This window comes from Pungitius pungitius, chromosome 8 (genome assembly GCF_949316345.1).
Source record: "Pungitius pungitius chromosome 8, fPunPun2.1, whole genome shotgun sequence".
In the NCBI taxonomy this organism is placed as follows: Eukaryota; Metazoa; Chordata; class Actinopteri; order Perciformes; family Gasterosteidae; genus Pungitius; species Pungitius pungitius.
In genome coordinates this window covers 5,411,089-5,483,177 of record NC_084907.1, presented here as the reverse complement: position 1 = coordinate 5,483,177, position 72,089 = coordinate 5,411,089, and the positions used below count along the sequence as shown (strand labels likewise).

Sequence of the window (72,089 nt, the reverse complement as noted above, 5' to 3'; positions counted from 1 at the left end):
CAGCTGTAGAATGAACGGCCTGAGACAACAGGAGCAACGTTCCACTGCGTTTGTGCAAATACACGCTGAATTCCTCAGAATCCGGCCGGCGGGCGGAGGATGAAGGGGTGGAGACATTCCTGTGTCTCAGGCTCACCTGTCTCAGCACCTAAACACGTCCGTCATGGTCTGCACCCGGGTGGTCTCTGCAGGGAGCTTCATGTTGCAGTCTGACCCCAAAAAATGAGTGCCGCTGTTTTCTGTCTCGGGGGGGGGGACATTCAAACACAAATGATACTTTCAGATAATTTCCCCAAATACGAAGAGCTTTCGGTCCTGGTACGTTCATTATCGTATTAATTGAGGGTCGTCGGGAGCTTTTTCCTCACAAACGACAGTAGAAGACATGCAGCCAAAAAAGTACTATACAGTATATAGTCTGAGGACATACAGTGCAGGACGTGCAGTAGAAGACATAGTGGTGAAGTGCTTTTCGCCCCCTCTTGTCAGAGCCTGTAATGTGTTTTTTTTCTGGCAAAAAAGGGCACATTATATTATGAGAACATCAATTAGGGTTGCACTGTGATTTAATATTGCCTCTCCATTAAGGCTCATTTTGTCCCTCAACAGTTAGTTAATAGTGTAACAAAAACTTGCAGCCAAAGGTCATGCGTTTATTTTTGCTTGTTTAACCTGACTGAACGGTCCAAAACCCCAAATTATTGTTTTAAAGGAAAGGTTTATCTCTAAAGTATAAATGTGCAAACTACTGGTGCGCCAGGTAGCTCCTTAAAATCAGTCTAGACACAAGTTTGAAAAACTGTAATAATGTGTAAATATGTGTCAGTAACACTGCAACAAGTTCAAATGCATACATTCAAAATCAACATCTGCACAAACAGCTGTTGCTCCATGTTGTTACGTATCCCTATTCATCTAAAAATACATCTTGTGAACATACCCCCTTTTAACTGAAACTCTCCCTCATTTATTTATGGTCGCACACATTTAAAGTGTTGAACTGCACATGCAAAAATGACTAAGAGCATATGTTGATGCGATGAACCTTCGCTGAAGCGTTATTAATGCACTTCTGGTTCAAAGCTGTTCCCCCCTTTCACCTCATTAAAGCCTGGGTTAATAATGTCTGATGCAACACGGTTTCACGTGTGTGAAGTTGCACTCTGCGTGCATTAGTCCAACGGAAAGAGCGGGAGACTTATCTTAAGAAGCCAGATGTTAATTCGCCCTCGATTTTTCCCTCCTGCATTCATCTCCCCGGCCAAATCCGAAACGCAGTCTCTCATTTCCAGAGGTGGTGTGGGGGGTGTTTTTTTTACGCGTTACTACAGAGCGACTCCTGTGTTTCACTGAGGCTTTAAGCGGGCGTGTTAGTGTGAAGAGGGCTCGTGTTTCCTGTGGGAACTCCTCGCAGAAAAGCCGTGACGATTCTGGATTTTTTTTTCGGGTTGCTGACAATTCCTAAAAGTGAAATGTGAGCGCATTCCCGAGGGTCAAGGTGGAGCTGTGCGGCCACACAGCTGAGGGCTTGTTGAAAGATGAGATGCTTGGCAGGGACTCGGCCTGCCTGTGGGATCCGAAGGAGTCACAAAAGCATACATGCACCCACACAAATGCATCCCCACCTCCTCCCAGAAAGATGATCCCTTTTTTTTTTAATATGATCATCACACATCACCTTATCACGTTGAGCCCATAAGCCGCAGTTGGATGCTGAGTCGTAACACGAGCCGGTTCTTCTTGTGTTCGGCCCTCGTTTGAATGGGATTCCTGCGGAGTGACTCGTCAAGTTCAGCCACTGTGCTGCACTCGGGCATCGCGTGCCCCAGATCCGGGGCGGGGTGGGGGGTGGTTTTGAGGCTGTGAGAGGGCGACAGCTGACTAGCTGGGACCAGAGAGGGAGGGAGGAGGAGAGGAGGGAGGAGGAGAGGAGGGAGGAGGGGGTGGTGGTGGTCAGACAGCAGTCAGCGTTCACTGCTGGGATCCCAGGGGAAACTGAGTCAGGAGAGAGAAGGCACTAAGTCTGCAGCTGTTGTTGTACACACACACAACACACACACACACGCACACACACACACACACACAAACAACACACACACACACGCTGATTATTCAATCTTTTTCTTCTGTGGACAATGCTCACCGACCTGCCCGTCAAATATTATGTAAAGTTTTAATGTGTCCCTGTGAGATGGCGTTAAAAAGCTGAGAGAATATTGATCAGAACCCATTTGGCAGCAGTTCATCTCTATTTGTTCACATCCCTTTACTGCAGGTTGGAACAGTTACAGTTACAGTTCTGGCAATTCTTTGAGCTGCAACATTTTGGTGTAATTGATGAATTACACACGCTATGCCAACACAGAGAATATTGTAAAGGATCATTTATTTGCCTGTTTATTTGGAACTTGGGAAAGTTTTTTGCCACTTTTGCTTGAAAGTTGACTGAATCTAATAGAAGAATCTGCATTATTTAATTGACTAATTGATGACTCTATTAATGATTAACCTCACTTAAAAAGCACGACGTCACATCCACAACAGTTTCTTCAACAGGGAGGGCGATGTAATTAAATGCACTCACAAAGTGAACTGACTGATGCGCGTCTCACAGGGAGCATCTGAGGGGTTGAGTGTCACGGAGCGAGCCGCTGATGAACCGCCAGGCTGCACAGTCCATGTGGTTTATTTATTGAAGAGCCTCATGGAGTTGTACAGATTTAGAATCAATTTGGAGCAGCCGTGATGCAGAGGCAGCGAGTGACTCACTGGCTTTTGGCCTCGGTGAAGCTGTTTGTGATGCAGCTGCACTTCACCGGAGGAAAAAAAAAAAGAGCATAAAGCAAAATCTGTTGATCAGAGGCGGATATCTGTTTCATGGAACGCTATTTCCGATGGTAAACTTATGAGTAAATGTGGAGCTGTTTTATATGGGGTGACAATTTAGATAAGTTACCTCACGAAGACAATGGAGATCAATGATATGTTGTTGACTTCAACCGTGTAACAGCAATAAAAGACTTTAATACACAAAAGTCGAGACGCAGAGTAACATTTCTTCATGAAAACATATTTAATTTACAAAGACTCACACGGCACAGAATCACTACTGAAGGTTCGCAGAACCCCGATGAAGAAATATCAATAGTGCAGAAAAATTACACTTGGTAATTACACTGTAAATAGGAAGAAATAAATCAAACATCTACATACACATAATGCATGAAACTCAGCAGAAACTTCTGCCTGTGTGTGTGTGTGTCTGTGTGTGTGTTTGACCATCTTAATGTACAGTATGTATTGACCTGAATACTGAGACAACACCATATGGATCGACTCGCCAAGACACTCAAAGACCTAAAGGCCTAATCCCTGCTGGCTGAGTTGATTGGTTCGGGGATCCCAGTTAAAACTGAGTGAAATGAACCGTTTGTCTTTCACAATAGCAACAAGTTAGCGTGTGGGATTGTCCTTGCATAACAGTGGTCCTCTATAGAAACAAAGCATTTTGAGTTTGAGCGTCCCGTCCTGAGGGAATCCTGACATTTATGTCAGTTTGTGAAGAAAGCTTTGTTTTTTTGTTTTGTTTTATTGTTACGATGCTGCATGAAGTAAAACAAACCAACCAACATTGGAACTGTTCATTATGATACAACAGCATAAGATGAATTGATCAGGTTGCTGTTTGAACACATACATGACGTTGCTGAGGGTTTCAATGTTTCTGTGACAGAATTATTTGTGCAGAATTATCAAAATCCTGCGATTTGACGTTAGAGGCAATGTTTGTTATTGCTGCTGTTTGGTGAATGATAAACATGTACAATGTCCCTGTTACAGCGCTGTGAATGTACTCACACAGTATTTAACATAATGGTGATAATTCAGCTCGTGCTCAAAGCCTTGAGATTGGACAGGCCGGCTTTTGGACGTTGTGGAGCTTTACATAACTACCAGATGGCCGTCAGTCAGTGCCATCTTTACCCCCTTTTCTGTGGGCCGACAGTTGACCCGACGCGTGCCGTGTCGGCATGACGGAGAAGAAAAACAAGCGCTCTCCAACACGGCTACGGGCCAGACGTGGCTGATCGCTTGGTTCGAAATCTCAAAAGTTGAATGTGCAATCTCCTGCGCTAGACGTGCACGGCATTGCTGTGACGAAGTGAAGAGGCTTCTCTGAACTCTGTTTGAAACCCATTTGAATGCGGTGAAGTGTCTCCTTCCCTGAGCAAAGTGAGTGAGATGGGCTTCCACAGCGCCGGGGCCGGCGGGAAACAGAAGTGAGCTTATGGCCGTGTTGGGTGGCAGTGCGTTCAGTAACGGCTGTTTGCAGCATGGCTTATAAAAACTTCAACCATGCAATCCAACAGTTGGTGTTTCTATTCATAGATGCAAATAAGTGAGATATAGAGTCCTGCAGCGCAGCAGTGAAATGTCCGTGGATTATTTATAAAGATCCGCAATGATGGAAACATTCTGTGAGAGATGTCCGGTCTTTTGGGACATCGATAGAAACCAGTCATACGTGCGCACACACACACACACACACACACACACACAAACACACGTAAGAGATGAAAGGTGAACAATACAAAACTTGCAGCATAAGTCTTTTAAAAAAGTCTCTAAACTAACTCTCCAGCAGACACTCACCCACGCAGACACACGCATCAAACAAGATATGGGTTTTTAGGATTGTCAGACAGCATCTTGTCTTGATCATCTCGTTGTGGGTTCTCAAGTTCATCGGTTCATTTTCGGAAGACAACTGTAAACCCCCCCCAAAAGCCCACCGGCACCTGTCGCTCACTCGGTTTGGCATCACTGGCAGTCTGTCAGACCCACACAGCTGTGTTGTAGTCAAACAAGGGCTGCATTTTCTCTGGCTGTCTCCTGTCCAAATACATCCCGGCCAACGGCTGCTGGTGGAACCGGGGGAAGTGGTGCTGTTGGTTCTTCTCGTCCTCTGCTAGATAGCAACACGACCTGCCTTTGCCCTGCTGTCCGTTCGCCCAGAAAGGCAGGTAGAAGCTGCCTCTCGAACTTTTGGGGGCCCCCTTCTTTGGCCTTTTGAGGGCCCCCTTCTTTGGCCTTTTGAAGAGGTCTCCCTCCGGCAGCTCGGGAGCCATCCAGCCGGGCCTCTCCTTCAGCAGCTTGTCCCTGTCGGGCCGGACGCCGCGCAGGAACTTCTTGAAGATGTTTGTGGTCAGGGAGAACTTCTTGCAGATCTCCTGCGAGCGGCTGAGGCGCAGCGGGTGAGCCGGCGTGTCCGGCCGGTCCGCCCCTCCGTCCTCTGCTCTCCTCCCCGCCTCCTCCCCTCCGCCCTCCTCCCTCTCCGCTTCGGGCAGGTCCAGCCAGTTGCCCACCAGGTCGGCGAAGACGTTGTCGCCCAGCACCAGGGGCTGGCGGTTGCGGCTGCGGCTCATGAGCGAGGAAGTCCAGTCGCTGGCGTCATCGGCGCTGTCCTGGGAGTAGTCGCTGTCCAACGAAGGGCCTTCTCTGGAGAGGCTGTACAGGATCCCCGGCAGGTCCGCCGCCTGCGCCCGGCGGGGAGCCTGCGGCCGAGCGCGGGGCTCCACCGGGGGGTTTCCCACCGTCGGCCCATAGAAATCCACCTGCGGTGCGGAGTAGCCCGACCACCTCTTGGGCATGGACTCGAGGTCATTCTCGCTCCTCGCGCCACGTCCCCCGCTCTCGCTCTCGAGGCTGGACGCCGAGGAGGACGAGGTTCCCGTGCTGCCTCTGTTCCGAGGCGGGGAGGCGCCTCCGCTCCCCGGGGACGGACTTGCGCTCTGCATCGGGCTGGGGCTGCGCTCCCCCGGCGCGCTCCGTCTGAAGCTGGACCCCCGATCCTCGAGCGGGGTGGGAGCCGCTGCGGCCGGCGCTTCGGGAGGAGGCGGATGCGGGAGTCGCCGGTTGACGGGACGACCTGAAATGTCGAGGTTTTCAAGCGCTGTCTGGACCTGAAGGAGCTTGAGTTCCTGGAGGGCTCCCATCATCGAATTCATCTGAGCGTGGAGGCCATCGCCGGCTTCTTTCATGCACAGCTGCAGGGAGACGGAGAGAAAGAGACATGATGAGAGACAAAGAAAAAAATGTAAATGCACTTTAGTTTAATAGCTAAAGACCTCTTGTGGAGGTCGTCAACTCCTTCCTTCGACTCGTCAGCCTTCCGGCACGACACGTCTCGTCCATCAGGGATTCATTCGCTGTCCCCCCTCTTGTTCATCACTTATGTCAGCGGCCGCACGAATCCAATTACATAGCTTCAACTGGCCTTATTAACAGCATTACATTCATGGCTCCATGGAAAAACACAGTTGAAGTCTGTCTGTTCAGGCTGTGCACCTTGTTTAGTCATGGGTTATGTGACCTAGTTTGGGATGACGGTCCAGGGTCCCATATGGCCTCAGCATGAGACTGGATCCAACCCATGAAAGCTGCAAAACAGACGAGCTATCCACCCGTTTCTCTATTTTACTCACTTGTGCATCTCCATTTCCCATCCACTTACTTTAATCCATATTTGCTCTTTGCTCTGGGCTCTTTGTCTCCACTCTTACTTCCTTCTGTGCAGCAGTGATACGCTCTGCTTTCCTCCTCCTCCTCCTCCTCCTCCTCCTCTTCTCTGTTTCGGCTATCTCCTGTTTAAGAGCCCATGTCATGTGATCCTAGACTAACCGTTTCTCCTGAAGGGCGGACAGAACGCCCACGGGCAGCGTCCTGACCCGTGTCTCAACTTGAACCGTTTGACCCCAGGCCTTTTGAATTGTTCTCTTGTTTATCTTCCTTTAAGAACAGGCTCACAAATGTCAAATGAAGCAACTGATTGAGGACTAAATCTGCTCGGAGGCCTCCTTTCTTTAAATGAACAAAGCGTCTGTGGGAAGGTGAGAGGAAGCACGCCAGGAATTTTGAAAACGTGCCAGGTGTCTGTGGGAACTTGTTGTGTGATCAACACTTCTTTTCGCTTCTTCATACCAACATCCGTTGATCTGTCAAGATCTGTCCTGTTAAACTGTAACGAGACAGATAACCGTCGACTAAACACGAATGCAGTGTGCTTCTCACAAAACAGGCCTCTATGTGTCTAATCTAATGTAACATGCAATGTCACTGCCTAAAATGATCTAAAAATAACAGTTATTCTATTGTAAATCTATCAAATCTTGAGAATCGAAACCCGACCCTTACCTTCTATAAACTGTCACAGTTCTGAGAATCCCTTTCTGTCTCCCTGTTAGTTCGTAGTGCAGCGTGTCACCGTCTCTCACCTTTCTAACGGATCTGTCTGGCAGACCCTATATGTATCTCTCTCCAATGGGGGCACAGCGCTGGGCGTGACAGCCAATCAGCGTTGGCCGTCTAGACTGTAATCCCCAAACGTTGGCAGGGGAGTGTGGGGGGGGGGGCCCTGGGGGGGTCACTCATGCGGAAACGGACCAACAATGAGAGGAGCAAGGAGGCAGATTGCAAGTGAGAGGGACGGTGAGAGTCAGCCGGCTGTAAGGATGGGAGGCCAAAGATGGGAGGGGGTGGGGGGGGGGGGGTGATGGGTGGGGATCCTTCGCCATATGTTTTAATGTCCAAGAGTAAACTGTTGTTGGATTTAATTATGGATGACACCATAGGAACACATGAGGGGGGGGTGTAACATCATCAGGCTGTGATATTTAATCTTGAGGGAGCATTGATTGTGTTGCCCCCCCTTCCCCAGCCCAGGGTGGGAAAAGTCGCTGCCTTGGACAACTGGCAACCTGTAAGTACTGTGAGAGAAGGGACTGTTGCAGAGTTCTGCTTTCCTGTGAAATACACACATGTTCTTCATTGCAAAAATGATCTTTTACATTTAAATAAATGTAAGCATTCTATAAGGAGTCAATTCAAAATTGGCTTTCTTTGGGGTTGCCATTGACAGCCAGTTGGGCTGTTCACCAGTTTGGTTCGAGCATGAAGCTGGCTTTGATGTTTTTGATGAAAGACAATTCTCCATGTCCCCTTGAGAAAAATTCATTTCCACTTCAATAATCATTCAACATTCAGGTTGAAAGTTTATTTTGTAAACACTTGAAAGAACCCGCACAGTGAATGACATTCAGCTGTATTCTGTGCAAGTTACCAGATGTTGGCATAGAAAAAAAGAGGTTTGCCATTTGGATGATTACATATTTGCTCATAAGTATTGCTTTCAATTAATTTCCTGTCAATCAATGGCCTGTAAATTGACACTTATCCAATACCTGGCGCCCGTTACCCTGAAGCCTCATCGCTAACATATGGCCGAGTAAGGTACACGGGGGGCGTTAACGGCCTCTGAGATCACCTAGCGATGCACATGCCGGGAACAAAAGCCTCGGAGCTTCCCGTTGTATCGCTAAATGAGGCAGAGAAGGTTCATGTAATTAGCACAACCGGGTTGTCTCTCGTCTCTGTGCCTTCCACATATGGCTGACTTCAGTAGCTGTAATTGGCTGCGTCCTGGGAGAGGCTTGCAGAGAGTACGTAATTACGGTTTACTTTCCTCCACATCAAAGGTCAACAAGTCTGGAGACAAGTTGACGTGCAGAATTATGTATTGTTGCAACATCTTTAGAGGCAGACATGCGGCTTCGGGGGATCAGCTGAGGGATTAACGCACTCTGAGCTGCTGGGGAAATTTGGACCACTTAAATGTATTATGTCTGATTTTGAAATATTATCTGCAGTCTGAAAGGGTCTCACCTGTTTGCACACGCTAACTAAACACACCTTAATTCAACACTCACATGCAACTTTCCCATTATCCCCTAAAATGCAGGCCTTTCCGTTGGTTATTTAAAACCCAGAGTTGTTTACTGCCATTTCTATTCTCAGGCTACATTAATAATTCATATTGTGCCCTGCGGAACAAACAGAACAACAGTAGTAGACTAAACCCTATTATTCCACCTCCTCCATACAAACTAACTCAATGCACTGGTGCCATTTCAAGGCTGAACGTTTTGGCCCAAATATGTCAGCCTTTTCAGCCTTCTTTCTGCCGCCTGCTTGGGAATGCAAAAAGTGACTTTTACAAAAAAGGGTCCTGCAGCGGTTTCTAGTCTAAACAACGTGTGAATCAGCTCAGAACGTCACTAGGATAAAGACACAGTGGATGCAGACCAACATAAGCACCTTGAGGTCTTACCCGGAATAAAAATGGAGCAACAAAAAAATCTGTCTAATCTAATTAAATAAGAGAACTGGGGTGAAATTGGGGCTGCAGGAAATGGTTCTACTGCACATGTATTTTTAAGTTCAGTTGAATCTTCTTTTGAACTTAAGCCTCCAACTTCTTCAGCCATTTAATTAAGTGTGTATTTTCCAAGATATATATACATATTCTTTTTAATAAAGCAAACCGGCTGAATGGATGAAAGAAAGACGGCCTGGATGTCCAGATTCTGCCCCTTCTCACCCCACTTCTTCTTCTCTGGCTGCAGCAAAGCGGACATGATTGGCAATTAACGGCTGAATGCTTCAAAGTGTAAAAACAATTACTTGCAGTCTTGGATCAATGTTTAATGGAGGCTTAAAACTTCTGCCCATTTTAATCTCAAGAAGGAATTGAAATTGATTGGTGATTGTTCATTTCACACACTCACGTCAAGGGTCCGTGACATGGAGATGAATCTTATGAAGCATTCAATATGCATGAAAGGGAATTAAATACCACAAAGTATGAATGAATCAATGCTCCTCCTCTGCCGTGTACTGAGATCACGCTCTCTGCCTTCATGGCAGCCCACAAACAAAATTCACAGGGCAAACACACTGAGCTCACACATCCCAACACGCCTCGCTCCAATGACCTCTTGTGTGCGCTGTTCGCTCGAACCCATGAACCGTAATGTCAGGTGAGAAATTAAACTGTGAATCATGGGCCATTCACTGTTGTTGTTTATCTGTTATTGGCTGCTGGGGGAAGAAGTAGTGAGGCCAAGCTTATCTGACCCAAAAGCTGCTCCTGTTCAGAAGGCCAGCAGCTAGTCCGCTCCACCCTCCACCTCCACCTCCACCCCTAATTAAAAATGAATGGTGGGCTGTGTGGGTCAAGGACAGAAATGGGGTCTCTGTCCGTGGGGGGGGGGGTGACACAGAGAGGGTCTCTGTGGCCGAGCCGCTGGACGTGTGTCGTGGGCCGCCTTCGAGGCCGCAATCAAGAGGGCAGTAAAAGCTGTGAAGCATTCGCTGGAAAAATGACTTGCACACGCGGCAATGAATGCCTCTTTGACGAAAAGGGAACATGGTGGCACTGTTTGGTCCGAATGCCCTTGGGGGGGGGGGCACGTTCAGGAGAAGGAAGTGTAAATAATGCTCGATAAAAACCTCACCCGAGTGTTGTGCTTGTGTTATATTGAATGTGTTGAGGCGCTTGTACGTGGAATTGCGCTTACAGTCTTAATTAAGAATGTTCGATAACTCCTTTCAGAAACAGAGTCGTTCTGCGTCGCCGGACAACGCTCACAATTAAAACGAGAGCACCTGTCGTCTGCGCATGAGCCAATGTCTTTGGGGAGTATAACAGGCCCCTTTAGCCCCCCCCCCCTCCCCGTATGCATCACTGTATGTCAGCAGAATGTCAGACACGTTCTGCCCCCGTTTCACACCAAATGGAATCAATGTGTTTTTTTTTTTTCTTTCAATACAAAGCGTGTGTTTAGATTCATTAACCCGTTTCCTGCTCCAAATCATTCAGGACACCACAAGCGCTGCGCTGCTGATGCTCAGCGGGACTCGGGTCGGGTTTCATCTTCGGCATGAACACCGTCTGGGATCCAAATATCTGTTTTCTTCCCGGCTGAAAATCCTCAGCGGAATCAATAAATGCTGTGGACGGGCACCACGACCAACTCCACCGCCCACCACCCCCCCCCCCCCCCCCCCCCGAATCTAGTTCTGTTCATTACGACACGCAATGTCACTGTCACTCTGGTTCTTATTTTTTTTTACGTTGGGTAGCTGATTTTTTAAGGAAAAGAAATTGCAACTATGATTACAACTTTATACGCCAATTATTTCTCAAAATTCTCTTGAAAACTTGTTCTGCTGTCCCCAGGTGGCCATAAAAAACCCCAATCTGTATTCCTTTTAAAAAGTCCGCAACAAGATCTTTTATTTCCGTGGCAGAACACTTCCAAAAATCCAATTTATTTTAACCACACAAAGCAATAACCTGAAACAAAATGTCATTTGAAAGGGTCCAAAGACACAGAGCCATGCCGATGAGAACAAATCCACCGTTATTTCTTCAAACAACACAGTAATAAAGCAGGTTCTGTGCACGAGGCCTCAAGATGATGAACTGGCTTTGTAGAAGCCATCTCAAACACAACGATCGCCCTGCAGCTGCCACTCTGAGCGATGCCAATTTTAGCTGAAGGGGAAGGAAGGGCAGGCTGGAGAGCAGGAGCCACGAGGGAGCCACCAAACAAACACGCTTAAAGTTATACCACGCTAGGCTTCTTTGTTCCACGTGTCGCTCTCTGATACCGCGCCCTGAAGGTAACAAAGGACGTGCGCCGTGTTTTCCTCACATTTCATGACCTCATTCTCCTGCCGGCTTTGGCTGTTGAACCTCCAAGCCGACAGTTATGTTTTTGAAATGCGCCTCGGGGGGTGTGACGGAGGGATAGAGCAGCGCGATGCATGTGGAATCAGCTCCAGCAGGGATGACGCCGAAAAAGGTTCGACTTGCGCATTAGTCCCGGAAAATGCAGGTGTGAACCCTGCGGTTAGACGTTGTGACTCAGAGACGCGTCGGCGTTTGCACTGAGCGGGCCCCGGAAAGGCTTTACTCCGTGACTCCTTGTCTGTGTTGTGAATGACGAGTCAAGCGTGGGCTTGGACAATATTTTCATTGTTGCCATTTAGTCCTCAGGATCAGAAGGAGCCGCGCAGTGATTCTTCCAGGTACAAAGTGGAGCTAACAACCTGTTGACAAACTCTATTTTCAGTTTGTACAAGCGGTGACACACCGGAGCTGACAGCTTTGGGGTTTAGCATCCACTGGCGTGGTTGGATGTGGTCAGCAGTAAGAACAAATAGCCCCGGACCTCGTCGGGTCAAGGGTCAAATGTTCAAGTGTGACCTTCCACTGCCCCACACAGACAGCCCGGGGGCTCACGTTGCAATAACCCTCCGAACAATGCAAACCACAAGGTGCACATTTGAAGACCCAAACAACGTGTGAACAACTTGTTTCTTTCACATCATGAGGACTTCACAAAGTTTCTAACCTTTTTAAAAAACACGCTGTATACCGTTTGAGGTATTTGGATGTTTTTTTGCATCTATTCCTAGCAGCAACCATATCTTTTGGTATTGCGCTTGTTAATTGCTTTAGGTTTTTAAAAAATGAGTTCAAGTATAAGAACATACTTTTTGCGTAATTTATTAAGCATTGGGGCACAATTAGGGTTAAATATATAAATGAGATTAAATGACAATTCAATCTGACCGTTCGGCTCATTGAATCTTGCCTTAACAGTGCAGTTAATTCACTCAACATCCTCTGCATTGATTATTATCAAACCTGTTACGGTATTGGTAACGTACGGCCCTCAAATTATTCTTAATTATGTGCTTTACTGAGTCTTGTATGCGAGATTACAAGCGTCTTATAACTGATTTTTATAGAGACGACTGGAACACGATGTCGTCCCGAACAACAGCAGCTTCACCCAGCTTCATTCGGTCACCTGGTTGAGGATTTTCCGCTGGTTGGGTGTTTTGTGAGCCCCGCAGCGCACAGATGGAGCTTGTTTTAGCGCTCTCCACTGGGCGACGGGGTAAAGGATCCGTCACGGCGCAAAGAAAAGTGACAACCTTGGCATGGACGCCCCTCGTTTTCTCTCTGAGCAACAGATTGAATCCCACATGGCCCATAACCGGCATCTGTTTGACCCCCCCACCCCCCCTCCCCACCCCACCACACCCCGCCGTGGCTCGGCGCTCTTTCTGTTCCATCCGACAACCATGTTCTGCTGCTGGCCTCATCGACTCCCCCTTGAGATCTGAAGCGCCACTCCGCGGACCTGTGGCTAATCCAATGAGGTCACGGAGCACGAGGCCTTTCCGAGGCCCGGTGGCTGCAGTGAAGGAAATAGAAAGATGGTTCCAAATGAGATCCGTGCCAGTTAAGGCTCCTTCTTGTGAACGGGTGCTCAGTGTGATTCGGGTGTGGACGGGTGCAGCGTCCAGGTCGCGCTCTCCAGTTCCAAGGACGGGGCTGAGAGACGGCGCTTTAAATGTGCCACCATGAAGCACATGTGTTTATTATATGACAGGAGACATATCACAGAAGGGGTTGGTGGTATTATAACGTGATGAGCCGCAGTGTGACTGCCAGCAGCTGATGATTGTTTTCTTCTCTGGTTGATTAGTTTTTTAAAAAATTTTTTTAGATAAATTGTGTTCAAAATGTCTTTAACTTTGGTTTCTAGGTGAAATCTTCAAATATCTTGTTTTCAGTTTACAATTATATTTAAAGCACAAAATCATCACATTCTAAAGATCCAGAGCCGGGAAAACTCAAAGTGAACCAACTACTAATATCATATCAGAACTCTCGCTGGATTACGCTGTCAATCCCTTAATCGACTATTCACTAACCAACCAATCTCCAGTCCATTGCAAATGAGGATTAAGAATCTTGAAACTCGTTTTTTTTAATTTTTGTTTTTTTTTAGGATCCCTCTGATTAAGTCTTCCTTGAGAGAAGGGAAGAAACTGTGTCGCTCATTAAGATTTAAAACATCTGTCCCAGATGGAGAGGAGGAGGATATGTACACATGCCTCTGGTGTGCTCAAAGCTTTAAGCTTACAAAGATTAACAGGGTAAAAAAAGAAAGAAAATAAATACACATGGATCCCCAAATGAAGCTGAAAAACTTAAAATATGAGCGTATGAGAGATACATCATGTGTGAAAAACATATAATATTTTTGTAATGAGGAATTGATTTGATTTTTTTTTCTCCTTGCACATCGAAACTGCTACACGCACGATATGAACATCACAAGGTGGATCCACATCTGCTGATCGCAATGGTAGAAGAAGTAGAGTAGATAAAACGGAACGTACCAGCTCCTGCTTCAGTCGCCTCAGACACGCGTCCATGTTCTTGCCCTCTGGTTTGGGGAGCCGTTGCTCCATCTTTGGGATGTTGAAAAAATACTGAAAGTATCTCAGAATAAACGCGTGGCGTGTCGCCGCTGGAGCATGTCCGCGCAGAGCTCCCTGCTGGGCAGGCGGATTAAAAACCACGCTCCGGCGCACGAGAGCACGGGACGATCTGCTATCGGAGATGCGCAAAAGCCTGCTGAGGAATGCGCGCGCGTGGCTCGTGACTCAAATCCTGTAATCATGAAAAAAAAAATGAAAAAAAAACACACCACTGATGACGAAAAATGCGTTTACTGCAAACATGTTCATGAGCTCCTTCTTGTGGCTGCATCCCGAGGCTCGGCCCGTGTGCGTGTCTCAGTGGCTCCTGGCAGCCTGCTGCGCGTTCGCGTGTGCGTGTGCGTGTGTGTTGCTCAGCACGTTTCCCTCCTCTGCTTCCCCCCCCCCCCCCCCCCATTCAAGAGGAGCGCATCCAACTGGCCCCAATGAAGGACTGACTCTCATCCCAAACCAGGCTCCGTCATTTACTAACTAGCCCCGATTCGTCCACTGCAGCTCGCAACGACGTCCCGCTAAAACATCTGGACGTATTTTGAATCAAGATTCAAAGAATTGATGGTACTGAAAGATCAAAAAAGTAAACACCTGCTGTCACCGTAACACTGTAGAATACGGATTCTGGAGCCACTGCTGCAGCTCATTGGCCTGGAGGAGGAAGTTTGAGGAGGAAGTGAGTAAGAGAGACCAGATGTCATCAGGCTGACCACTGGGCCAGTTTCCTGGCAGGCTTTGCTGTGGTCACAGAGGAAACACCTGAGCCGCAGGCTTGTGTTGCGTGACCCGGATGTAAATGCTCTTTCAGCGAGGGAAGGAGAAGTTGTCAATCCCTCCCTCACAATATGGATTTGTCATTGATGAGATGTAATCAATGACACAAAGACAACGTTCACTCGATCTCATCCGATCTGAAAACTATATCAGGTCGGTTTTACTTGATGGGGAAAAAAAAGAAGAAAGAAATTTAGAGGAAACTACTTAATTATTAAATCTACAATTAAATGGAAATGTATTTTATTGTGTTTTGCCCTTAGCATTGGGGAAAATGTGCCAAGCAATTTCATTGCATTTCATCTATTTCATAGAATAGCTTTAGATTGGACACAGTTATTTGAATATTCATGATTACAGAACCTTCTCGTCTTTAGAAGATATGAATCTAATGCTCAAACAGACTCAAATATAAATATCCAGCTCTGTAGTGCAAAAACAGCTGAGGTAGACAGTAACATGTCCAGTCCATGGGGTGGCACATGATGCATCTCATACATGTGAGGAGACTTGGTGCCCTCGGACATTCTTCTGTCATCTGGAACCTTTCCTGTCAGTCCTGATGTTTGTTATGCATCAGAGAGAGAGAGAGAAAACCACTCATCTCGGATTCCAAAAGCACTGAAAGAACGAAGAAAATCCTCTGAGGATTACTTAACTTTTGAGAGGAAAATTTTTGCACGTGTCATTTGGATATATTCAGTACATTGAATATTTATAGAATTCTTACAGCCAGTTTCTGACCTTTCTGTTTGTTCGGTGTTATTTTGAGTGCAGCTTCTTTCTTTAGTTTTTTTGATAATACACTCATAGGAAAAAGCTTTGAGCATGAAGACGCAGCAGTCAGTGACAGGAGGAGTTCTGGGTCTAATTTAAAGTCCAGCGAGCTGCTTTTGCGATTCAGAACAATTTCCCCACAAATGTGACCTCCGACCTGCAGCTGCTTCTCCTGCATGTGTCCACTTCCTCCCAGCTGTCAGTGTGCCCCTTTACTGGATAAGGAAGCGTCTCCTCAGATCACTGGAGCAGCAACAACTGCTCAACTACGACTGCTGACTTATGGGTTATATATAAATACACGTACACAGAACATAGATAGATTTGGGCTGCGTTTGAAGTGGCATCAGGTACTTTAACGCTTTCTCTGTCTACGTGACAGCGGTTATCTCTTGGTCTTATGTCATGTCTCTGTACTGAAGTAGTAAAGAGGACATGCTTCCATGTCTCTAGATTTGAGAGGAAACAGGAGGAAGCACTGTGAGGATGCAATGATTTCCTGTCAACGTAGCGCATCCATTCCCAAACGGTTAAAGACGTCATCGGATCACATCAGTCATTGAAATGATTTTATATTATCATGTCTCCTTTTTCCACTTTTCATTGCATCATTGGTTAGATGTATTAGATTGCTTGTGAGATGGCAACAGGTCACAGATGTAGTAAACATTGTAACTGGTTCTTTGAGTTTAACTGATATTAAACAAAGTGGATTAGAGTTGATTAGTTGAATGGCAGAAAGTTGACCCTCAACATTATTGGTGATAAATGAATTGTTCAAGATATGTTACGTTAATTAATTGAATATCTTTCTTTTTTTGACTGTTGGTTGAACAAAAGAAGATTACCGCTTCACCGGTTGCTACGATAACTCCATCCTCATATCAATACACACATATGCACTTCTAATGCAATGTGCAATTTTGATATTAAATGTCATTTATTTATTTAGCTGACGCTTATAAATTAGGGTTTATTAGGATCACAATCTAGTGATTATTTATCTTTTAGTCTATTTTTAAGCAAACCTACTACTTTGCAAAAGCTGTTAGTACACCGCCATCTAAAGGTCAGGTGGCGTCTCCACAGAACCTGCTGTGTTAAAGGCTAAAGCAGAGTGTTTGGTTTGAATCCGGTTATTCAGTTGCATGTCAATCCCGAACTATCTTCCCCCTCGTTTCCTGTCACATGTCTGCTGTCAATTCTCAAATCAAGGCTTGACAAAGTTGTGTTTGCAGGGCATCACAGCGTGGAGGCTTCTTTTATTAATACACATTCAAACCGTAAAGAGGGCCGTAACATCCTCACTTGCCCTCCTTGTTACTTGATATATTTCGGCTTTGCACCGCGTTTAATATCCAGACTGAATCAGTTATAGTCTGCCTGAGTCATCCAGCTCCTCCGTGTGAAGACATGAAGAAGACAACCGCTAATGATGTCATACGCTGTGAAAGGTAGGAGTGTGTTTTGTGGCGTGCAATGAGCTCACTGCACCACCTGCTCAAATACACGAAAGGGGTATTTAAAAGGTGCGTCAGACACAACTTCTCTTTGACTTTGTGCATCGCGTCATGTCGAGCAGTAAGACGTTGCTTTTGCTGGATGTTCTCTATCTCGGCTTTTGCAAAACTTTGTGTTCACCTAACTAAGTCGATCACATGATGTTCATTCGTTATTTTGTGGCCACAGTTTGGATTTTGTGTCGTATTGAGGTTCATAAAAAGTTAGGATCGTATTAGCGTATTAGATAGTATTGTTGTTACATTAAATCACTGAATAAGTCTATAATTAAACATGGTTGATGGGGATAAACTGTCAAATGCAGCACTGATAGTACAATCAATACGGTGTATAGGAATTGTGGGTTAATAGAGCATCTTTACTCTTTACAAGAGATGAATTGTGTATGATACTGCCATCTAGTGAGACATGTACACAGCTGCAGATCAGAATTTATAGTTGGACTGTGTAATACAGTAGTTTCAAGGATGTAGCTTCTCATTGACTGGTTCCCTACGTGCATTGGTAGAGAAAATATTCCTTCCTTTCCTTCAGTTAAAGAATATCACTGTTTGAAAAACCCACACCCAAGTAAATGTCTTGTGTTGATGCTCTCATAAAGTCATAGTAAAGTCATAAAAAGTTCTAACGTTTTTTTTTTTAAAGTCATATATATGTCATTGAATAGTTTATCGAAAAAAGTTAGAAAAAGTAGTATAATATGTCATAAAAGCATTTAAAGACAAAAAAGTCATAGTACAATTAGTAAAACAAACAAACAAATGAGTTATGGTAAAATTTGTTGACAGAGAAAAGAAAAAAACGTTCATTGCAAAGCAACAGTATAATATGTTAGAAGGCTTTAAGAGTAGAGTATCAAGGTCAAAGTTAATCATGTCAAAAAAGTGACAGTTTTGCATGTCCAAAAAACATGAGATCTCATCACACGCACAAGAGCTGTGCCGAACAGCAGGACTGACACTTAAAATAACCATTCAACACAAACATCTATCCATTCACATGTTTTGCTGCTTGTGACAGGATCGAGAAGAAAGAAAACACTCAATTCTTTCGTAGATTTTATTTCCCATCTGAAACATCAGCGCCGTTATAACAAATAACCCGACAGAATACTAAAAACACAACAAACAGACGAAGAAAAAGAACGAAAACACACATAGCAACGCCAAGACTTTTATAAAAGTCCCCCCCCCCCCCCCCTCCCCCCACTCAATGCCTGCGGAGGCAAGTCCATCACATAAAGAAGCGATGAACAAGTGACGGTTGTTGAAGCCTGGTGGTGATGGATGGTCAAAGCCCTACTGTGTGTGTCTGTGGATACCGAGATCCAAGTTAGCAAGCCCACAGCAGAGGCCCGCTGTTTAACAGTGAGACGGAGAAGGGTCCATTCGGTCATTTTATCCCACGTAGCAGCAAGAGGAGTGCCACTACTCGGTTGTTCTTACAAAAGGACGTAGTAGAGTGACCAATTTGGCGTACCTCGGTTTTTAAAACATGACAAAAGAATGACAGGAATGCCACACGCAGTACACCGATACAAACGAAACAATTTCACCCGGTGCTTTGTGAACCAAAAACACGCTAAAGTTAAATCGGAGTCTCGCGTTAGCAAAACAAGACAAATAAACACATTGTTTCACACAAATAACAATTGCACACTTGGCCAGTAAACACAGACTATTTCAAACATCGACTTTAAATGAACAACAACGAGCAACAGGATGCGATTCAAATACTAATGTAGGAGTAAGGCCATAAACCGGAACCAATCACCGCTTAGTTTCAAGGTCACAATGCGTCATTCCGTTCATCCGGTGACAATCTTTTGGGATTATTGAGCTGATTATTTTTCGCCTATTGTGGAGCTTTCCGTCCCAACTCAAGGTCCTCTGAATGCTTGTTGCTGAGGCTTTCAACATCATTTCACAGAATGGAATAGCACACCAACCAGAGGATTATTTTTCAAGTGTATTCCTGCATATTCTCAATTACTTTATTTCCTTTAAAATTGTGAATTTCAAGTACATTGATAATTTAAAGAGACTTTCAAGTTGCCACTTTGTCAACCGACTCTCATCAGCTGTGAAATAACGTCCTTTCATTGATTGATTTTTTTTCTAGAATTTATCTAGGGGACAGAAACAGAGAGAAGACTATATTATTATTGTTATTTCCACCCAAAACACCAGTGCTGGATTTGCCAAAATAACTGATATATTTGCATAATTTTCCCTTGTTCTTTCCCTTTTTGAAGCTTCACAAACGTTTGCCTTTTACCTTTAAATCTCTGGATTTACAATCCCCATGTCCCCGTCCTATATTGTTCGTGGGGAGGTTGTTTAACATGAAAGTGGTGCAAAACCTTTCGGTCACTCCAAACCCAAAAGGCCGACATCGCGTTCACAATCAACACGTAACACAGTACCGTTTCCTCCTCTTCGGACAGCGCAGGAAGCTTTTAATTACTGGTACGGGGGGGGGGGGGAAGCACCGATCACATTGAGAGAAACTGGATATAATTGAATTACTTTAGGATAAGGCAGGACATATTTGATCATTTTCCAACAAATCCCCCCCAAAAAGACCAAAATAGAAAAAAAACAGTAAAACACACGTTTTTCTATTACAGTAAACAATGGTGCCGTAGTTTATTTGACGTGTACATCGACATGCTGCGGCTTAGAAAAGTCCAAAATAACTACACTATGAACTCCCGTTTGAGAAACCTTTGCTAAAAACCAGCACATGAGGGAATAACAACCCTTTTTCATTTTGTATTTTTTTGATAAAACATTGTCGTTTCATTATTAGGAACAAAAATGTTTGGGTCTGAGGGTCAGAGAAAGGGGGATCACCTCAGACCAGCTAACAAACTTCAGTGAGGTTTTTGTTATTCACAATTAGAAAGAAAATAGAGAATAAAGCTGGACTCATTCTTTTATATAAATATTAAAAGTATTTTTTTTTTCAGCTGGAGTTTTTTTTTTTTTTCACTATCAAGTTGAAAAAAACATTTGCTTTGTTTCAGTATGAAAACCTGTAAATGATGAAATCAGAGTCCGGTCAGCCTCACTGCCTGAAGTCAGGAATATAAACAATGAAGCAACTAAAAAGCACAGTTTGGTTTAAGTCTTTGACACCTTGAATAGATACAAATTTGAACAAAATGATTCAAAACAACTCACATTTCAGCGATATGACATTAGCAGCATCGTAGGTACAGGACTTAAAATGCTGCTTTCCTTTTTTCATTTTTCTTTAGACAAACACAAACAAGTCCAATCAAACTTTGGACGATTTCTCTTTAGATGAAGCGTGAACTCGTCATACACCAAACGCCGTGTGACGATGATCCGGACACCTTAAATGTGCAATTCTTTTCCACAATTCTTCGCTGTTAAAACACCTGGACTGCTGTTAGATTAGAAATGCAGCAACTTTGTTTGTGTCTATCGCACACACACACACACACACACACACACACACACACACACACACACACACACACACACACACACACACACACACAGTGTCACACACTCCTCATTGCCTTGCATCCGTCAGCCGGGGCGCTTCACAGGGCAGAGACCCTTATGATGTTGACGGCGGTTGATGAGCTCGCAGCGGTGGTCTGGAGGCCCGGAGCCGCGCGGCGAGCCGGCTCTGGGGGCGGCCTCCTGTGCGGGGGGCGGCGCAGGCTGTCGCCATCGGGCGTCAGGTCGGGGGGGCTCGGGAGGCTGATGATCGCCGTGGTGATCCGGCTGCCTTTGCTGTTGAGCCGGCCGCTCTCGTCGGTTTTGCGGTTGAGGTTTGATCGACTAGAGGAAAAACGGGAAAAATGGGCAGAAAAGGTAACATTCCATATTGTTCTTCTATTGCACTGTGAGAGACAAACGCATCTACAAGGTGAAGAACAACAAATGGGAGGAAGACACGTCCCATTTGAGTAATTAACAAATAACAATATTGTTCACGTTTCCTCTTTTGCTGCATAATATGCAATGTTTCATATATTATTGTTTGTTGTTAGTGCTGTCAAACGAGTAAAATATCTAATCACAATTAATTGCATATTTGTATCTATTCTAAATGTCCCTTTGTTTATTTTTTTCTCCATGATTTTGTTTTCAGTTTAATGCTCTTATCAACATGGAAAAGTGGATTGGCTCGCTTTTTATTTTGTTTTATTTTACTGAAAAAAAGACATTCCCAAACAGGCCGGTACGAAATAAAATTATAAAGTGCACATTTCAGGTAAACAAAAACTCAGCCTAGTTAAAGTAGTCAGCAGTTAAACCATGGCTAAATATTTTCTTTTGTGTGAAATGCTTTTAGTGACAACGTTCAAGTGTTATACCATTCGATAGTAAGCAGTTTAAGCTGAAAATAAAATGCTATTTGACACTTTTTATCCCCATCCATATTACTGCAAACCTTTCTTCTTACGTCTCCCCTGGAGGAGCAGCTGTCCTCTGCTGTTACCTGGCGGTGTGTGACTGTATGTGGAGGGCGCTGAGCTCCTGCAGGGGCCCCCGGCGCGTTGGGGCGGGGAGGCCGGAGGCCAGAGGAGCGTCTCTCCTTGCCCCGCAGCCACAGCAGCTGCCCGCGGCGCCGCTGTCCTGGGTGCAGACGGAGGGGCTGCGTGACGTCTGTAGCGCCGTCTCCAAGCAGTTCTGCTGGTACATCTGCTCGTCCACAAACACGTGAGCCTGGAGGGGGGAACAGGAGGGCGGCTTAAATACCCACGGAGGTGTTTGTGCAGGGAGGGGAAAACAGACTGGGAAGTAAATAAGAAACAGACTCATGGGACCCGGGGGGGTGGTAAACAACACTATTTGATGATTAAATACACAAAAGGTGGATAATAAATTGGGATGATAATGACATACTAATGGTTAATTCCCTTAGCGCATATGCAGAGACCCTGTTCTATAAATATTGATTGACTTTGACAGCAATAAAACTCAATACATTGCAAATAAGAAAATCTGTGTGTACAAACAGAAATATAATATGACAGTACTCTGTTCTGAGCCACGTTTGAAAAGTGCACTTTCCTGATGATACTCACATCATTTAACCGTAGTGAGATTTCAAATCCTGTTAGTTAATTTTACCTTGTAGCATTGTCACGATAACAACATCATTTCAACAGTATACCCACAGTGGTTTTCTCCAGACAGTTCAGTAGGTGGTGATGTTGGCTCTCTAACAGAGAGGTGCACTTGGTCAGCTTCTGCTCATCCTCTTCTGTATCCTAAGTAAGCAACACACACACACACACACACACACACACACACACACACACACACACACACACACACACACACACACACACACACACACACACACACACACACACACACACACGTAAGAGATGAAAGGTATATATTATACCTTTATTAATAATAAAGGTATTTAATATTGATGAATGGTGACAAATTACTCATTAAAGCCTCTCACTCTGTGGAGCAATTAACTTTGTCCTCACTAATGTAAGTTAGACGTGGCTCTTTCGTTCTGCTTTATGTTCACTCTCAATTTTGTTGTTAGCAGGTCACCAAAAGTTCCAGGTGTTTGCTTTCGAATGACTTAGAGCCAGTGAGAACACGTGACTCGATCCTTCCATTAATAACAATTGATACCATCAATGGCTTGCGTTTGGTTCGCTGTGTCAGACGAGAGCAAATTAACTCCCACCTCCAGTTTATTGAACTACAGAAGGTCTAAAGCTGTGTTGTTATCAGCTCTCTCATGAAATGATCCAAGTGGGTAGAGGTGTGCGTCGTGTGATGCTCCGGGCAGCATGACGGTTATTGATGTATGAAGGTTGGAAAAACACAACTAAGAGAGGGATGAAAATGTTGGCATCAACCCCCCCCTTAAACGAGGCTTGGTGTCAAAGCCCCAGCTCCAACACAGCTTAGTCTCAAAGTAATCACAACTGCCAAAAAAATCATGAGAACTGAAAACAAATAAATTCCCTTTCCACGGCGCACATTGTGACTCAAAGAATTTGTGTGGGTGGTGATCCAGCCCAAGGACTCTCATTCAGACACATGAACAATACAGCGATGTGGGCACGACAAAAAACTACGCCTTCCGACTCCTTGATATGTAGATCTGCCCCCGAGGCAGAAGTCCTCTCGAATGAATGCTACAGAGCGAGAACAGTGACGAGGTTCAAGGTGGTTTCCATGTGACAACGGAGGCCGATTCGAAAACGATCCATCTGGAAAGTGACCCTGGTTGTATGTAAGTCAAAAGTTTACCTCAACGTCTTGTCTTATAAGTGAGTGTAAGTCAGCTTACTCAACTTCTGATTGAGAAGGATCGGCTCTTTAATTACTAGCGATGTGGTTGATACAAGCGAGTAATACAGAGAATAGTTATTATGGTATATTTCATTTTTAGCTTTATTATAGATTTGAATGTGATGAGAATTGGGACATGGACACATTTGTTGAAAATTCTAGTTAATATTTGTCATGACTAACAGATGGGAATACCTCGGTTTCTGCTGAGCGAGTAAATGAATAACTTGACAAATCAAGGTAACCTGCAGGACTGTTCATCATGCATAACCACCTCCAAGAGCTTAGTGATTTCAGTTACAGATCAGCTATTTTTTTATTTTACATGGCTGCTTGCTTAGACTTAAAGGAGCGTTCTTCAATGTGAGAAACTATGCTTCTTATTTTCCTGAATTTGTACTTTCTTATAGTAAAGTAAATGAAATGTGCTGTGGCATTTCACCGGGTGTATTTAGACCCCTGAGTGTCCGATGTGGGAAACAAAATGTTGATTTGTTTTCAGCCTCGTGGTTGTGTGACCCAGCGGTTGAATTATTGTGTCGTGGTCATAAACTTCATTCTGTAGAGATATTCCTTTGAGGCATTCTTTAGAATTAACAAGCATGGCGATGGACCTGATGTGTGCGCACACACACACACACACACACACACAGACCCACAAATATGCCATGTGGGCCTGTGATTGGCCCTCAACCACTGGGGCACCTCAGAACTAAAATATATCACAACTCTACTCGGTGAAAAGCACCTAGAGGGATCAAGCTGTAGGGTTTTTCTACGTGAAGTTTGGGGAACAAAAAAAAAATCTGAAAATGTATAAGCTGAAAAAGACCAGCCGGGCCAGAACTTCTAATCCAACTACAGGGGGCGAGAGGGCCGGTGCTTCTATCATATATCTGACTGACAGCAGTGACACCACCCTAATGTGGTGCGGCGAGACTGTGGCAGCCTCGTCACACACACACACACACACAGACACACACACACGCAGGGGGGGTGTGAGTCGCTCAGCACTCACAGATGGCGTTTATATGATAATTCTAACCACTTCCAGACACCCATGAGCTTTCACACCGGACTCGATTAGATCCAAATGCATTTTTAGTAACAATCTGCAAGGAGGAGGGGGGGGTCACCGGCAGCACAGAGTGACGGACTGGATGGAAGCGATACAAGCAATTTGCTCGTACATTACCAGGCACGTTTTTTTTCACGGTGGTGACGAGTAGCAAGCGAAAAAGGGATACGACATGGTGGTGGTTGCTTACTTTGAAGAGAAGACAGTTGGTCGACGCCTGCAAGTGGACACAAAGAGAAGTACATGCGTAGGTTAGGTTAATGGCTTTTGGTTAAGAAACACACTTATTTTACTTTCAGAGATTTAGATTGAGAAGATTGTGCTGCAGTCGTTTGTGATTGGCTGCACACTCGAGCCCAGCTCCTCCTTTCTGCTCCCCAAGGCGTCACATGACTCCCCCCTGTCTCCATCTGATCCGTCCAATCCGAAATCCCTCACTGACCCGACCGATCCCTGTCCACTTAACACTACAGAACATTCAACGATCACACCTCTGGCTTAAAGCCTCATCATGTAAACGTAAGATAAAGATAACAGAAGATAAGCATGAATAATATCGTCACATTTCATCACATTTTAACCATTGTGTTTAACTCAGTTCTCTATTGTCCAAAATCTGAATGTTTGCCGCGCAGGGCTGACGTAGGTTCTTTGCTCATTCCCTACCTGACGGCAGAAGAAACTCCCAAAAAACCCTCTTTGGGGGGAAAATTGGGAGGAATCCATAAAGGACGGCAATTAGCACCCATCCCCAGGTTTTAACGTTAGATTGTGGCAGCATGTTAATGTGTACAGTAATTAAATGACTTAAATGACTATAAATTGTGTTTGATTCATATTACAATTAATTTATCTAACATGCTAATGTATTAACAACTATCTAATAACACAAAACCTACAATTCTAACACTAAACATTATAATTTCCAGGTGTGCTCTACTGCTTCAACCAGGAGATAATTAGCCCGGCATGTCCAGGGTATTAAAATAGCTAAAAAGTGAATCCAGGCTAGCTGTTTCTCCTCATTTCTGTCAACTAAACTGAAAGGCTGAGCGATTTGTAAAAAACTCAAAATACTGCAGGTTAGAGGTATGATGATGGCAAAAAACAAGAACATAACAATGCTGCAGTTGCAGTCAGTGTCAAGTTGTCTGCTTCCCCACTGTTCAGTCCCGAAGTGTGCATTAACCATCAGAGCAACACAACAACAATGAAAAGTAAAACAACCTCTTGAATGGGAAAAAAAAAACATAAAGATTCTGACTGATAGCGGCCACACGGGAGATCATTGAAATAACTCCTCTGCTATCACCGCTGCCCCCAATAACAACCGCAACGTAATGACTCCAACTTCTGTTGCTTTTTTTTTTTTTTTCATAGCCTCTAAATGATTTCATTTGCTTAATTACAGCGGTAATTGCCGGTCGCGTCGTTGTGCTGATGTTGAAGTTGCTGCTTCCCAGCTGTTGAGTTCCCAATGAGCACAAACGGCGCGTTTGAAAAGGAACAAATACGATGGACGTCCCGCTGACATTTTCACCCCGTTTTAAAGTGGAAAGTGACCGGTGAGCAGCGCTCACCGTCAGCTCCAGCAGCTCGTTGAGCAGCCCGTGGCGCTTGCTGTGGAGGAAGGCGTTGGCGCTGCCGGACTTGGATATTCTTATCCTGGCCAGTCTGGCTTTCTGGGACGTGGGAAGAAGAAGAGGTCACAGGGTCAGACAGAGTGGGCGGGAGTTCACGGGAGATGAGCAATGCGCCGTTAAATGAGGAGAAAACTTGCCGACTCATCAGACAAACTCTGCAGTAACGAAGAGAAGAGAACGAGTTATAAATACTATTCTACAATACATGGGTACAAGGTAGAGATCTAAAATACCGGTTTATCTCAGCATAAACCTTTTTTAATGCAAAAACACATACATTATAAAACCGCATTAACAATTAGTCCTGATTATTGGGAATCACATACCAGTGGATGCCAGTTTCATAAATGAAACAAACAATTAACAAATTATCAAAGACAAAGGTCATATGGAAAATAGTTGTCAAGAAAGATGAAATAATTATGAATGTAATAGTTAACTTTAGCCCCAATGAGACATGAGGACACACTTTGCCTTATTTGCCAGATTTAGTGTTGATGGGGAAAAAAAGTAGGCGACTCAATAAAACTCATTCAATGATTCTGTGTTATTCTAAATTGCCATTTGTTTCATCCTGCACAGTCAGGTAAACCACCACTTTGTGGAAGCTAATGGAACATATAAATTAAGATTGCCTCTTTGAAGCTGCGTCCTACATTCTAAAATGCTTCAGTTTGTTCTTTCCACCGTCAGGTAATGACAATTCAAACTGAACCAGAATCCATAAGATAAGCAGAACCACCCAAAAACGAAGCAAAGCCCAGCTGCTCATGCAGTTTATATGCAACCGAGTCACACTAATGGACTGCATTAGTGGTGATTCTACCCATAAGAGGCTGCCACCTGTCTGCTGTTCATGAAATGTGTTCAATTCCAAAGTCCCAGTTTCCCAACTCCTCTTTGTCTACAATCAGGCGCAGCAAGAAGACGAGTGTGATAACCCCCTACGACAGAGAAATGTGATTACTTAATAGGGCAAGAGAGAGAGAGAGAGAGAGAGAGAGAGAGAGAGAGAGAGAGAGAGAGACGGACGGGAAATGAAGAGAGAAATCGGGTTGGGAGTTTCTTTAAATGAAGAGGATACTAGGACCACTGCATGCGATATAAAGCGGCCTGAAGTGCTTCTGAACACGTCGGGTGAGAGGATCCTTTAACCCTCTCCGATAAACGCATTTCAGAAACCAGAGACAGGAGGAGCAATATCTGCTTCCCGGACGTGAATCAGAAGTAATGGAATTATTTCAGAAATTGTCCGTCAGGCTGTAGATACCTGCCAAGGTGTGAGGGATCCCGGGGACTCAGATGTAATGATAACAATTGTGTTTGTACGTGCACGGTGTGTGAAATGGAGAGAAAGAGGGGAAGGAGGGGGGGGGGGGGCGTTAACTTCTTCTACCTAAAGCAACTCCAGCTAAAGCGTGAATGCATTTGAAAGGGAAAGCGCTGTCGTAGGCCGCCTGCGTTTCCTATTGATCAAAAGGTTGACTTGACGGGGGGAGGAAGGAAAAGAAAAATATGAAAGAATAATTAATGACCCTGCTGATGTGGCGTGATGAGTATTCATCTTTTCTGATGGTCCGCTGAGCCCTAATGCTTTGTCTGAGGAATCTTCAGTTCAGACGTCTGAGCAGGTCGAGTTGGGAGGTCTCCAGAGACGCAAGTTTTGACTCACAAACCAAAGTCCGGCTCTGCGTCATCACCACGTCTGAGATTTAAAAAAAAGGAAAGGGCTGGTCATTCATGTTTTTTTTCTCATTTCGGTCGAAATTGCTCTACGGCTCGTCATGCCTCGCTGCAGCTCACATCCTAAAGATCAAACTGAGGTCAATTTGATTTTGTATTGCAAAAAGAGTCCAAAATGTCTGACTGAAAAGATTCTGGACCCCACATTTACCTTAAAGTTGGACTTTTATGTGTAAAACTGGTGAAGCTCCTTTCTTAACTGAGGGTGTGAAGGATGAATCATTTTGTTCAGATCTGTATTTTTCACTCAAGCAGGAGTAAAGTGCGCTGATGGGGACCTTTTGGATTAAAGTACATGCGCTGAGCTGCTAAGCCCTCGCGGCAGCCCGATGGTGTTTGTGGGAACGACATAAAAATAAGCGGCAGCGGCCGTGATCACGGTGATGAAGGGACACTTGGCAGAGTGCCACCCTGCGTGTCCCTTTGGTGCGTTTCCCGGGGCAACAATTGAGGGTGATGAGAGCGTTTTTCATCGCAGGGGGACTTCTTTGAGGCAAATCACACATCGAGCCTGGATGGATCTCCTCAACGAGCCCGGTGATGATGGATTCTTGTGATTTTAACGTTCTTTTTTTTTGGTGGTTGGTGGTCTTGTTCGCTCGATAATAATCAAGCCTACTTGCTTCTACATGATCTCCCAGAAACTGGGAACTGCCGCATATATAAAGCTTTTTCCTTTCCTCTCTCTCTCTCTCCCACCAGGCCTCCTCCTTTGTGTTCTTTTTTTTTTTTCTTCCCGCTTCTTACTTCATGTCTGATCTCGTTCTCTCTTTCCTAATTTTCTCCTTTCATGCTCTTTTTTTTTTTTTTTTACTTTCTGCGACATCCTGCCAACTCTCAGTGCAGCTCCACTTGACATCCCATTACGGCGGTGACCTCGGTCCATTTGCTGCCTCCACGTCAAAGAGGCTCTGACGGCGACTGCGCTGCGGCGCTTTGTTGTGCGGCGATATGAAGAAGAAGATGAAGAAGAAGAAGAATAAGAAGAAAAAAAAGTCTTCTTCTAGGGAAGTTTTCTTTCTGAAACACCCTCAGGGAATTAGGGATATTATTATTAGGGGTTATTTCACAGGCTAGTTACTCTATTTGTGGGTGACTGCACATGGAGAGGAGACACTGCACGCTCCACAGAGGCCCTAACACACACACACACACACACACACACACACACACACACACACACACTATACAGTACTTAGTAGGGAACGGCTATCATTAAATCCAATTTAGATTCTCTACTTTCTATTTTCTGACTGTGAGGCGACAATGGGTACACGAGAAGACCTTTTTTGCGAAGTCAAATCCCCGTACGACTACATAATTGTAATGGGAGCCTGGAGCAGCCTGTTGTTAGAGGAGAATGAAGACGAATGAGACATGGAGAGGAAGGTAAGGCCACGTTCTTTATATAAAACCTTTCCTGCTCTCCCTCATTCTCTTTTTGTTCTCAAACACACACTATTGAGGAAAAAACAGTGGGCCAACGGGGTTATGAGGGCGTTTTTATGTGAATAGGTAAATAAAATTGCTCACAGTAAATGTGTTGGTAAATTCGCTGACCTTTTACAGTTGGACCCCGAATTCAAGACACAAACAGACAATTACAGGAAGCAGCAGAGTCGCTCCTGCAGGCAGAGCTCCGCTTCCATCGCACCAACAAAATCTCCTTTACTGGCGGATAAAAGAATTCTCACTTTGTAAGAAGATTACGGAGAACGGAGGAAACAAAGACCTTTCTACTGCTTGCGTGTTGTAGATTTAATATATCCGCACAAACATGAAATAGATCTTTGGGATGTATTAGAAGTTTACCTTTTTTGTATATGGGTTAAAAGAAATAATTAAAAAAAACAGTTTGTCCTTCCGTCCGTCTATCTATCTATATGAATTTTAAGAAATTGTACTGTCTTACTGGTGTTAACAGTTCATCATATATTTTGGAAAACCACCTTGCAACAAGGTCGATCCTGTGTAGTTTTTTTGTTATGGACGAAATCGTTTTGTTTTCCTGAACTCTTTTAGACCTTCTTGACCATGTCGGCTCAAAAGCTGTTGCTGCTGTTTCCAGGGTCAACGAGACACTTTGAGTTAAAGCACCTTGAGCTCCTCTTTCTGCTGTAAAAAAATCCAGTTAGGTTGCAAGACTCCAGAGTGAGTCTTAAACATTGTGAAACTTGTGCATCGGTGGTTTTAATTTCTGGTCCCTCATGACTACAGCAAAAATAAACTGCATAAATATATAATTTCTTTCAAATTGTCATTCAACATTTCAACGTTTTTATGAATTAATTCCTCATTTAAAGTAGATTCCGTGTCTCAGAGTTTCTCCTCATTAATTTAATGGGGCAGATAAACCAGAGGAGTCACTCGAAAGAACTACATTCAAATTAGTTTTACTGAGGACTTTTACTTTCCCTTTGTGGTCTAAAACATGTTTTGCAAATGTGTAAATGCAACATTTCCCTCAGGGGAAATCTCAAGATCCATTTAAAACAGTAGTTTGTGCTAAAAGGTCCCACAGAAATGCTGCTAGAGTGTAAATTAAACCAGGTTGTTTGTTGCTGTTGAATTACTCTTATGTTTGAATATTAGAAAACGCGTGTCGCTAAATTAACAGAAATGACAAACTGTCCTTCTGGGCTGTAAAATGTTTGGTGGTGAATGAGTTACAAATACACTTCCTAAGATACTCTGTCCTCCCAGTGCTTTTGGTCTCTGCTGCTGTCGGAAACAGTTGCTAGGCAACAGTTGACTCATGCCCACACAAAAAATAAACAATATTCATCTGTATTAGTAAGAAGATGGTGCTTTACTTTAGAACATATTTACTTGTTGTTTTTAAGTGATTACCCTAACCTAACAAAGCTTCGTTACTTGAAAGTGGGAGACACCATTGGGTAACATTATTGGTTTAATAAACCGTCTCAGTAAGTTTTCACTATTTGTTTCCGCCACTATCGCGTCTAACGACGTGTTAAAAATGACCACGATTAAGATGCTTTTTTTAATCTAAACCTTATTTGGCCTCTTATTTTATTTCCTGTCATTTCAAATCTATATATCAATGAGAAAATGGGACATTTTTCATATCGGATTCAAGCCAGACATCTCCCTCCCCAATTAACTATCAGCAGCTGCTCTCTAACTTAATAGCTTTCTTATCTTGAAGGTCGAGCCCACTGAGTGAGGGCAGTGAGTGGATAGCAAACATTTAGTACTTGGATTTAAGAAGGACGTTGAATGATGTGGACGTGAAGGGCGTAAAAAAAAAAGTCCTCTCCCCGAGTGTGTGTGTGAAGGTTTTAGGCGGCAGGACTTAGATCTACGATGCACACCCACATTTCAAGTGTTTATTATGAGTTTAATTATTTCAGGATGCTTTTAATAAAGTTTGTTTCATCTTTCCAGATAAGAAAAGCAACACACACACACACACACACACAAAGAGCTTTACCTTCTGAGCGCGGCGCTTGTCCGCTCTCTGGTTCTGGTGGTAGATGCGACTGAAGTTCGAGACGATGACCGGCACCGGCAGAGCGATCACCAGCACGCCGCTCAAGGAGCAGATGGAGCCGAAGATCTTCCCGGCGATGGTCTTTGGCACCATGTCTCCGTACCTGGAAAGGAGGCTGATGAGGTTAGACGAAGCGCTGGAACGGCAACATGCCGTCGACCTGACACAAGCAAGCTGTGTATCCGTCCACATGTGTTTCTGGTCATTTTCAATTAGGACATATAATAGAGTCTTTGCATAGGTAGAAAAGATGGCATATCCAACACGTCACTATGAGACAGAATGTAGAGGGTTTTTATTAACCTGCATGCCACTCATCACAAGGGTCAAATAATGTAAGAATAATCAGAAGAGACTAATTTATTTCCGTCATGAATCAAAGCATCAAACCTGCTGCTCAATTGATTGTAATGTTGTCACAGCCTCGTAGGTAAGAACACAACGTCAAATTACTTTCATTCAATAAAATAAAAAAAAAAGATCACAAAACGGGCACATCTCTATCTCCATGCAAAACCAGCTTTAAATTGACTTTGTCATTTTTATTTGAATTTCATTTGCCGGCGTCAATAAAAAGTGAAATTGCAATAGGAGACACCACACTTGAGTCAATGAGGATTCATAGTGGTCAGTTTCAATGGTCTATAGTGAAACCTGCATGAGGGATTTTCTTTGCAGCTGTTCGGTGGCAGCTGAAGCGAGCCGCAAACCAACCCCCGAACCTCCCATTTAGTTAATCCCCAAATATAATTAAGGCAGCTTTAACTATTACGTCTCCAGTGAATGGCCTTTAAAATAACCTTTGAACTCCCGTTGCAGCCAGCTTCCTTTGGGCGTCCGATAATTCGATTTTTCACAGGTGACTTGGCTGCTCTTTAGATGCACAAAAGTACACAGTCAGGTCCGCTGGTATCGCTCCAGCTCAGCCGCCGGGCCAACGCTGCGGACCACGGGGGAGCAAATCGATTTTTAAATATGAACTTTCAGGACGAGCTTGCAAGCAGGTGGGAAAATGACACTGAAAGGATCTTCTGCAGAGGTGACAGACATCAGGTCTAAGTAGTCTCAGCAGTGAAAGTCAACGTTCAATGGTTCCTGAGGGAAAGATTGGGAAATAATAAGGGAAATACTGTAATTTTGTGTAAAAGTGCTATGTGGCTGTTACTTCAATCAAAGCGACAAGACAATAAGCAGACTGAATTTGGGAGGAGGGCGTGAAACATCTTCCCTATTGGGAAAAGTTCTTTGGTCTTCTTCAAATAAAAAATAAATAAATAAAAAAACCTCCAATCTCTCCAGGAGCCGTTGTTCTTGTTGCTTCTGCGAGCAGCTCGTCAAGTCGAGTGAATATTCTGCACGAGGCACCGTTCCAGCAAACATTCGGCGGGACCATTTTCCTCAAGAGGGCCACTTGCGAGAAACGGATGGAGCGGTTTGATTTTGATCCCCGGCGTGTCTGTAAAAACACTTGCCCTTGTTCAGAGGGCCCCTTCCCCCCCCACACCCCGATCCTCTCCGGTTGTTTGGCCTCATCGGCTCATTCTGAGTTTCCTCTCCACTGCGTCCTCCCCTCAACGAGACTCTTGACAGGAGGTGGGCCCCGCGCACCGCTGACCACCGTGTCTCCTGAGGGCCGCTCTCCGCCCAGGCGTGGCTGCTTTCCAGCTCTCTAATTTTGTGTGAGGGGCCAAAAAAGCGCTCACTTTCCTTGGTAAAAAGTGCTTTAATCGCCAGACTTACCTGCTCCTAACTACCCACAGTCTGAAGAGCTGTGTGTGGGGGGGGGGGGGATTATCACAAAGCCAGCCTTCTGCCGTGCCTGAACAAATATGCAGGGAAGATCGTGATATTGCTCAAATCCATTTTTGGGATTGATTTTTCATAAAATCTTTTTTCCTCACAAAGTCGAGAGGAGCACAAATGATACATTTACACAATTAATTAAAGAAGTGTTGAACAGACTATACATCGACTTTCTTTTGTATTCATGACGGACATGACCAGCAAAAATGTACACTGAAATCTACTATTTGGAAACTTCCAGATAAGATGGATTTATTAATCACGGGACAAAAGGTGATATGAGATGCCGGTTTCTTTTCATACGCCAATCCACTTTTTTCACTCACTTTTTTTGTTTGAAAACTCCTAGCAGTCAGGCCGATTTGAACTGCAAGTGCAGAAGGTAGAGTCAGAAATATGACGGGTGATGAACAAGCGATGGGGATTTGACCACAGGGCTCGTATTTATTGTTGCCAGGTTGTGCTCCTCTGCAGATCAGACAAAGGGTTTCACGGTTCTCTCCGCTCACTGGCTGTCAGCCGATGAGAGACGGCCTCTCGGTCTTCATGCCCACTGTGATCTGTTAAACATCCGGGATATGGTGGAAGGAGCTTCGCATTTTGAAATGAATAAGTTCACAGCAGGGTGTCACCATTGAAGACATCAGAGCACTGAAATGATGAATAGTTAGTTGTGATTTGATCTCAGGCAGCAAAAGAGGTTCTTTCTGGCCATTTATTCCCAGCAACCACTTTCTTTAATTTAATTTGAATTGCTGATCATTTCATTTCTTCATTCTTGTGTTCAAAAATAATCCTCCACTGGCTGCCTTTGCACTACAGCGCACAAATGCTACTCCGTTCCTCAAAATGCTGCATCCGGTGCGTGCAAGGCCACATTCCTGGAGGGTCACCTTGTGTTGTGAATGTGGTTGTTTCTGCTGGTTTAGCTGGGGAATCATTGGGAAGAAAGACAAAAGTATCTGCTGCAACAATAACTCTGCAGAGTTGTTTAATAGTATTCAAATCCTGCTTCTGTCATTATTATGTAAATATAGGATATAGCGTACTAAAAGAGTGGATGAAAATGAACAGAAGGAGTTCAAAAACCACATTAACGCAAGTCATTACAACAATGCAAAACGACCGAGAGTACGTTTTTTAATACAAAAAAATAGGAAGAGCATAAAAATAAATGGATAGAGATTGGATTGCACCAGCGGCTGCACCATATCGTGGGAACCCACGGCCCCGTTTCCTCGGGCCAGATCAACACTCAGACTCGCTCCTCGCACGGACTCTCTGCTGCCAAAAAGAAAATTACAACTAATCGCTTTGTGTGGATTTTCTCATTTCCTCAATTTTAATGTATTTTGTGACTGATGCGTCATGGCTTTTATAACCATTCTGTATGTGGAAAAAGTAATTTATTCCCAGTTCATGCCAAGCCAGGCCTCTAACAACACCAGTCGATATCTATTTGTAGCATTCAACAGTGTTCAACGAGACAAATTCAGCTAATCTCATGCTCGTATTTTGCATAAACAGATCTATAAATTTGCATCGGTTTCACACAGCATGTGGGGAGCTGCTGTGTGAAATGTCAAGAGTAAGTAAACTATTGCCTATTTAAATAATACGGATTCATTAGGGAGTCAATGACTTGTGTATAAATAATGCAAAACAAGACAGGTCAAGAAGGTCATTATGTCGCAGACAGGCAAACTTAGTGAATCAATCACAGGATAAAAGCCGTTAACCTTTTCAAATCAATACACTGATATGTGCCGCCATGAGAAACAGTCAAGTATAGATCAAATGAAGTAAACAATGAATCATTCTGGGTTGTTACACCATGCAACAAGGCACGAACCACAGCGGCGGGTAAAACGTCTTCTGCAGGGATTCATCACTTCGCTCTTCCCATCTGCCACGAGTTTAAAAAAAAAAGTGGAAAAATTTATTGTGAAGGAATTTATTCAGGCATGTGTTTTATCTTTTCCAATTTTTTGCTCTTCCATATGACAAACTCAGCTGAAGCTTCCGCAACGTGGGAAAAAACCCAGCGTGCTCTTGAGAGGTCTGCGAGGGGCTGCAAATGAAACACAACGGAAGCTGCAAGGGAACCAAAGCAATCAATCGGGCCTAATGGTCCTAAATCGTTACAGCTGTGATGAAGCACATTAGAAACCTTTATTCCGCGATCAGCTGAAGGACTAAACTTAGGCTTTTTTAAATTCCTGCCTTGAAAGGTAAAAAGCTTACTCAGTAATTACTCACTCTTATATATCTTGAAGATTTACCACCTGTGTGAGCTGACGGTGCTCAGAAAAAGCTTTAATTGATTAGACCGAGCTGCCGGTCATGTAAGTCATGAATCTACACACAAACGCACAAAGCAAAAGCACACGGTGGGTCGAGGTTTGGAGAGATCTTATTTGGTACAAAGACAAAAAGGGATGAAAATGTCTGCATTACGTTTCCATTTCCTCACACTTGAGTTTATGTTCACTTTGTACCAACTTTAAGTAGATTCATCTTCAACAGAAGCGTCATAAAAATATGCTTGTGGTGGTTATCCGATGCAATGGAAAATAATAATGGATTTATTGCATCAGGTTGTCACGTGGAGTGACCACAGCGATTGGTTGTGCGCTCGATCACATGACTGACAAAAGTAGTTCACTCTAGGGATTAAACAAAGGAGGTCGGTTTGCTTTTGGATGTTGGATGCGACAAAAAAGCAAATTCAGCCAAAAAACATTTTGCAAGTATTGAAAACAGCAGATGATGAATTCATGTCTTTAAAAGATGAACAGAAACACATTTAATATATTAATATACATGTCTCTGAATATGCAGTAAACAGCCAAAGGCTTCAAAGAGAACCAAGATCATTTCGGTTATTGCATGGCTCTAATTTCTGTAGTTTCTGCAATAGTTTCTACATATGAAAATAAGGCATTCAGAAAATTGTTGAATTCATGATGAATTTCTCAAGCTAAGAAACAAATGTAAAGTCTTCATCTAAAACAATTAATTTGAGGTTATGACTGAGCAAAATACGAACTGTTGTGTTGTTGAAAATCCATTTCTGAACTGATACATTTCAGAGTGAATCAAAGCAGATTCACTCGGGAAAAGAATTGTCTAAATTCTCTACAGTGCCGAGAGGAACTGCAGAGTTGTGCGATTATTGTCATTACCCCTTTTACATGATACCACAGGCCAGCCTTCCAAATAAATCGCCACTTGAGGCTGGAAGCAGTTCAACCAAGAGGAAAAGCCTCGAGATGAAGAGAAAAGACGACGGGGAATAATTCAACACAAAACATATTTCAAAATTCAATTTAAATTCTGATGATGTTTCAGCCCTCAGAGAAGGAGCCGCTGGTCCCGATGGAACCGCCACTGCTCCTGCCACAGGCTACAGTTGTGATGAACAACAAAGACTATAAAACTATTATTAAGAGGATATGAGAACTGCACATGTTGGTTTTGCCCGAGTTGATTAATGTGTAATAAGACTTAACAGTCAACTCACACGCTTTCCTTCCCCCCCCACAAGTAAGAAGCCGCTAAAGGTCAGACTCCTCCTCGCTGAACCATCGTGGTCTTGTTTGGTGCTCTTTCGACTTTCTTGGAGACAACACAGAAAACCAATCTGCACTCCTAAACCTCAAAAAAAAAAGAAAAGGGGAACATGGCCGGACCATCTTTCCAAGGGCGCTGCAAGAGTACACAACCTGCATTATTCATATTTACACACAATCTCACCTTGTTTTTTTTTTCTACTGAGAATAAGCAGGAGAGGGGACAGTAAGATCCGAAAAAAAGAGAAAAGGAAGAACGACGTGTGTTTGTGTGTGCGAAGGGTCTGCCATTCCACACGAAGGATGGCAAGCTGAGTGGGATATTAGTTTTGTGTGACCCGCTGGCAGTGAGCCCCATTCATCATGACCAATGTGAGCTCCTGGTTAAATTAGAAGGTGGTCCGTATGAACAGTTGGTCGTTAGAACAGGGAGTTTAAAAAAAAATCATGAATAAAGCTGATTTATCTGTTGGCCAAAGGATGATTTATGATGAGTAATCGCTGCCAAACAGCAGAAAACACTAATTGTGATTCATGTCTTTTTTTTTTTTATGACACAGGTGAGGTTTGCACAAGCAAACGCTCTTTTTTAAATCTCTGTTTAACATTCAAACGTCTTCGGGTCCAGCGGCAATCTGTTCCCTGTCCCAACTCGTTAAAATGCCGACACTTGGTTAGGACTCGGTGCCACTTTATGGCTCATTGGGTAGAACGGCGCGTCAAACTATGATGCTTCACGAAGCACACATGGTAATAATATTGGGAACGGAGAGAAAAACACCTTGAGGTTTGGATTGAAAAAGAAAAATAAACAAAAAAGACTAACAATACATCGTTGATTTCACACAGGATGTGAACAGTGGTTTGTTTTCCCGTCCTTTGTCTCGTCTTTATTCTACTCGTGCCGCCTACTGACCACTAAACTCCCTAAATACTCCCTGAAAGAGTAAATATCTCGCATTCAAAATGTTATTGCAGTGAAAGCAGTGGTATTATCAGCTCAATAAAGTCATTACTAGACTTCGTGGCCCCTACAAAAGGTCATATTTTCTTTGGAGGGAAGTTATAAAAAGATTGAATTGGAAAAGAAAAAACGTTGAACTCTGTATTTCATTTTATTTAGTAAGATATTGGATATTTGACCGTGTTATTTAAAAATGTTTGGATAATAAATATTGCTAGTTGAACTGCTAGAAGCTCAGAGGTGTTAGAAACATGGAAAGGTGCCCAAACTAAACTTACTTTTTGTCAAAGGGGCCACAAGCTGAAAACATGGCAAAATACAAAAATGTGCTGTATTTTATAAGGTGTTCATGTTAAATCTGCATCCTCCAATTCACCCCACGGAGAGTCTGATTTCAGGTCAACAGAGGATTCTTTGGTGTTAAGCGAGTTATCCGAGTTGAAAAAAAACAAGTTACTTATTGTTTAAAAATGATGAAATACTTGGTGAAAAAAGAGCAGGAAATGATCCTTTCTGCATTAAACCTCCTCACCTTGTGGATAACTCAGACCCATTGTTTGTTGTCTCCTTTGTACTTTTTAATCCAATTCAAATACACCCTGCGACCTAGTTTACTTGGCTCGCTAGCCATGTAATCTATAGCCCATATTATCATTGTATAGTAGTTATGAATATCTGTGACTAGCAGAGTCCTATCAGTGTGAAAGCCATCAGTGTAAACATCTTGTTTTACTGCGAAACAGCTGCCTCACTGTTAAAAACACATTTGTCTTTAATATCGACGTCCGTAAAGTTAGAGAAGTATTCTCAGCTACCTTATAATTATTGTTTCTAACGCGTGTATATGTGACATCTGGTGTGTCTAATGTTTGGCAATGGGAGTCGTCATTTCAGCCAATTAACTTAACCAACAACTAACTTGTTTTTTCATCCCTGCTTGGAGAGTTGGTCTTGAATCCAGGGAAGTTAACTTATTAAAGCAGGGACGGTAATAAGAAGTCATTCGGTCAGTTTGGCCTGTTTGAAGGAATTAAACAACAGCCCTATCTCTTAGGTGGGCTGCAATGACATTATTTAAAAGAACATCTTATTATCTACTGCCTTTGGGTCTTCAAAGCAAAACTCCGATGTTTACACAGGCCGATTTGTCAAGCTGGTCTCTATCAAAATACTGTTCTTTTTGCCACTGTAGCCACATTAAAACCAGATAAATGCAATACACAGATGACTCATCGGGTGAAGAGAAATATTGGCAGAAAAGAATGAATAAAAGATTGATGATTCAGAGTCAGAGAGCAGCGACCTGTGGTCCACCACAGATGGCCAACCAGACGCAGCTGATCACACCCGAGTGAAACACGCTTCACTGGATTAAAGCCAGTTCGACTCTCCAAACAGCTGCTCAATTAGCTTCCCTCTTCAAATTAAAACACTGCAAACAGCAACCAAGGACATCAAGGGCCATTTCAACGCAGCTAAAGCAGAGGATTTAACACATGAAAGCTACACTATGGTTTGTCTACCTTAACCGTGAAGGCAATAGACGAGCAATGAACACACACTTGTTTCCTAAATGCAACTAAGAAGGCTTGTTGCCTTTACTCAGCTCTCAAGACAAACTTCTCCCATGTGCACGAATGCTGCTGGAATGACATCACCATGGACTCTGTGACAAGACACGATGAACTTTATTAATATGATAATGATATTTGAAGCGTACAGGCAATTGTTGGCTCATTTTAACTGCTTTTTAGTCACAAGAGCACAGAGATATACAACAAGAATTTAAAGGAAAGCCAGTTGGAATTATTATTTACACAACTTCAAACATTTTTTTTTAATATCTCTGATGTGGTTGAACAATACATTCAAATCTTAAGCCTGTGGTAACCACAAACCTTAATTCAGGCATCTCACCGAAAACCCATTCATAAAACCCATTGCCTTCGAGAAAAGACAACCGGAAGACCAACAAAGCTGACTCATCTCTGGGTTTTAGGACCACTGCTGCAGCACTGAAGAATCCCTGTGAGATGTGAAAATGCACGACTAAAACCCACTGGGCTCTAGAAAGAAAAGTGTGTGTGTGCCGAAATGAGAGACATAATGGCTTCAAATAAGGTGAAATGAGCAAGAAGAGTTGAGGAAGAGACAAACCAGCACATACTTTTGGTTTCACAAAAACACACTTGATGCACAGTGAGACTGACTTCTCTCACGGCGTATCCCTCCTCACGTCCGACCCCCCGATCAGCCGTCCGTCCAGCCGGCCCCATCACGTGAGGGCAGAAAGGAAGAAAGCTGTCTTTGGGAGGCTTTTTAAAAAGCCTCCTAAGTAGGTTACAGGAGAAAGTAGGCTAGCAGGGAGGCTCAGGAGACCCAGGGAGCTGCCGTGGTATCACTCAAGAGAAAGGGGCATCCCACTTCAGGTGTCCACATCAGGGTGGGGGGGGTGGGCGGGGGCATACAGATGTGGTATTTGTGATGTGTCCTGGAATCACATCCACGTCGTATTCTCTGTCAAGGACAGCTTAAGAAAAACGCTGTTGAATAGAAACTATTAATTAACTTTGACAGGTTTTACGGCTAAAATAACCTCTAGTATTTCAATAAGTGGAGAAAGTCAATGATTATAAATCCTTGATTTTCAAAAAAGAAATGTCTTTCAGACACTTAAAAAGCTGCAGTATTTAATTCCTGCTGTGGCTACTCCTCCAAATTAATTTCCTCCTCATAAAAAAGGAATTAATCGCCATAATTTAAATACAATTAGGCATGACATTTGTAATAGATAATTATATTTGTGTATGGGGCTGCAGATCCATTGTGTTTGGTGCATGATTGCATAGTAAATGTTTTTTTTCTACTCTTCAGTAACCCATGGCTTTAATCACAGTCTTTTCATTATTTGATTAGCTTCCACCCCGGAATGAAAAGAAGGGGATTTTATGGGAAAATACAAGTTGTAAGTACTACATGTGTATCACTGTAATCGTATGTACCTTGTGATGTAACGTGTGCACCTTTGAAGCTCATTCGTCTGGTCTCTCTCTGAAACCACCGGATGGGTTTTTTTTCACTGTTTCTCCAAAACATGAAACAATTTTCCACCATGCAGAAAAATGAAACAGCAAATCAAAATTGTGGCTTTGTTCTTTTGATGGTAGACATACAGTCAGGAAAGTGCAGAGATAACATAACGAGAACAAGCAGGCGCCTCCAACATGTGTTTATGTTCCTGTGAAAAAGACTTCTAGTCCGGAGTGATCGTGAATACACATTTTTGTCGTTCTAAAATCATGAGTTTGAACGGTTCTAAACCATATGTTTACTTCACCACTATGACAAAGCGCTTGCCCTGACCCTTTCAAAGTTAAAGTTTAATCCAGACCATCGCATTTATCCAGGTAATAGTTTTTCCCAAAGCAGCAAACCTTGAACAGTTTTCAAAGGCACTGAAAAATAACGCTGTTATAAGGATGGAAGCAAAGAATGTTCCACAGGCAAAATGCTACTTAAACGTAGCATAATAGCATTGTATACCACATGAGGAGAAATGTTTTGTAGTTCACATGTAGATAAACACCGAGACTTTGTAGTAAATTATGTCTCCCAACTGATTGAAGACAGTTGACTGAAAAAAGAGAAAACGATCGCAGACCTGTTTTGTACATTTGTACATGTTGAATTCAAAAGTAATTAATAGAGAAGTCATCGCCATGGTAACTAAAAGCAATGTTGGTAAGAGTGCTAAAATGCTACAACTTATTCAAATGATGGACTTCGGATTGAGAGACAACCGTTAAAAGAGATTAATTAATTCAATTCAATTCAATTCATTTTATTTTGTATAGCCCAAAATCGCAAATTACAAATTTGCCTCAGAGGGCTTTACAGTCTGTACACATGCAACATCCTCTGTCCCGAAACCCTCACATCGGCACAGGAAAAACTCCCCAAAATATGAAAAAAACCCTTCAATGGGGAAAAAAGGGAAGAAACCTTAGGGAGAACGTCAGAGGAGGGATCCCTCTCCCGGGATGGACAGACTGCAATGGATGTCATGTGTACAGAATCAACAATGTAAAAGATGTACAATACATTCAATTTCTCTAACTGAAATGATACAAGTAATTGCAAGTAGCAGAAGAGGTGTACGGCAGGACCACTGCAGGGACAACCTCCATCAGATCGAACCACCATCCACAGAGGCTTCTGTGGGGAGGGAGAGCAGAAAGATGTTGGTTTTTGATGACAGTAATATGAATCATATTTAAAGTAATGATGATGGCAGCAGCAGGTATCAGCAGAGCCATGAGCCAGGAGTCAGAACCGGGGTCCGCACGAAACTATGATCCACGGAGACCTGCTAGGCGAGAAAGCACAAAAAACTCCCGGAAAGAAGCTTAATTAGTGATGTACATTAATAAAGCATGGATGATTGTGGGAGGAGAGAGTGAGAGTGAGAGAGGGGCTCGGTGTGTCCTAAGAAGTCCCCCGGCAGTCTAAGCCTAGAGCAGCTTAACTAAGGGCTGGTCCAGGCTAACCTGAGCCAGCCCTAACTATAAGCAATATCAAAGAGGAACGTTTTAAGCTTTATCTTAAATGAACTGACCGAGTCTGCCCCCCGGACTGAAAGTGGAAGCTGGTTCCACAAAAGAGGAGCTTGATAACTGAAGGCTCTGAACCCCATCCTACTTTTTAAAACTCTAGGAACCACAAGTAGCCCAGCATCTATGGAGCGTAGATGCCTTGTAGGACAATACGGTGTAACAAGCTCTTTAAGATAAGACGGTGCCTCACCAGCAAGTGCCTTGTAGGTGAGGAGAAGTACCTTAAATTCTATTCTTGATTTAACAGGAAGCCAGTCCAGAGAAGTTAATACAGGAGTTATATGATCCCATTTCTTAGTTCTTGTTAATACACGTGCTGCAGCATTCTGAATCAGTTGGAGAGGTTTAAGCGATTTACAAGAGCAGCCTGATAACAAAGAATTACAGTAATCCAGTCTAGAAGTAACAAATGCATGAACTAGTTTTTCTGCATCACTTTGAGACAGGAAGTTCCTGATTTTTGATATATTCCGTAGATGAAAAAAGGCAGTCCTTGAAGTCTTCTTTATATGAGAGTTGAAGGACATATCCTGGTCGAAGAGAACTCCAAGATTTCTGACGGTGCTGTTGGATACCAGAGCAATTCCATCCATAGAGACTGTATCACGTGACAGCTGACTTCGAAGGCGCTCTGGGCCTATCATGATAACTTCCGTTTTTTCCGAGTTTAACATCAGGAAGTTGCAGGTCATCCAGGTTTTGATGTCTCCAAGACAGTCCTGAAGTCTAACAAGTTGGTTGGTGTCTTCTGGCTTGATCGATAGATACAGTTGAGTATCGTCTGCATAACAATGGAAGTTTATGCGGTGTTTTCTGATAACGTCGCCCAAAGGAAGCATGTACAGGGTAAATAGAATCGGTCCAAGCACAGAACCTTGTGGGACTCCGTGACCAACATTCGTGGTCCTCGATGATTCACCGTTCACAAACACAAACTGGGATCGATCCGATAAATAAGATTTAAACCAGCTGAGTGCAGTTCCTTTGATGCCAATCAAGTGTTCCAGTCTCTGCAGCAGGATACGGTGATCGATGGTGTCAAATGCAGCACTGAGGTCCAGCAATACAAGAAAAGATACAAGTCCTTGGTCCGATGCAAGTAGAAGATCATTTGTAATTTTCACCAGTGCCGTTTCTGTGCTGTGATGCATTCGAAATCCTGACTGGAAATCCTCAAACAAAGCATTGTTTTGTAGAAAGTCACATAATTGATTCGCGACAGATTTCTCCAGGATCTTAGCGAGGAAGGGAAGATTAGAGATGGGTCTGTAGTTAGCCAACACCTCTGGAGCTAGGGTAGGTTTCTTCAGAAGAGGTTTAATTACAGCTACCTTGAAGGACTGTGGTACATGTCCTGTCAACAAAGACAGATTCATAATATCCAGTAGGGATGTGCTTATTAACGGAAAAACTTCCTTAAGCAGCTTAGTTGGAATCGGATCCAGGAGACAAGTGGAAGAGTTGGATTTCAAAATTGTAGAAGTCAGTTGATCAAGGTTGATGGAAGAGAAACCATCCAAGTAGGTATCAGGGCCCACGGCTGCGTCCAAGGATCCTACATCCGCGGACGGGTTGGCTCCGGTTGGGGGTAGTAGACCATCAATTTTCTCTTTGATAGTCAGAATCTTATTATTGAAGAAGTTCATAAAGTCGTTACTACTGAGGTCCACAGGAATACACGGCTCGACAGCGCTGTGACTCTCTGTCAGTCTGGCTACAGTGCTGAAGAGAAACCTGGAGTTGTTTTTATTTTTCTCGATTAATGATGAGTAATAAGATGCTCTTGCGTTACGGAGAGCCTTTTTATATGTTTTAACGCTGTCTTGCCAAGTTAGCCTAGATCCTTCTGATTTGGTGGAACGCCATAACCGCTCAAGTTTCCGCACAGTTTGCTTTAGGTTCCGGGTTTGAGAGTTATACCAAGGCGCGAACTTCCTTCTTGTTGCCATTCTTCTTTTGAGGGGAGCAATACCGTCCAGCGCCATTCTCAAAGAGCCTGTGGCAGTATCGACAAGATGGTCGATTTGTGACGGACTGAAGTTTTCACAGGAGTCTTCTGATATCTTGAGACAGGACACTGAACTTAGAGCAGAGGGAATGGTTTCTTTAAATGAGGCTACAGCGGTGTCCGATAAACATCGACTGTAGAAACCCTTGGCAGGAGGAGGAGATTCTGGCAGTAGAAATTCAAAGGTTATCAGACAATGGTCGGATAGGAGAGGGTTCTGTGGAAAGATTGTTAAGTGTTCTATCACAATACCATACACAAGAACCAAGTCGAGGGTGTGGTTAAAACAATGAGTTGGTTTGTTTACAGTCTGACAGAAACCAATTGATTCCAGCAAAGAGAGAAATGAAGTACCAAGGCTGTCGTTATCGACATCCACATGAATGTTAAAGTCACCCACTATAATTACCTTGTCCGTTTTAAGGACCAAACTCGTTAAGAACTGTGAAAATTCACATAAAAATTCAGAATAAGGACCTGGGGCCCTGTACACTATTACAAAGAGAACCGGCTGGATTATTTTCCAGGTTGGTTGTGAAAGACTGAAAGTCAGAGTTTCAAATGAGTTATAATCCAGTTTAGGTTTAAGGTTTATTAAAAGGCAGGAGTCATAAATAGCTGCCACTCCACCCCCTCGGCCTGTGCCTCGGGGGATATGAGTATTAACATGACTTGGAGGAGTCGCTTCATTTAAGCTAAAGTACTCCCCATCCGATAGCCATGTTTCAGTAAGACAGAAAATATCAACATGGTTGTCAGATATTAGTTCATTTACTAAAACAGCTTTAGAGCACAGAGATCTAATATTCAAAAGACCCCCTTTAATTCTCCTAGTTTGTTGCACAGTTGTATTGTTACATTTAACTTTGATTAAGTTATTAAATATAACTCCTCGGTTGTTTACCTTTAACTTAAATAACGGTGTCCGTGGGGCAGAAACAGTTTCTATAGAGTTAATTACGCTGAGTGACTGCTCGGAATGAAGCGCAGAGAAGTGTGTCAGACTGCGACTCTGCTTCCTGGTCTGAACTCTGGGTCATGGATTAAGTCCATTAAGAAACTGGGTCAGGTTCTTAGAAATGAGTTGAGCTCCATCCAAAGTTGGATGGATGCCGTCCCTCCTAATCAGACCAGGCACTCCCCAAAACGTTTTCCAGTGATCAACGAAGCCCACATTATTTACTGGGCACCACCTCGACAACCAGCGGCGGAATGACGACATGCGGCTATACATGTCGTCACTGATCAAGTTTGGGAGGGGGCCAGAGAAAACTACGGTGTCCGACATTGTTTTAGCGTATGTACACACCGATTCCACGTTAACTTTTGTGACTTCCGAGTGGCGTAACCGGGAGTCATTACCGCCGACATGTATTACAATCTTACTGTATTTACGTTTATCCTTAGCCAGCAGTTTAAGATAAGACTCAATGTCGCCCGCTCTGGCCCCGGGGATACAAGTGACTATGGCCCCTGGTTTCGCTAACTTCACGTTCCTCAGAATGGAGCTACCTATAACCAGAGTTGGCTTCTCAGCGGGTGTGTCGCTGAGTGGGGAGAAGCGGTTTGAAACGTGAAGTGGTTGGTGGTTAACCGTGTGCTTCGACTTAGACTTATGCTTATTCCGGACAGTCACCCAGCCTCCCGGCCGCTCTGGGGTTGCCGGGGGACGGTTAGCAGGAGCAAACGATACGTCTATGTGGTCCGCACCGACTATAGGAGATGGCTGGTTAACAGCGGCTACCTCCATGGTGCGGAGCCGTGCTTCTAACTCACTAAGCCTCGCCTCCAAGCGATCAAATATACTGCACTTCTTACATGTACCATTATCCGTAAGGGAGGCAGAGGAATAGCTAAACATGTGACACACCGAGCAAGAGAGAGCAGGGGAGGTAGGGAGGGAAGACATCACAATGTTAGCTGCTAAGCTAATGCTAAAAGCCTTGGTAAAGTTGATATATCAGACAGAAGCACATTTGAGAAAGTTAAGGTTTATTTAAGTATATTTAATATTTAAGTTCATGAAGCTGTTAATCCAGATGACAAGTGCAGACAGTCTAGATTCAGCGACAGGATTGTTAAGGAAACTCCCACATCCCACAACTAGGCACCTAAATAAAATGCAGCATATCAGAGAAGAGTTATGTTAAAGGAAATCTGTAAAAAATATATATCTAATTGAATGATAACAGTACAGTTCAATTGTTGTGTTTTTTCGTGAGGGGGGAAACTAATGAGGAAACAGAACTACAACCAAGTCCACAAACAAAAGAGAGCATCATGCTTGAACTGCACACGTTATAATGGCTTTATAAACAAAACAGAATCATTCCTACTTCTTTAAATTTTTATTCAGGTACTGGAATAAAACCAAAAGGCAACACACTCGCTTGAAAGAGTTGGTTTGGAAGAAAAAGAAGAAAACAGCTTTCCCTTTGGGTCCACTAATTCAGTGAAAAATTAAGTAAATTTTTTTTGACATAAATGCAAAATATCAAGTGATTCTCTTCCAAAGGGTCCACAGGGTCAAAAATCCATGAAACATGTTGCTGGTAATTTCATCATAAAGTCACCCTAAAGCATATTTTCTGAGATACGCAGTATTTTTATTGATGATAGAAAACAGATTTAGATTCCACAGAAGAGAAATATCAAATAACTTTCAACCAAATGAGGCATGAACAGCATGCACAGTTGTAATACTCAGAGATTAGTGTATTTTACTGCTTCGGGAGATGTTTGTGCATTACCCGCATCTCACACTCACCAGGGTATGAACACAATGTTTTCTGGTAAGTTTTAAAAAGAAATATATTTTTGATCTCTGCGGCTTAATAAAGACACATGGAGCACCGCGAGCGTGAGCATCCATTCTGTTCGTTCACAAGAGTAATGATTTCTCTACTTTGATGTTCTTAATTAAGGCATTAAGAATTGTTTTTTTTTTTTTCATTTCTTGGTTCAGTTAATTGTGCACACGGGCGGATTGCATTCACACCAAGATGAAACAGAAAAGACATTGTATATATATATTTTCTCTCAGGCACAGTGAGTATGAAGCTCATTCTGTGAGATACATAGCACAACAAAAACCCTCGTTTACGGACTGTATCTGTGCCTCCTCATTGTCCTCGCCTGTATTTTTTCCACATAATTAATCTCTTTTTGTTTGTTTGCATTGTGTTAATTCGGGGAAACTATCCAGCAGTGTTGCAGAAACACCGGACCAAGATCTGCACCTGGTTGACTGCACCTTTCTAGTGTTTCCTATATTTCTAGCTTCCATACGTCATTATTTAATGTACACCTCTCCTGGATGAAGTTGCTGTTTTATTCCAGAAATGGGAAAACACGCCACTAGTGTAACAAACCTATAAGACTCCAAATCTTAATGCCAGACAGCAATGTACTAATGTAACTTAATCTGGTCCGATGCCTGAAATCTGTGAATGAACTGCAAAAAAAACAAATGTAGACAGGCTAAGAAAAAACTAAAATAGACCATCTGAAATTCAATATGCGCGGCAATACTAAGAAATGAGGAGTGATTTTCACAGGTACGCCCCTCGCCTCAACCTTCACAGATGAGGTCAGTTAGCAGTGGCAGCAGCAGACATTTCAAATCACTAACAAAAGCAGAGGCCCGTTGAACGTGAGGCAGAACAAACAAGTGTTTTGTTACCATGTCAGCTTGAGGCGTATATTCAGGTAATTCCAGGACCATTACCATCTGTTTGCGCTGTATTTGCTCTGTCGTTACCCCCCCCCCCCCCCCCCCCCTCCCCGAAAACATCTGCTCAGCTGCGATAGGTTTTAAATATTAGGCAGCTAAGCTTCCCCGAGCTACCTGGAAGGGGCAGAATAAATTATTTTTGACACTTTCCATCCGAGGTGACAGAATACTGTGTATTTTCTTGCGTTATTTGCACACTAGTGGATTCCCTTTCATGCCCAGCTACACACGAGAAGTGTGCATCTTAGAACAAACCCGCGAATGAGTGAAACATCCAAAATATAATTCTGCCTTCTTTTGGGTTTCTTGCTGGTCTCGAAAATATGTTTGGTGACAGTAAAGGTCTCTTTGTGTATCGAACCTGGTGCCCTATATGTTCTAAATCGTAATCGTAGTATGAAAGGGAGCTGATTTACTGCCGTATCAGAGTGAATAATATTTCACAAGGGAAATCCACAAGAAACCATTGAATGGTTCAAAAAATTAGCTCGTAAATTTCACAAACTGGCCAATAAATGTTCTAAACTCAGTAACCAGTGTTTGCTTCAAGAAATGTGCCATGCAATGCAGCCCGTGTTTGCTGTATCGTGTCAGAGGGAACTTCACAATCTGACTCTAAATCTTAATAAACCCAGATCATCCTGAACTTCGTCCATTTAAAAGAAATACAAATAATATGGAGTTATTTAACTAATCTTTTCCCTGGACTTTAACAACTGTTTTTCTTTGCCAAAATGGATGATGTCAAACTACATCACACGTGTATCTCTGATAAGGATTAAAGCAATCAACGGTTTCCCCTGTCGAAGCAGCAGAACAAGACCTCTGTTCCCACCGACTGAGACCGGCCTTCAGTAGAGGGCAATGCAGCTGATGCTTTACAACGAGAAGATTCTTAAGCCCAAGACTGGAGATAATCAAATCCATTCCTCAATAGCCGAAGGAATGAGGAGATGACGTGATGGAAATAACTAACAAAGAGGAAACGTGTAACTTCTACTCGTCTCCCGCTGCTCTGCCCGACTGCAAGGAAAGAACCAGAAGCTTCTCAACCTCCATCATCTCCGGCTATTTGAGAGCCCTCCACCCACTGCGCCCTACAGCATGGGAGTCAACCGCCCGACTTGTGCCTTTAAGCGTGACGGGACCCAGTTTCTGAGTGAAATGTTGTCAGTGCAGTTAGTTTAGTATTTTACATTCATCTGTATTGAAGTGCTTTGAGGGGACCAGAGAGCCGCTGTACACGTACAACTCACACTTGTGTATGTGCAATGGATGTCTGTGCAAATGTTTGTGACAATCAAGCCATTTATTTGGGAAATATCATCAGCCTGAACCAGAGCGGTCGGCCATTTACCCGACTGTTGATTATGGGAAGAACTACTGGTTAAATGAAGGCTTTCGAAAGAGGATGTAAGAGCCATTATGCTCTCTTTTTGACTGTTGTAGTTCCACTGGAGAACACTGGGTGGAGTATGGGTTTAAGGTGTGTATATAGATAATCAGGGAGCAAGGGAAGCCAGGTGTTGGGTTTAAGGTGTGTATATAGATAATCAGAGGGCAAGGGAATAGGGGTGTTGGGGAAGCAAACAGTTTTTGAGCGTGAGGATCAAGCGTGAGGATCAAGCGTGAGGATCAAGAGTCATGGTGCATCAGAACTATGGATTGTAACATGTTTGAGCATCAGAACTGAGCAAAAAATAAAGAAGATAAAATGCAGTAGTGGACTGGAACTGGATTCATTTGGAACCACGCGTCAGATAGCCCTACAAAACACCTCTACTAGTGACAAGATGGTAAATTGTCGCTACAGAGGATGATCGCCCTGCTACAAATACACAAAAAGAGAGACCCAGTGGTAACGACACAACGACGGGAAGGGGCTTAGTGTTGTCGTAACACACACAGCGGCATCCCAACAAAAAGCATCTGAACTTTCGGGCTCCACTGGGAGGAGAGCGGCCGCCACGGAAATCAAAGAACTCAGTCAACCTTTGCCGCCACAACTCATGAGTCCTGAGTGCAATTCACCTCGGACAAGGTTCTGTAATTTACAAATCACCTTTGTTAAGGTGTCTAGGAGGGTGAGGGGGGGGGGGGCGTCATTGAGTGAAAGCCTGCGTTTGTTTACCGCAATCAAGCAGAGCGAGCCGAAGCACCGGCGAGTCCACAAATTACATGGAGCCACTTAGCTGCACCTCCGGCTCCGCTGGGCAGGTGAGAAAAACTGTGCAACTGCGGGCCGAGGCTCTGCGAGATACAGGAATGTGAACGGCTTATTCTTGTTTGTGAACGGGGGGGGGGGGGGGGGGGAAGAAATCACAAACGTCTAAGGACACGCCGAGAATCTAGAACTCAAAAGAGGAAATCTTGTGTTTTTTCAGCAGCTTCTCAGAAACCAAACCTAAAGCCTTCAAAGCATCAGTGAAGCATTTCGTTTAATAATTTCTCTTATGTGCAAGCGCTATTTCCTGGCATTGTTCATGGGGAGTTTCCTTCGGAAAGATACAAAAATTGCCACCATGATGAAAACATTTCGCAGCCCTTTGCAGTGTCTTGTAGGAGCCTTTAAATGCATACAACCCAAAACAGCATTACCGGATATTAGCAAAGGTCTTGTTAGTACTTCAAATAACATGCCCCCCCCCCCCACCTGGGCAAACCCCAGCGTCACTTTGAAGCAGGTTTTTTTTTATTTTTCGTTACTTTCCATAAAAGGAAGCCCTTCTATTAATGCTTTTAAAAGACATTGTCGAATTTGTGTAAACATATGATGGCAGTATAGGTGCTAAAATGTTTGTTTTGGCCCTATTCGATTGCCAGCAACTTTTCAGAAAATCTGAAAAGCTTTAATGATAGGTACACCTATACTGTTCATGTTCCATATTTCAGTATATCAGTTCAGAACTAACTAACTAAGGTACAGCTTCCACATTTCCCTGACAATTTGGAATGAATTTGGCTGTTCGGTGACGCTGGACATTATGTCACAGTAGTCAGAAGAGAGACGCCTCACAACACTGATTTCAAAATGCTGGAGTTCAGCCTGGCGTTTTCATTATTCAAAAGCTGGGCAGAACTTCCACCAGCCTGCAGCATACTGTATTATTCTGCATCGGATAACACAGAATATCTGAGATTGTTATGGGATATTTTTAATATCAAGCCACGAGGCGTTTGGACATATTTATCTCTATCCGTCTGAAGTATGTGCAACTGTGCACACGTGAATATATATTTTTTTTTTTCAAGGAATGGAGGCACCGGGTCTAAGCACAGTCACAGGCGACGTGTGCATTGAATCTCGGACCCCAATAAACTCGGGAGGACTGGAGAGGTCACGGAGGTCCCTGGAGGACCACCGAGCAGTGGCGTCCGGCCCTCATCTGGCTCAGCCTCTGGCTGCGGCCCGGTGGGACCCGAGCCTTGTGTGTGTGTGTGTGTGCGCGCCGTGATGGCGTGTGTACTCCACAGGGCTCACGTCGCATTCACAGATGGCCTATTTGGCTGCAGCGCTATAATTGACACCAATGAGGTTTTCGCACTGAATGTTGTTTTGCAGCTGCTTATGGCGGATTCAAAATATGGGCCCCGGAGAGTGTGTTTCTCTCTTGGACCTGACGCAGTGGGGGATGAGCTTTCATTGGTTGCATCTGCACAGCCATGTCATAATGAAAACGAGGGCGCATACAGTGTGGTCTGTTATTATTTAAGAGGGACAATTACATTCATTTGTTTCTGACATCACGTGTAAAAACATAGGTCAGATGTTCCAAAGCATATACTGTGTTATTATGAACACATTATTTAATGTGCAAGTTTCATCTGTAAAACCACATTTAGTTTTTAATAGTTTTTTGGTACCATTTTTAATGAAGAAGAGCCTGTCAATAGATTCCCTGACTTTCAAACTATTGGATTTTCAACGTTGCTGCAGACATTGTTGAAATTTGAAAAAATGAGTGTAACTAATCACAAACTCCCACTTCATTTGGTAATAGCCTTAAAATAAATCAGAATCTATACCTGTGAAGTGGGAATCGGCTTATTCACTTCATTGGTCAGGTAGTGCGAGCCAGTGTAAATAGCAGAGACCCACAGCGGCCTGTGATGAATTGGTAATGTGCATTGTGAGCGTGAGGAATGCAACCATATGGGGAGGCTGAATCACTTCGGTTGTACTGCTACGAGATACCAAGAGCTCGACAACATCTAAAATGAAGTATGACCAGGAGGATACAACTCAGCCTGGAAAGATCATCTTCAGCAAATAACTTGTTCTATGCGCCCCGTTACTGTTATTATTAGTCCAATTACCTTGTTGTTGTAAAGAAATAAAAACAGTCATTATTTTTTAGACCTAATCGCAGCGGAGTGAAAAACTCCAAATGCACTGTTTATTTATTCATTTTTTTGTGAAAGAAATTAAAATGCTGGTATGTTCGCCCTGAATTTGAACCCTGAGGTTACGAGCAGCGCTTTTCACTACAGTAACCAAATCTATTCTGACTGGAGCATTCAATTACGGCCGCATTTTCACTCACAAAAAAAACGTATGAAACAGATGTGCAGCACATTTTTTCACGAGGTCGTGATAGTTTCCTACAGGACGCCACCTGTTTGGATGTGAAAGGAAGCGACACACGGAATCATTAACATTGAAACCTTCATCAGATCAGTGTTTTTTTTAACGTCACGACATCAGGCATTATGAAGTTGAACTCTTCCCCAGTGTAGCGTCACGTTAACATTTTCATCACTCGCATTAGCGCTCCCCTCGATCCCTGCAGAGCAACGAGCTCTTCGATCAGAGCCGAAGAAGCGGTTCCCTTGTTTGTCCCAGATGGTGGAACGAGCTCTCCGATGACATCGGGACCGCAGAGAGCCTCTACATCTTCTGTCGAAAACTCAAGACACACCTTCTTAGACTCTACCTTGACTAAAACACAAAGCAAACCGTAGCATTAACAAATGGTAGCACTTAAATTGTACTTACAATGGCACTTTTCTATAACATGTTTTGAAACTGCTTATTTGATGAAAAGTGTACTTTCTTGTTACTTGTTCTTCTGAGTTTGTATCTCTATGTGGAAATGCACTTATTGTACGTCGCTTTGGATAAATGCGTCAGCTAAATGACATGTAATGTAATGTAATGTAATGTAATGTAATGTTTCAAACGTGTGGTTTCCCCCTAATGTCAGACTTTAATGCCTCTTTTCTGAGCGTCTGCCTGGAGCTGCTCTACCTCTGCTGCACCACTGGCTCATGGTGGCGACACATTGTTTGAGAGTAAATTGGGCGTAATTGCAGAATTAGGTGTAGAAGGAGTGGGAGGGAAAGAGGGAGGGAAAGAGGGAGGGAGATGGACGATGAGTCACTCTAACCGCGAGGAGTTGGGAGTCGGTGAGCTCAACGAGTTCATTTGAAAGCCTGAAACATTCATCGTGCCCCCGAAGTGGTGTTTTGTGGCTCACTTATAAAAGGTCTAAGCCGTCATCATCAAGCACTTGACCATTATGCGGCAGATACTGTACACGTGGCCCACTGAATCAAATGAGACGGCCCGGTGGCTGACACAACGCGTTAAAGTGACACTCTGTTAACAAACAACACAAAGTGGCCTGCATGTGGCAACCACCAAGGGGCTGTGAACATGTGAAAGTCGCAGTAAGTGGTTTCTGTTCAGAGTTGTAAAACACAGGAGGGAAGGAACGAAACGAAGGCATATGTTGCTGCATCTGATTATCGCTGAGTACCAAACAACTACAGTCAGAATTTCAATTAGCTTTTTAATTAGGTGATTTCAGTTTATTCCAATTACAGAAGTCTGTTTGATGCACACACGAGAAAAGATCCAACGACAAAATATCTTGTATTTCAATTTTGTAATATTTCCGTGATGGAGTCAGCTGAGACAGCAGCTCAAACGAAGCCCAGAAACAACGATCCTCGCTTTGGCCCTTATGGCTGGTGCCTTCCATGACAAAGTTACAGGAGGTACATCAAGTTGATGAAGTCTCTACTTCTTTGTGTATGTAAACATGAACTACTGTCATCTCTTTATAAGACATCTAAATGTTATGTTTTTTTTTATCTCTCTTTAAATCGCTCTCCTCCAGTTTGTCATGTTCTAAATGTAAAGATTACGTAAACATTTCAACCAAACTTTGTTCTAAAGGGACAATTGAACACTTGAAATACCTATCCCATTATACTGAGGTATAACCTTTAATGTATAAAGGATAATGTTAATACAATTTTTTTCTTATTTCTACAATGACCACAATAAAATTCTGATGGTCTGTCGTAGCCACAAAACAAAAGGGAATGCAACACCATGTTATCTTGATTTTACCCTCCTAGTTAGTAAAATGTATTATTACTTCTAAGAAGTTTTCAAGTCAAACAAAAATAACGCCTTGTTGGTCCAATGCTGAGCGGACATGATGCTACTCAGCTAGTCTATTACATTTAGCCCTCCTCTTCCACAATGAGTACATAAAACTAGAAATGTCCTTTCAACCCAAATGTATGGTTTAATAGCACATATGGTATTACTTTACCCTCTAGAGGAACTGCTGCGGTGCTCATTTTCAATTTTATTCTAGGTAAAACTTTGCAGCCCTCACAGTAATTTGCATTAGGCTTTGCTAAATATCCCCGGCAGTTTCGTGGATAGGCATCAACACAAGAAAACCGCACAAAGAGAAGCCATTAGTGTTTCCTCCTGGTCTAATTAATGATGGAGTCGTTGTTCGAGTGTGCACAACAAAGAAGGCTCATTTTGCAGATGACTGCAATACCCTCAGTATTATTTGCCGGACAACAGAATTTTTTGCCTTAAAGGGACCTTGTACGTATAATAAATGATATACAGGTATAATCTGTCAGATTTAACAGATAATTATCTTTTTTTCCCCTGTTTTTAGTGATTTCTAGAAGAGCAACAGTGATGCTGTATCGGAAGCCAAAGCTCCGCCAGCCACAAGGTTTTCCAGGACGTGCGGCAAACCAAAAGGGCCTGTCTATTGTGTTGAGGACAGCAGAGGAACACATTGCTGACAGCTCAAAAGGAACGAAGTATTGTGCTCCCGCTTCGTCAGAAGAGACAATGACGGAAGAGAAAAGGCCACAGGAGACTAGGCTGAGTCGACGTGTCTCCATGGTGACTCCTCTCTTTAAAAAAAGGGTGCCCTTGTCTGCCCAGATTGACTTGGTAATCACACAATTAGTTTTTTACACAGTCAAAACATAGCCAAATACCTCATAGAATGATGAGGTCTTATTTGGATTACTATTTGAATTATTCTGAGCTATTGCAATGTGCACTTAAAGGCTTCACAAGATACAAGCCTTTGTCAATGAAGGTCCATTATATGAAGCTACAAATGCTGTCGATAGGAGTGCTAATTTAGATTAGTTCTTAGGTCCGATAGCTAATCCTCATTATCCGATGATAAAACCTGAACTGACAAGACACCACGATGTTGCCGTCATGGATACATGAAGTCTCCACCACATCAACATCAGCTGTGAGGTTATCGGCCGTTCATCTGCTCCAGCAGGGTTTTGTCAGTGTAACGTCAGCGTTGAGAGTGTTCGGGAGAGGTGGAGAGACCCCGCGTGTGTGCCGATGAGTATGGAGTTAGCGGTGAAGCCACAGCGGTGAACGTATGGTGCGGTTTATTTGTCTGTGAGTAAGAGCTTCAATGCATCACGACCACAAACAAATTCCTTTGTCTCACTTGCCGGCTCCAGCAACCTCGTGATTAAATTGAAGGGGTGCAGCCCCAAAATGTGCAACAAATTACAAGTTTTTAGGTGAAGGTAGAAACTTTTATACTTGATAAAGAGGCACTTTTGGAAGGAAATGTACTCACTTTAAAATGGAACCATCTACAGTGTTGTAGAAAAGAAAGGTGTGTGTCTGAAATCTGTGGGGCAATTAATTCATCATTTCAAATCAGTGTTCAGATATTTGTCTTGTCTATCATTATCCCGAATCACATGGAAGGAATTCATCTCCAATATTTGTCATTGTTCAAACCTTGAATTCAGTTTGCTAAAATATAGAAACCTACATGTACAATTTGAAATATTCCAATATTTAATGTACTGTATGCAGAAACAGAAATACCTGCTGTCTTTGCTATAGATGTTGAAATTACAGTTGTGAAAAAAAATCGCCAAAATGTGCACCCACTGTCAAATTTTATTGTGATGCAGACGACTGTTAAAGAACCACCAGTTGCAGTGGAGTGAGATTACCAAGAACCTCCTGGTTCGGTGGTAGGGGATTTGTAAAGTGACGTTTGTGGTGTGTGAGGACACGAGGAACAGTTCATGCAAGAATTAGTGGTGACCGTTCCTCTCTTTGAAAGCAGTGCACTTCTCAAGGTGAAAGAAACGCCCTTGTGTCTCTCCGCACATGAACACCTTGGACAGAATGACCTTGGGGAGAAGTAACGTGGACGTCTTGTTACTGTGGGCCTACGAGAGTCATTGCCCAGAGAAAGAAATATCACCAGTGTTTCCGTGCTGAAGGCCGATGAAAGGAACATTTTGAATAAGGTGCACACTGGCAGCTTTGCTCTGTGAGTACTTACTTTCTTTTAAAGAACGTAACTCATCTCGGGTCAAGATCTGTACAAAGTTGTCCTCAAAGGACTATCTTGCATATAAAACATATACCATTCTGATCTTCTGATTAACGGCCGACCCACTCTGCGGTCGCCAGTGCTTCAAGATGAGGACCATGTGATGATCATGTTTATGTAATTGAATTCTGTCGGCCCAACAGATTTGTCATAATCGCATGAGCTAAATATAGCAGGCAAGTGAAGCACTCGTGTAACCTCATGAAAAGGATGTCAAGGATTCCCAGGATGAAGGAGCAGAGCCGCTGAGGAGAAGAGGACGAGGAGGAGAGAGATTTTTCCAGGAAGTAAAAACAAAAAGAATTCTGGTCAAACAGGTCACTGTTTCAACAGGTGGAGCCCTTTGAATGATGCATATCAAATAGTAGAACGCAGTAAATAGTTCAAATGGCCGCAAAACAAGGAACGGCCCGAGCAAACATTCCCTTTGTTTCACATCGAATCTATTCTCGTTCCTCGGAGGGTTCAAGCATATCCTACTACCTGACTGTCGTACCTTCATTCGTGCAATGAAAAGCCAAACAGACTTCTGTCTTGCGGCCGCTGTTTGTTGTGTTCTGCCCCCTCTAAGTGTGCGTTGTTTATCACGCAGACACACTAAACCCGGAAGCGCAGTTGACGAGACGTCTGAAACACGGCGTGTTTGCTATCAGCGACGTGTACTGATGTCCTCTATGCTTTTATGTGTTCAAGAGAAGCTTGAACAAATAACACCAGGGGATGTCTTACGCCTTAATTACTCATATTTCTATTGTACAGTTGAACCTAATAAGGAGGAAAAGTCAATCAAATGCACATAATAATAATAATGTGCATAATATAGAGCGTTGTCTAACGTTAACGTCAGCTTGGTAACATTCTCATGATGGCAATGTTCAATGTACGATGTTCAACAGGTACATTTTTTTTACGTGTTCACCGTTTTAGTCAAACACACGTTATTATTATTATACAATCCTACGGTCTGCTTCCAGTCTGTTGGGAATGTCAATCATCTTTGCAGGCATTTGGTATTCAACCAAATATCAGAAACATTTCAACCCATCGGTTGCACGAGTGGAAAAAGTCAGGGGATCCCAGGTTTAATCAGGACGCGTCCTCTGGGCAACATGGATGTCTGTATCATATTCCAAAGCTATCCATCCAGCACTAAAAAACAAAAATGTCAACTTTCTTGACGGCACTAATTATGCAAAGTCAGGGGATCATCAAAGTGAGTAAGATTCATCCTCTGGGGATCATGAATGTCTGGACTAAATGTCAGAGATATTTCAATCATTGTCATTGCAGCATGTCTAAAATTAAAAAAAAAAATCCCTGGTGCTTTAAATACTTGCTTTTCAAATATAATCATCCTAGATGTGCACATATGCGCAGGTGATGAACCCGACTAACTAATCTGTTGTGGTCGGTCTTTTTTTTGTTATTACTCTTTAAGTGAACATCAGTTCTCTCATCCAACCCACGGTCTTAAATTATTCAACGAAAAACAGGTTTAGACACAGCAAGCAGAGATGAGCCTTGAGGACGGAAACACGAGAAATCGATGGCGGCGATCACTTTTAGATGTGAGGCGACGGCTGTGTGGGAAACAAATCTATCCAATTTCCCAAAGAGTTTTATGAAGAATTGACCAACAGTAATGTGATTTGTAGAATGAATGGAAGTAATACATGCCTTCGCACACACACACACACACACACTCGGTGCACTCTGTGAGCTTTTTTTTATTTGACCCAAAGCCTTTAGACCAAAACAAAACAAAACTGATATCCATGCCTCTTTAAAGGCCGCTTAGATCTGTTCTGAAACCAAGAATCCAAGAAATCAAGAATACACGATAATACAATGAGACCAATAAAGCGCTTAATCGACCAGAAGGCGAAAAGGCTGAGACTAATCGTGTCAGCTGACAGTCTGCATTCCAATGAGGTAAAAGTGTACAGCTCAAATACATTCACACAATGCAGAGACAGATTAGAGTTCCCTCAAAAATTGGACTTACTGTTACAAGTATCATTTGATGTGTGAAAACCTGTTGTTGTTGTTGGCCTCTAATATTCTAATTAATGCACATTATTGTTCCGCTGTACTTGGTCAGGTTCCTCCTGCAGTTCGTTTTTCATCTCTTTTCAACGGCACAATTATATTTTAAAGGCTTTGAAAGCCATGACAACATTTCTGTGGATTGTCTCATTTAGATTTTTTTTCTTTTTTTTCTAATTGATTAAGACACAAAAATGTTTCTTTGAAACACAAATACAATTTGCAGAGCGCAGTATTGGTTGGGTACAATAAAATGAGATGCCAAAAATACAAAAAGCCAATGCGTATTATGCATCTCGGACATAATAACGTGGCCACATAAAGATGTGGTCCTAGTTACTTGCACAGCGACAAATGACACAATGTAAATATGTAAAATATCAATGCACTCTGTGCCTTCATTATAACAAACTCACTATGTTGATATGTTTCTGCCCAATCAGAAAACTTGTTCTGGTTAATGTTTCTCATCTCTCGCTTCATGAAGGTTTGAATGAAACGCGGCCGCATCATCACTTTGGAGGGAATGCTTCCGTTCGGATGTAGGAAGACATACTGTACACTTTACATTCTTTTCAACATCTGAGGACTTCTGGTTGCATACAAATTGACATTTGAAGGTGAGGTGAAAAGGAAGGTACGCATTTGAGACTGTAATGGAAAACATGAACATGCTGGCGTTATTTAAAATCCCCTCAGGCGAGACGGGTAGAGGACACTAGAAACTTACCCTTTACATGTGATTTTGTCAATCTATTTGTTTCTTTATTTTACTTTCAATACGCGGTGAATTTAACCTTGAGTTCCTCTCTTTGGCTGCATCCTCCTTCACACCGAGGGGTTATTAGAACATTTTCTTTACCTTTCTCTGAGCTAAACCCTCCGCCGGCTGCGTAGCGAGATAAGGGCTAAGTATCTAAAAATAGCCCACTCATTCGGGGTGCAGAGTATGCCGTGTCATTCAAGGTGCTCCTTTGGGATCTCTTACAAACATTTCGAGATAAAATGCTGGAAACTGTATTAGATAACGTCCCGTGTCCTCGCCGGGTTCCTTCCTTTTCTTTTAAATCTGACGTCTGCTCTCTTTCTGTCGACTGTTTGCTTGTCCGTCTCCATTCTAATCTCTCTCCTCTCATTTCCTCCCACTATCATGTCGTTTTAATATGTTTATATTATGTCCTTCTCTGCTTATATACTTGGTTTTCCCTCAGCTTACATTCCACGTCATTTCCCTTCACTTCAAACACACGAGACTCCAAAATAAGTCTCATTCCTTAGAATACTTTTTCCTGTTTTTCATGCGTCACGAAGTTACGTTTTTCCTGTCGAAACCAGAACCTCCATCACAAGCATTTTTATTTTTAATAAAACACAGAACATCATGTTTACTGCTATTCAGATGACGCAAGGAGAACACTTTCACATGAAGTTGCGGCGGTGTGTTCTGCTACCGCGAGACGAGTATTAAAATAACAGTGTTTATACCTTCCTGGCAAAAGCAGAGTCCTAAATAATTAGAGCTATTACTGTAAGAGAAAACAAGATGAAAGAACGAAGAAATTGGAGTCCAGAAAGCAAGAGTTAGAGTGCTGTGAAGATGGATGTAGGTTGGTTCAGAGAAATCGCAATTGCTTGTTTTCAGATGAATGTGAACATGAAAGAATTCATAAAACTGATGGTGTGATACATGAACCATCTTAAAGGGTGAGGTAAAACCTTCAGAGAAGATCCTCTGGGAAATTAGTTAATGTTTAAAGTTAAGTTGCAATGGAGTCTTTGATTTCTATGAATACTACAGTCAATTTAAACCTGCACTAATATACAGCCACATAATAACAATACATTATATTTGTATTGTTTAAGATCTCAAGAGGCAGCAATACACCCCTAAAAACACATAATCATCATCGTCTATAATTCCTTGTGTTAAGGGAATATTTGTAGGGTGTCTTCCGCTCATTGCTTTGGTTCAGCCTCACTATTCCCACCTCATCAGCAATGTTTTCAGCCAAAACAAAACTCAAAATGAATGCTAATGCTGCTTCATGGTCGCTAAACCCGCAATACTTTACACAACATTTTCACTATTGCAGCTTCATGAGGATGTTTTTCAGCGTATTCTGCTGCCCCCCAACCAGTGAAAATAAATAATTGATATTGCCTACAGGGGGATGAGGTTAAATAGATACTGCGCGCGTCTGAAACGAGGTAATGCGATGAGCAAACAGTATGAAGCTATTGCTGTGGACAGGACAATGCTTATCAATCATCAACAGGTTGGAAAGATGTGGGGGGGGGAGCGGGGGGTTCAAAAGGTGTTTTACAATCCAACAGCTCTGGTGGAGAATCATGGGATCAAAGCAAGATTATATGTTCATATTTGAATTTTGTAGGTAGAAAATGCAATGTTATTGGATTGGACTTTTTTAGATTTGGATGTTTTAATGCTATTTTGTGTTTGCTTTAATGAACAGAGTAATTAAACAGCAAAAGAAAAAAACGCTTCTTTTTTTGGCATAAAAACGGGATGATTTTATACGGCACGGTAAGGATGACCTGAACTCAAGCCAGAGTTACTCGGGTGTGTCCCTGGTTCTTCTGCTCCTGAAGCCTACGTCATATTTCATGCTGTGGTACCAGATTTTAAAAAAAAAATTGCAGTAAATGTTGTGCCGCTGCTCCAAAAAAATGGCAGTACTGATGCAGGTTATTATACAGGGACAGCATCGCAATTCTGTCAGCCAATTTCTATCATTTGCTGGCTTCAAGTTAGACATTTTAACAAAACAGAGAGAGAGAGAGAGAGAGAGAGAGAGAGGGAGACCAGTTTGGTATGTTTTCTAAACACTGCTTTCTTCTGCTTGTTTAATTATTTTTGAACAATTTCAGGTTTTGAATGAACTGGTTTTGAAGCTAAATGGAATTCCACAAGCATCATCAGAAAATGTTCTATTAAAGGGCCTTGTGTCGGGAAATTGGCTCTTGGAGCAAATTGGCCAGATAAAAGGCGGGAATATTTCTAATTTCCTGCAAGCTGCACCTCAGGGGTTCAGCGAGGCAGCAGAATAGCCCATGAATTCCATCCAAAAGCGGGCTGCCATAAAAAAAAAAAAAACAACAACATTATATGCAACCTCTGATGATTTGTGAAATGTGTGTGAAAGAACATTCCCACTTACGAACTATGCAGCTTGACATCCCAGGTCTTTTTCAGCGTGCCGCAAAGATCCTGAATTATTAACAAAACAATGAACGCCATTCCAGAAATAATAGGCCAAACGCCTCACTTCTGTTACCAATTATCCATTATTAACTGTCAACAGAAGAAACCCAGCACACATATATTAGGAAAATAGAAAATAATTTGCATTTCAAGGGAATCATATGCCAGTCCAATTTCCTCTCACTCTATGAGAAACCGTATTTGATTCAAAAGATGTTACATGCATACTTAAAAGTAAAATACTCAAACAGACTTGTGATCAACAAGAGATGGTTTGTTGAACCCAGTGGTTAATGAATCCCTTTATGCAAGACTGGAGTTAAGAATGCCTTTCATCACCACCACTGGCTGAGGTCATTGCTTCCTCTGATGTCACCAAACTCGCTGCTAAACACTTTCCTTGCTGTTGTTTCAACAGTGACGAGGTGATCGATGGTCAACTTAAACAATTAACTCTAACACACTAAAACGTGAACGAGGATCACAAACTTCTGAAGGGAACTCGGCTTGTCGGTTGTGGACAGATAGCTGTTTCCAAAGATTTAAACTTAAACTTAAAGTTGATGTACAAAAGGGATTCTTTGACTAACGTCTGTGTAAAAAATGTAATCGCATAAGCTACATGCGAATGGTGTAAGAACATAAAGTTCAGTTTGTAAAACCTGAAATACAACCACAATCATTTTGACAGTGGATTTATCACTTGAAAAACACTCACAGCTTGCAACATTCACTGTTTTTAGACATTTTTGTTGAAAATTGATTTAATCCAATAAAGTTAAATCCTCACTTCTCATCGTCTCCTCCTTCTACTCTGGACCAGCGCTGCACCGCAGAGTTCCTGCCAAACCCGAAACTCAACCCAACTGACCTCCCCCCCCCCCCCCCCCCCCGAGGCCTCTGGCCCCTGTGCCGAGTCCACGTGGACTAATAGAGAAGTTGAGAGGAGAACACCGGGGGGAGGGGGGGCGAGCTAAAAGTCTCTCCGAAGACAGCAGCAGATTAAATATAGCCGCTGATTAAGGCAGAGACGGGAACATGACCCACATGCATAACAACACTTTCTCTCGCTTTCTACAGAACGAGCCTCCGTCCAGGATCGGGACTCTACAACTGGGAGAATCACTCTAATTATAACGCCACAGAGTCAGGTTTCAACGCGCACCTCATTAACATCTTTACACAATGTTTGGTTAACATGCTTTTTGGAGCATGAGGCGGGCCAGCCAACCGTCCAGTGCACCTGTCAGGCAGGTCAAGTGCGGTCAGTCTAATCCACTGAGCTATTTTTGTGAATCAGAGTAAAAGACTAAAGATAACTCTCTTTCACGCACATAGCCCGCCCTTCAAAATAGCTGTTCCTCTGGACTGAAGACTGGTAGGGGGATGAGGGGAGACATAGAGGGAGAGCAAAAAGGGGGGGGGGGGCTTTCTCCTTCCTCATCAGTCTTTTTTCTGGATGCAGTGGCCGCGTATATCCGGGCGCCTCCGACCGCGCCGAGCAGCAGGGGAGCCGAGATTCAATCCGGATCCTTTTATCCGACACCTGGGGTTGATTTGACACCGCTGTTCCTGGACAGTCGAAAAGGCTGATTGTAGAGTCAGTGAGCGTCCCCCCCCCCCCCCCAACCCCACACCCTCCCTCACTGTCTGGGCTCGCAGAGAAGCAGCATAAAAGGGCAATGACTATGTGTGTGAAGTAATCAGCATGTATTCTTTGGGACTATAGATATATATCTGTTCTTGCAGACAGTGTTGTAGTGTGTTTTCTCAGCGCTGTTTATATTTTTAATGCCCTACTGGCATAAAAAAAGAAGGAAACATGTTTTCAGGCCGATGAACTTTTGACCCAGAGTTCTTAATGTGTCTGTATGTTTGTGATTTTGTGTCTGTCTGCCGGAGGACTCGTTTGGACACACATTATGGACACACAGTCATTGGGGCCAGCGTTTTTCTCACAGCCTTGTTGAGAGGTTGCTATATCAAACGTCTAGTTTTGGAGATGCATTTTTGTATAACCGGCCTTGGTGAAGAAATGCATTGCATTTCCTTTGCATGCTTTGCAGTAAAAGCCGAACCTTTGCTGCATCAAATTTTAAAACCCCGTTAAAATGTGTCTCTCAGAAGCCCAAACTTTCAAAAAGAGCTACACTAAATACAGAAACTAAATAAGTTGAGTACCTCTTTAAGTTGGGTTGGGCAAAAGTGAAAGTGGCATGTGGGGATTTGTTGGCTTTTGTTTGAGTTGCAATGATGGACACGCAATCTAAAGTGAATACATGTGTCCATGTAATTTGTCAAATGCTTTGGATTTGCTTGAAAATATACAATATTTTGTAGACCGGTTTCACACCTGTAATATGGAGAAGCATGAGCATCGAGATTGTTTACGTGTGTGGCATTTCTCATGTGCATTGACGGATGGTTTATTGGTGACATCATCACTTGAGCATATGTCCCATCAGCGGGAGAACAGATCGATGGGCGACAGGAAAGAGGGAAAACGCAGCCGGACGAAAAGCTGCTTGCTTTTCACTTGCAGATGTGATCACAAACAAATGAGCCTCTCATACGGCAGGGTTTCACAGGAGGGGGGGGGGAAACACACTGTACTTACTTTGGATGGAAAGGATGGGGGATGGGGGGGGATATATTTGATGTTTTGATCAAAGGAGCTAACAGTCCTTATTGCAGGTGATAGTCAGATCGTCAGCATAAAAAAAACAATGCCCCTGAACCACATCAGTAAAAATGACACACTTATCAAATTATAATTTCCATATTTGATATTTGCGCGCTCAAAATCATCATAAAAACATTCTGAACCTCTTGTAGATCGGCGTGTTGTGGCACATCTCTATGCACCTCATGAAATACCTTAAAACCCCAAACAATGTCATATGTTGAGACTCTCTGTGCGCTCCTCTTCCAAACCTAATGGGACCCCATGAGCCCCATTTAAAGGTCTCCATTAAAGGTCAAATCTGTGTGGCTGCATGGAGGCTACGCACTGAATTTGAACGCTTATATATCCTGACTGTGTGAGCCTTGTATGTGCCGCTGGCTTTTGTGTGATGGACATAATGGCTCCGCACTCAAACCCATTGTTCGGGGGTTCACCATTTACATAATGCTTTCACCTTGGCATTTCTATCCTTTTGTATATGTGATACAAAAGATCCTCTCGTAACACGTACAATACACACGCCTACACACACACAAATGCGCACACACAGAGGAACTGTACAAACAGGTAAAGACGGGCGCCCCTTTAAGCCGTCACGCTACTGAGAGACAAATATAATGTTCTGGTCTGAAGCTCCGTGACTGACTTTTCCTGTGGAGGACAACCCTCTGACACAGCGTTACACGTCGTGACACCTGCGTCACCTGAGAAGAGCGAAGAACGTTTAGGGTCCGCCAACCAAACACCCCACTCACAGCAGGGACACTAAACACACTTGAAAGAAGACAAAAATGATCTTGTTATGGGTCAAATAAGGTGCGGCATGGCAGCCCACGCAGTGCTCTCGTCTAGTGTTTCGTTTCAGGTTTCAATGATCCCTGTCAGCTGAGTTTTTTGGAGAGATATATTGGTTCTTTGTGAAACCTTATTTCACATTTTCTTCTGGAAATTTGGATCCTCATAAATAGTTTAAAAGATATGTTCTCATTAAAAGTTATAATTTCATTCCCCGTTAGCTCCTCAAATGCAGCACACGAACGGCTTCGTTATCAATTTGGGAAGAAAATGTTTTTTACACTTTTGAAATAATGTTAACGTGAAGCCATTAGATGCCGCAATGCTAGCAGAACACTAGAGTTATTCATGGAGCTGTACAAATCAAGTCGGCAACTTCCAAAGCTGAGTTTCCACAGAATGTTTCCTCGCTGAGCAGCAATATTGGAAAAACAAATAGAAAGACATATTAAATTTGTTGATAAATTAATTTGTTGCTTATAAAGGTTCAATTGATAATCAATGAATAATTTCATTAAAGGGGAAAAAAATATATATTGAGCAACCTTTTTCTAGTCCCAAAGACTATTCACTTACAGTTACCATTAGTCATGTGATACATTGAAACCACCAACTGTATTACTGTATCACTTCATCAGAAGAGGCAGTTTGGCCTTTCTATACCCAGTGTTATCTACAAAGGCGTGCCGGAGAGAAAAAAACTATTCTTCCACTTTGCCTTCACAAGACTTCACTCAACCCAACACTTTTTAGTGCTCATGGCCTGTGTGAAAGAACTTCTGAGCAGAGGGGAGTCATAATGAAGGTGACAGAGAAGATCTCACGGGACACCTCGCCTGCAGCCACGCAGAGCAGAGAGAGCGATCCGACTTTATGATGCAGTTAAATCTTTTCCTCCAGAGTAATTTTCACACTGAAAAGCGGTGCCTTAAAAGTGGTGTTGGTCGTGTGGCCCCAATTACAGAAATGCAGAAAAAGAGCTGATTTTCTCTGTAAAACAATCAACTGGAATACGTGTGCGTAAAAAGATAATGAGGTGGCTTAATCTAAATGTCACATGGGTGAAGCAGTTGAATCGTTATCAATATTTGCTATATTGGATAATTATGAAGAATCTGGCCAATTATGATTGTTTCCCAAACCAATATGATTTAATAATAATGCTTCTGCTCATGCTACATGTTGTTCAGCATTTTCTCCAAAGACTAAAATGTCTAAATTAAAAAAAGAGGAAAAAACCCACTAAACATAAATCAACGTCAGTGGAGTCACCAAAATGTGAAGTATCCAGGGATCTTTTTCACACAGGTAGATCATATGTATTCAACCACTGTCTTCTAATTCGGGAGGCAAACAAAATGCCAACAATGATTGTGCTGGCAGATAAACGCCACACCTCCCACCATTACTCACACTGGCCGCCACAAATAGTCTGAAGTGATTGAAGTGTGGCCACCTAATGCTCATTTCAAGTCTTTTTCATAAATTATTGAATTTTGAAGAAAAAAAAGAAAATCCCCACAAAAGGCATCTGGTGCAGCTATTAGCATAATAAAAACATTGTTAGAAATCTATGAAACATTTGGCCTAATACGATAACACGTGTCTGTATTTACGCCGCAGGTGTGCACGCCACCTCTGGTACTCACCCCAGCGTCGTCATCGTGACAATAGTGTACCAGAAGGATGCTGGGATGCTGGTGAACTTGCTGGAGCTGGAGCCCTTCTCCGCGTAAAACATGACGGTGGCGAAAATGATGATGGCCATGGTGAGCGAGAAGAGGAGGAAGCCGAGCTCCGAGGCGCAGCTCTTGAGCGTGTAGCCCAGGATCCGCAGGCCCTGCGAGTGGCGGGAGAACTTGAAGATGCGGAACACCCGAAACACGCGCAGCGTCACGAAGGCGCCGCTGACGTCCTCGTTGTCGGTCATCACCAGGCCGATGTAGTACGGCAAGATGGCCACCACGTCGATGATGCTCATCACCGAGCGCATGAAGCGGTAGCGGCTCGGCGCGGCGAACAGGCGCATCAGGTACTCCACCGTGAAGATCATGACGCAGGCCGTGTCCATGCAGAAGAACGCCACGGTGTAGCGCTCGCCGCACGGCATGTCTCTCTGGTTGCCGGTGGTGCCACAGGGCACCGTCTCCACCACGTTAGTGATGACGGAGATGGCGATGAAGAAACCAGTGACATAGTAGAAGACCAGGGCCATGGTGGAGGTGTGAGGGTTCTCGAAGGCGCGCCACATGGCCTCCCTGGCGGTCATGTTGGGCGGCTTCGTGTCCCGGTTCTCTTCCTGGTCGTCCTGAAGCCGCTCCAAGTTCTCCCGCTTTCTGTCCTTGTACTCTTCGTAGCAGCAGTCGCCGATGATCTCGGGAATGATGCCGAAAAAGATCAACTCCTCGTCGTAGGCTGAGATGCACTGGTTGCGGGGGTAGTGGAGCTTGCCCGTCCGGTAGAAGTTGAGGATGCTTCTGAAGGCCTCGGGGTCCCGATCAAAGAAGTACTCCTTGGTTTCCGCATTGTAAAAGAAGTCCTTTTCAGAGCTGCCCAGCAGGGTGTCAGGGTAGCGGTCCAGAGTGGTTCTCCAGGTCTGAAAGCGATGGCCACTGACGTTGAGGATTATCAGCTCGTCCTGTCTCTTGCTGCGCTCCATCGGCGCAACAGGCATGGGGCTGTTGGCAACAGGCATCCAGCCAATGGCTGCCGCCCTGGCAAAAGGGAGCCACGCTGCCACTCCGGTCGCCATCGTGGAGCCGAGTCTTAAGAGTGGTCCTCTTCACCTTCAGAGCTCAGGCTCCTCAAAATCCACCGCCATCTGAGGGAATAATTGAAAAACAGAGAGAGGACAGATAAAGCTGAAAACAGCAGCACACTGGATGATCAACCAAATTACCTGTGTTTGCCATCATAGCACTAAAAGAAGCAGCATGACGCTTGTGACATTTTTAGATTTTTTTTCTTCTATTCGATTTTTTTTTTTTTGGCACTCTCCTCTGCTTTCAGTCCAAATCCACCCAAAAATGCCATCCAGTTTCGAGGACAAAGCTGATATAAGGCAACAAAAGCTGCAAAAACCAGACAGGCGGCAAAAGGTGAAATCTTGTCTCTGTTTGGTTCTGTTCTATTCTAGTTATTACACACTACATCAACATGACCGTCCACAGTCCATTATTTAGGATCAAGGTTGAAGCCTGCAGTTTGCTTACACTTGTGACTGATAGTTGAATTTAATTTGTGAACCAGACTTCAGTTTTAAACAGAAAATCTGAACAAAAATACAGTTTACGTTTTCTCAATTACACCATCAGCATCAGTAAAATTCCAAGCACAGATGGAATCACCATTAACTGATTGACATGTGGACAAGCTGACTGCCAGAGACAGACACCTGTTGCATCGGAATAAGGAAGCGAATTGACCCAAGTGGCGATATTAAATGAACTATATCACATGGGTCACCATCAGTAAATTGGCTCATTACACATACAAAATAACACATGTATTGGTATAGGCTTAACTGAAAAGTACTTTTTCCATGCTCACTGACTAGGTTCTCCACGCAATACATTGGGTCCTCTTTCAAAAAGGAACCTCAACAACATTCCAAGCTGGACACTGAGCGACTGGAGCAAAAGCATGAAGACGCTCACCATTAAAAGTCTGCTGGGGGAAGGGGGACAAAATCCCAACTGGTCCAAAAACCAAAGTCCGACTTTCCGCAAAGACCCGAGTCCTCAGTTAGCGGGCGAGAGACGGGGAGCCGGGATCCATTCAGCGGGAGGATGCGCCTCTCCTCGTCGGTCGGCGGACTCCCGGCACCGAGCACGGCGCCACATAAAAAAATAAAAAAAATGCGGTCGATGGAGCAGAATGAACCAGCGCGTTGGACCACGGCGCTCAAACGAAGCGATTTGTATCGCGATGTGTGTGTCTTTTGTTTTTACATCCTGGCGTCTCTTCGTTGTCAGTGTAAAAGTGAAATGGGGACGGAGAGGCGCGGCGCGCCGCGTCGCTGTCATCAGCCCTCCTTCCCTCTGCCGTACTTTACCGACGCAACGTGACCGACCCGCCGTGTGTCCGTGGACTCTTTCAATACTTTGGTAACGGGTTTCCCCGCTGGAACAGACGGTACCGCTGTATTGGAACGGTGGGATCTGTTATAATGGAGATTTTAAAAAAGGTCTCTCGTTGACGTTTTTTACGCACCAAAAGGCAAAGTATCCGAGGTATGGTCTAGAATCGAGACCTGAGACTACGGTACATGTGTTGCTTTTGAATGTTAGAGAAAGGGGTTGGGGGGTGGGGGGGGGGCTTTGTTTAAACAACCGGCATTATGTTCATATGTCTCGTCATGAGGGACCTTCGGTGTGTGGGCTTCGACCTAATGCCATCACACTGTAGTGCAAAGTGCGAGAGTTCACGCAGATGGCTCTATCCTGAGGTCTGCAAGGTCAGGTGCAGTAAGACTAATGGGTTTAATGCTAAATAAATCCACGCTAGCTTCCCCCCCTGAGTGGGAGCTCTATCGCAACACTGCAATTAGTGAGCAATGCTGTTTAGAATTTGTTTGTTTTTTCAAAGTAAGTCTTTTATGAAAGTACTATTAGTATTAAATGAGAAACAAAAAACACCATCCTCCATCACATCCCTCAAACAAGCCTTCATCATCAAACTCAAGAGAGTGGTTGTCAAAGGAGGTCCTATAGAGCCCTCGTCATCAGAGAGGGAGATGCAACAAACCCCCAGGGGCTCTCCCTCCTGTCTTCTGCTTCAATCCCAAAGCAGCGTGGTCTGTACGCGGGGCTCCTCGGGGGGGGGGGGGCTCCTACGGCTCAATGGGGAGGGTCTTTGAAGAGATGGCCTTGTCTGTGGCCGTTAGAGGGGAGAGAGAGGCAAAGCCAGAGAGGGAAAGTGAGACAGATAGGCTATTGATGAACTGCGGTACATTCACATGTTCGGATGAAGTTCTGGCACATTGGCTAAAATATTCATGAATTGAGTCTTTTAAAAATGTTCAAGTTGAAGGGAATTTCACTCAGAGAGGCTTGCTTTTTCTTCATGTGCTCCTTCGGCACAAAGAGTCACAGAATAAAAAGTATGTTCATATATATTTTCTTTCCTTTAGCACTGAATACACTTAGAGAAGGAACCAAATCAGTAAGAATACATCTGAGGACAAAGTCATACTAAAGACATCTGTAGTTACATCATTGCCTTCCCTGCATATGTTGAGAATTAAAATATACGGCAGAAAGTACGATTTTGATTTCATGATGCTCTTTGTCTTGGCCCCCTTTTACGCTGTGATTTCTTTTGCCGATGTAATGTTGGGTGTGTTGTGACATGTCCAATGTGCGGTGGCAGCTGACAGAAGAGCCCTTACCTGCAATTTTTCACATAACTTTGCATGAGATGGTAACAGAAGAGACTTCAAATATGCAATTTAGAATGTAAAATATAAGGTATGTTTGGCAATACATGCAATAAGAAAATAAAGAGAAACTATTATGCCAATTTCATGGCACACAAATAATGATGACAAACATTGATACAATTCCATGTCTTTGGAGCTACGGCTATTTTGTTATCATGTTATTGGGGCATATTTAGAGTTTAGATGAAATAAAGAATCCATTTTAAATTACATTCCATATTTTGCACCAATTTCACAATATATTTAAAAGAAATCTACCAAAAAGAATTCAAGGTTTCTACTGAACTATTTTATTTCACTGGGAAACATAGCAGCTAAATACGCTCTTAGTTCAATGGATCTTAAAGTCCTTGATAATCAACTAGCGTATTTTCACAGCAACTCGCCAACCTTTTGTTTGGACTTACTTCGCTTGAATTCTCATTGATAGAATGAAAACAAATTGTTCTATCATACAGCATCCAGATATGCACTGATAAGGCTGAACATAATCTTTTCAAGGCCGTGGCATTTAGAAATGCAGCTACAATCCATCACGGTGTATCATGTAATTGAATCGTACACCGCAATTGGTATCTGTATTTCTGTAATAGTACATCATCCATTCTCTGTTGACCAGAGCCAAAGTAACCGCTGAGACTTCAACGTGTTTTTCATTTGGCTGTCCTGCTCTCGGGGGTCGCTACATGCTGGGTGGATGAAAGACTCATTTTATGAATTACAGACCTCCACACACACACAGACCAACTCCACGAGAGCACGAAAACCCAGTGCAGACTTCATCTGGTGCCGTCGATGTAAGCGCTTTCTCACTTGAATTTGATTAGATGTCCACAATAAGGTCTTGTATTTGGATGTTTGATCATCATTATGTCAGAAGGGTACTATGTCAGGGTTATTTCTACGTTACACCTCCCATCATTTATGGTCGTCGTGGTCTTATGAACAAACGTCTTTTTTCTTCTCTCTGCACTTCGGTTGTG

The 72,089-nt window shown here is 43.3% G+C and overlaps 2 protein-coding genes across 2 annotated transcripts; both read right to left on the bottom strand.

Annotated features, from left to right (window-relative positions):
• Positions 1 to 3,049: 3,049 nt before the first annotated feature.
• On the bottom strand, positions 3,050 to 14,566 carry inka2 (inka box actin regulator 2). The gene is made up of 2 exons (XM_037448185.2): positions 14,104 to 14,566; positions 3,050 to 6,047 (listed from the first exon to the last, which is right to left on the bottom strand). The coding sequence occupies exons 1-2, from the start codon at positions 14,173 to 14,175 to the stop codon at positions 4,836 to 4,838; spliced, it is 1,284 nt and encodes a 427-aa protein (XP_037304082.2). The 5' UTR covers positions 14,176 to 14,566; the 3' UTR covers positions 3,050 to 4,835.
• Positions 14,567 to 18,481: 3,915 nt separating this feature from the next.
• On the bottom strand, positions 18,482 to 69,688 carry LOC119194099 (potassium voltage-gated channel subfamily D member 3-like). The gene is made up of 8 exons (XM_037448180.2): positions 69,323 to 69,688; positions 67,316 to 68,487; positions 31,504 to 31,666; positions 26,244 to 26,345; positions 24,854 to 24,880; positions 22,436 to 22,528; positions 21,754 to 21,980; positions 18,482 to 21,089 (listed from the first exon to the last, which is right to left on the bottom strand). Exons 2-8 carry the CDS (start codon positions 68,416 to 68,418, stop codon positions 20,846 to 20,848), a joined length of 1,959 nt encoding a protein of 652 aa, XP_037304077.1. The 5' UTR covers positions 68,419 to 68,487; positions 69,323 to 69,688; the 3' UTR covers positions 18,482 to 20,845.
• Positions 69,689 to 72,089: the final 2,401 nt, after the last annotated feature.

Coding starts and splice junctions, on each gene's coding strand:
- inka2 (XM_037448185.2), bottom strand. CDS start 14,175: ATGGAGCAACGGCTCCCCAAACCAGAGGGCAAGAACATGGACGCGTGT. Junction 6,048..14,103: donor GGCGACTGAAGCAGGAGCTG/GTACGTTCCGTT, acceptor GTCTCCCTGCAG/CTGTGCATGAAAGAAGCCGG.
- LOC119194099 (XM_037448180.2), bottom strand. CDS start 68,418: ATGGCGACCGGAGTGGCAGCGTGGCTCCCTTTTGCCAGGGCGGCAGCC. Junction 21,981..22,435: donor ACTGTCTGGAGAAAACCACT/GTGGGTATACTG, acceptor TCCCCCCTCCAG/GCTCACGTGTTTGTGGACGA. Junction 21,090..21,753: donor ATACAGTCACACACCGCCAG/GTAACAGCAGAG, acceptor TTTTTCCTCTAG/TCGATCAAACCTCAACCGCA.